This window comes from Apodemus sylvaticus, chromosome 21, assembly GCF_947179515.1.
Source record: "Apodemus sylvaticus chromosome 21, mApoSyl1.1, whole genome shotgun sequence".
Classification (NCBI taxonomy): Eukaryota; Metazoa; Chordata; class Mammalia; order Rodentia; family Muridae; genus Apodemus; species Apodemus sylvaticus.
This window is the reverse complement of record NC_067492.1, coordinates 17,914,562-17,985,190: the sequence shown is the minus strand read 5'-3', so window position 1 is coordinate 17,985,190 and position 70,629 is coordinate 17,914,562. Positions and strand designations below refer to the sequence as shown.

The 70,629-nt window shown below is 46.1% G+C and overlaps 1 protein-coding gene across 5 annotated transcripts; it reads left to right on the top strand.

Moving 5' to 3' along the window:
- Positions 1-9,881: 9,881 nt before the first annotated feature.
- Positions 9,882-48,526, top strand: Zfp1 (ZFP1 zinc finger protein). 5 transcript variants are annotated; one of them, XM_052166308.1, is made up of 4 exons: positions 9,882-10,037; positions 29,687-29,743; positions 40,111-40,270; positions 43,791-48,526. In XM_052166308.1, the coding sequence occupies exons 2-4, from the start codon at positions 29,729-29,731 to the stop codon at positions 44,855-44,857; spliced, it is 1,242 nt and encodes a 413-aa protein (XP_052022268.1). In that variant the 5' UTR covers positions 9,882-10,037; positions 29,687-29,728; the 3' UTR covers positions 44,858-48,526. The 5 variants fall into 5 exon arrangements, with proteins under 5 accessions (XP_052022268.1, XP_052022269.1, XP_052022266.1 ...); XM_052166309.1 differs by lacking the exon at positions 9,882-10,037 and adding an exon at positions 30,489-30,560; XM_052166306.1 differs by lacking the exons at positions 9,882-10,037; positions 29,687-29,743 and adding an exon at positions 31,652-32,205.
- Positions 48,527-70,629: the final 22,103 nt, after the last annotated feature.

Here is a 70,629-nt window from a genome sequence, read left to right as displayed (position 1 = left end):
GGACAAAAGATTGAGGTGTCAGAGGTTGTGGTCATTTGAATGAGAATGACCGCTCAGGCTCATGTATTTGAATGCTTGATTCCCTAGCTGATGGAACTGTCTGGGAAGGACCAAGAGGTGTGGCCTCGTGGGAGGAGGTGACATGCCTGCCTGCTGACTGCTGTGCTCTCTGCTATGATGGCCGTGAACTTATCCTCTAAACCATAAGCCCCCAATGAACTCTCTTTGTTACAAGTTGCCTTGGTTATGGTGTCTCAGCACAGCAATAGAAAAGTAACTAAGACACCTGTCAAGGCGTTAATGCCAATCATACCCTTGATGGTCAATTTTAAGCCACTGAGGGGTATGGGAGGAGTGATTTTTACATCAGACATCCCTAGGACCCACCCTATTTGTTCTGTGGGTAATATCTTCAAAACTCAAAAACATAGTTCAAGTTCAGTGGCGCAAACCTTTAATCTCAGCCTTCAAGGGGCAGAAGCAAGAGGATCTCTGTGAGTTCAAGGCCAGTCTGGTCTACATCGTGAGTTCCAAGACAGCCAAGTCTAAAGAGATCATGTCTCAAAGGGGACTTGGGGGGAGGAGTAATATACAGGGTATTTTTTTAATATGACCAATGAGAGCTAAAAATTAAGTACTTATTTAAAGATGTACTCCTTAGGTGACCAATGTTGTCTTAGTCAGGGTTTGTTTTTTTTAAATGACTGATTTATTTTATGTATAAGTACACTGTAGCTGTCTTCAGATACACCAGAGAAGGGCATCAGATCCCATTACAGATGGTTGTGAGCCACCATGTGGTTGCTGGGATTGAACTCAGGACCTCTGGAAAAGTAGTCAGTGCTCTTAACCACTGAACCATCTCTCCAGCCTTTAGGGTTTCTATTCCTGCACAAACATCATGACCAAGAAGCAAGTTGGGGAGGAAAGGGTTTATTCAGCTTATACTTCCAAATTGCTGTTTATCACCAAAGGAGGTCAGGACTGGAACTCAAGCAGGTCAGGATACAGGAACTGATACAGAGGTCATGAAGGGATGTTTTTTACTGGCTTGCTTCTCCCGGCTTGCTCAGCTTGCTTTCTTATTTGAGAAAATGCCTTACAGCTGGATCTCATGGAAGTACTTCCCCAACTGAAGCTCCTTTCTCTGTGATAACTCCAGCTTGTGTCAAGTTGACACAAAACCAGCCAGTACAAATTTCTAATAATTTTTTCATTGTTAGGAAGCACTGCCTAAATACACAGTATTAGAGAATGTCTTTGCATAAGAGAATAGCAGGGAGGGGAGGGGGCTAGAGAAATGGCTCTGCCCATAAAGTGCTGGCACCAAGCCCACATAGCTTAAATTAGGCATGATGAGAATCATAATTTTAGCGCAAATAACTTGAAAACAGAAATGCAAGACTGAAGGGCCGGAGATGTGGCTCGGCAGTTAAGAATACACGCTGCTCTTGTACAGGACACAGGCTTATTTCCCAGGCCCTGTATGATGGTTCACAACCACCTCTAACTGGTTCCAGGGGACCCAGTACCCTCTTAGGGCCTCCACAGATACTATAGATACATGGTACACAAACATACATGCAAGCAAAACACTCACACACAGAAAATAAAAATAAATGTATTTTTTTAAAGAAATGCAAAGGTGAAGTAGCCAGGATTTACAAGTCATTTTCAGGAATTCTATGAACAGATTGTCTTGCCTCACACTGCCTTAAAACCATCGTGAGCATACAAAACTCTGATCAAAATTCTCCCTAGGGGGCACCAATATAATAAAAGATAGAGCAGTCTTTATGGTTATACAAATCACAGGAAAGATCTCCTTAACACCTCATTTCTCTCAAGTGATGAATAGAACCATAATTGCCTCAAAAGAGACGCCCCCAAATTTCCAAATGGGACGAGTCCTGTCATACAATGGCATAATATTCCAAATCACTCAACACAACTCAAACAGCTCAGGGTTCTAAAAGGCAAAGCCAATCGCCAAACAGTAGTTACCAAAATGGTTCAAAATGAACTCAAATAGCTCAAAGGAGCCCCAAACCAACAGGAAGTCAAAGCCTGGGGGGGGGGGTGGGAATGACAAGAATCTTAGTAAGGGTCAACATTTTTTGAAATTCAAACCAAGTCCAGATACTCATTTTTCTGCTTTATCCAATAAAAACAACCGATGGCCTCCTTACAAGGGAAGGAAAGAAGAAGTCTGAGGAATGAAGTGACCCCAGTAGCTGTGTGGGATCCTTCTGTCTTCTTCATCTCAGGTCAGTTTGTTCCAAGTGGCTGAAGCAAACAAACCACAGGTGTCTGACATCTTCCTGGTTCAGTCACTTAAACTGTGACTTGGAGTTGTTAGGATCAGAGCCAGAGCCCTGGCATCACCTAACAAGCCAGGCTGACTCACCCATTGCCAACAGGCCACTCAAGCAAACAAAGAATACTGAAAAGCAGATTTATGAAATATGACCACATTAGAAAACGGAACCAAGCCCGGCAGTGGTGGCGCACGCCTGTAATCCCAGCACTTGGGAGGCAGAGGCAGGCAGATTTCTGAGTTTGAGGCCAGCCTGGTCTATAGAGTGAGTTCCAGGCCAGCCAGGGCTACACAGAGAAACTCTGTCTGAAAAACTAAAAGAAAAAAGAAAAAAAAGAAAAGAAAGAAAGAAGCAAAGAAACAAAGAAACAAAGAAACAAAGAAGAAAGAAAGGAGCCAAGAGGCCCACCCCCCACCCACTTCCAGTCCATCTTTAGGTTCTAACATGAGGTTTAAGCAGATGTTAAGGTGTGAATAAACTACTCACTCCTAGTTGAGGTGTGGTCCCACCTACCTTCATTGTCTCAGCTCAGTCTCTCCTGCAAACTGGTCTGATAAGTCAGTATTTTTTGAAAAGTCTTTCTTGGAGACAAACTCTGCCTCTGGTTTGCACCAGAACCCTAGCCCTTTCCTCTTTCCAGCTTGAAGTCTATGTCTCAATAGCCGGACAGCCGAAGGGAGGGACACCATATCTATTTATAGTATCTTCATTCCCATAAGGACATTTACACACATCACTTTTAAATAATTCCAGTTTTATGGCCTCTAAAGGCTCATGTTCATCTCATAATGCAAATTTCATTTAGCCGATCTTTAAAGTCCCCAAAGTCTTAACAGTTCCAGAATTGTTCAAGAGCCCCAAGGTCTTTTCTGAAGTCAAGGCAATCTTAACTAGGAGCCCATATGAAATAAGACTCCAGTGAACAAAGACATGGACATGCAGTAAACATTTCCAGTCCAGAATGGAAGAATGGAATGATAGCAAGGAAATGTTTACTAAAGCAAGATCAAAACCCAGCAGAGCAAACACCAAACCCTGCAACTCATGTCTGGCATCTGGACTCAAGATGGACTGAATAGTCTGGACTCTCACAGCCTTGGGCAGCTCTGCCCAGTTACATAGTTCTACTGCCTGAAGGATACATCCTCTCTATCTTGGGCAGGCTCTACTCCGTGCCTGCAGATGTTCTCAGCAGACATCCCAAGGTCCTGTGATCTCCAACACCCTGAAGCCCCCACTACACTGTCAGGCCTTCAGACCTTCACACAGTCAGAGCCTCGCTACAGAGAACCTGACTACCACAGTCAAATATCCTAGGCAGCTTTCTAGAACTTTTTTTTTTTTTTAATTTTGTTTTTTCGAGACAGGGTTTCTCTGTGTAGCCCTGGCTGTCCTGGAACTCACTCTGTAGACTAGGCTGGCCTCGAACTCAGAAATCTGCCTGCCTCTGCCTCCCAGAGTGCTGGGATTACAGGCGTGTGCCACCACCTCCCTGCTAGCTTTCTAGAACTTTGGTACAAGGCTCTATGACCCCCTTACTTGTCTTATAAACCAGTACCATGTGGAAGACATGCCCGGGTTGTGTTTCCAGCTTGAGATGTGTCTTGTCCCCCCCCCCCCCCGGGAGCACAGTTGCATCATCCTCTATGTGCTTTCTGGGCTCTGCATCTTCACAAGTTGGAGCCTTAGATGGGTGGAGTCGAGCCTTCAGGGAGCCTTACCTATTATCCCAGTACAGAGCAAGAGGTTTACACCTGATGGCGCTAGTGTCTCTAACAGTTTCAGATGCCTTGTCTACCACCTCCTTGTCCGTGGCTTTACATTTGCTCACAGTTCTTTCTCATCAGACAGTAAGTGCATTTTCCCTCTTTCTGGTCTCTCTGTGTATCGGAGCAAGGGTATCGAGTGGTAACCACACTACAGTCTGAATGCTGACCTGCCTTAAATCTCCTCTGCCAAACAAATTAGTCCATTACTTTAAAATTAAGTTTCACCCAAGCTCTCAGCACCTGGGCAAAATGCAGCCTGACTCTTTTTCCAGAATGCAATACATATGGCTTCCTCCCAGTTCCTGACAGAGCCCTGTGCTCTATGAAAGTTCATGAGCCAGGCCTCCACTAGTCACATTCCCTTTGGCGTTCTAGTCATCTGAGATCCCGCCAGAATGGCCTAACCTCTGCTTACTGATCCAGAGCGTCTCCGGCCTGCAGCTTGTATATTCCTCACACAAATTAGTTCCAAAAGACCACATGGTTATATTCACTACAAAAAAAAAAAAAAAAAAAACAAACCACCCCTCCTGGGTACTAGGTTTCCATATTGTTTAATTTTGGTATTCTTATGACAAAAGCAACTTGTGGAAAGAAAGGTTCCTTTCGGGTCACAGTTTGAGGGTACAGTGCATCATGGCAGGGAAGGCATGATGGCGAGAGAATGAGGCGGCTGATCATGTTACATCCACATTCAGGAAGCAAGAGACATAAATGCTCTACTTACGGAACCCATTCTCTCTGTGTATGAGCCCATGTGTATGTGTGCATAGATTCATACCCATGTGTGCATACGTGTGTGTGTGTGTGTGTGTCTGTGTGTGTGTGCATGTGTGTATTCAAGTGTCTGTTCTGTTGCTGTGAAGGGACACCATGATCAAGGCGACTATTATAAGAGAAAGCATTTAATTGCAGATTTACTTATAGTTTCAGAGGTTTAGTCCACTATCATCATGGAAGGAGCCATGGAAGTAGGTGTGCTGCTGGAGAAGTAGTTGAGAACTCCATCCTGATCAGTAGGAGACAGAGGGGGAGGGAGAGGGAGAGAGAAGAGAGAGAGAGAAACTCTAGGCTTGATGAACCACTTTTCTCCAAGATTATGCCTCCTAATCCTATCAAAGAGATTCAGTGCCTGATAACTAAGCACTCAAATATGGGAGCGTGCGTGGACTGTGGGTGTATACCTGCTCCGGCAAGCATATGGTGGTCAGAGGGCGATCTTGGGTGTTGGTCCTCCGTTCCCAACTTGTTGAGATAGGGGTTCTTGTTGTTCACTGCTCCGTACACCAGGCTTGGTAACCCGGAACTCCTGAGGATTCTTGTTTCTCGACCTCCCATTCATTGTTGGCACACTGGGGCTACAGAGGTGCCAGGCACTGTCCGGGATCACATGGGTTCTGGGATTCCAATTCATATCCTGGTGCTCACAGTAAAGGAAGGCCCTTCACAAACCGTGGAGCCGTATCTCTAACCCAGAAACACCATCCTGACGTAGAGAATCACTAGTGAGGGAACGCTGGCTATTCTGTGTTTTTTTTTTGGCAGAGTGTTTCTTAACAATAAATGAAGAAAACTGTCACTTGCAGGAAAAAAAACTGATGTTGTTGCTTAATGATAAAATGAGCTTTTACATTAAACAGAATTTTGGCAAAAGCCTGTCCTGCTTCTAGATACTTGGCCAGAGTTGATGAGGAGAACACTGGTGGTTTCAGTGTGGGATTTGATGCTATATAATAAAATGTGCAGGCACATAGAGGCTCTAAATGGTTTGATGAGCCATTTTCAAATGATCTGACTGTGATGGTATAAGTCAAAGTGTAAGATCAAGGACCTTAAATAAATATTTAATTTTTAAAACAACATTTAGGATTTTTTTTAAATTTATCATATGTGAATGCTTTGCCTTCATGTATGTGTGTGAACCATGGGGATGTAATGCCCAAAGAGACCAGGAAAAGGTGTCAGATCCTCTGGAACTGGTGTTACAGACAGCTGTTAGCTACTGTGTGGGAGCTGGGAGCTGAATTCAGGTCCTCTGTGAAACCAGAAAGTGCTATAAACTGTTAAAGCATCTCTCCAGCCCCAAAAGATTTAAGTTTAATCATTTCTGTCTGTGTGTATGCACGCATGAATCCGGATGATCATGGATGTCAGAGGAGGGCATCAAAACCTGGAGCTGGAGTTACAAGGTTGTTGTGAGTCCTTGAACATTAGTGCTGGGTCCTCTGCCAGAACAGTACATGATCTTAACTGCTAAATCATCTATCCACTGCAAGACCAAGGAATTTAAATACATTAGGAAAGCTCGTGGCCGGGGTGGTTTTGTTTGTTTTCTGTTTTGTTTGTTTTGTTTGTGAGGCAGTATTGTTGACTCCTTGGGGCATTTGCTCCACTCTCAACCATCACTGTTTTCACAATTACAATGTCTGCACACACGCTGCCCCGCCACTACATACATCCAAGCACATTTCAACGCAGCAGGGGAGTGTGTGTTTGGATTTAAGTGGCATAGGGCAGCATTTTGAAGATACCACACAACTGCTAATGTCCAGTGTGGGTGCCTGACAGGAGCATCCTGAGCACTCAGTGGAAGTAAATGAAAGTAAAAGTCCAATTTCAGGCAGCAGATGCCATCCAGTTGGTAGCATGCTCACTCAAAGCTCTATGTTCTATCCTCTGCTCCACTTAAAGCAGGTCTGGCGGTGCACACCTTTAATCCCAGCGGTCAAGAGGCAGAGGCAGGAGGATCAGAAGTCCAAGGCTGCTCTGAGCTACATAGTGAGTGAGTATCCCGCATCTGGGTACCAACTTCAAGGTCTGTCTTCAATATGTGAGACCATCTCAAAATCTAAGAAAGAAAAGAGAGAAAAAATGTATTTTAGCAAAACATGCACTGTTTTCTTTCTTTCTTTTTTTTTGTTTTTTTTTGTTGTTGTTGTTGTTTTTCTGTTTTTTTGTTTTTGTTTTTGTTTTTTGGATTTGGTTTTTTTGAGACAGGGTTTCTCTGGATAGCTCTGGCTGTCCTGGAACTCACTCTGTAGACCAGGCTGTCCTCAAACTCAGAAATCCGCCTGCCTCTGCCTCCCAGAGTACTGGAATTACAGGCGTGTGCCACCACCACCCGGCTCGCACTGTGTTTTCAAAACTTTCCTTTGCACTCTTTCTTCCTAAGGGAGAAAATGATGAAAAAAGTTGCTTTGAGTTTTGCAAATTCTTTAGGACCTGCTCACCCAGTGAGTGCTGCTCATTTGGTGATGTTCTCATAAAGGGGAGGGGGAGAGACAGACAGACAGACAGAGAACTTTTTGTATCTTCTAGTTTCATTTCAAAATATGCAGTTTTTACAAAAATAGGGCCATATTCTGTTTGTGTGTGTGTGTGGGGGGGGAATGGGGAATCAAGCCCAAGGTCTTTACAAGATAGCAAATGTTCTTCTACTGAACTACATTCCCAGTCTAAACAGGGCCACACTTGACAGATTCTCTTGTACTTCCTGCTTTTTTCATTTCTTAGTGAATTAGACATCTCCATCATCTGAGCACAGATCCTTTTCTAGCATCTCTTCCAATTCTATTTGTATATAACTACAGTTTATTTGATTCACGAATATCAAAAGACCTAGATTGTTTCCAATGTTTTACAAATACAAATGGAAATATGAGTTACATTCTCTTTTTAAAAGAACTGTACACTGGGTGGTGGTGGCACATGCCTGTAATCCCAGCACTTGGGAGGCAGAGGCAGGCAGATTTCTGAGTTCCCAGCCAGCCGGGTCCACAGAATGAGTTCCAGAACAGCCAGGGCTACACAGAGAAACCCTGTCTTGGAAAACCAAACCAAAACAACAACAACAAAAAGAATGTATACAATTCATAAAACATAAATATGATATTCATAAAATATGTGTGTACATGTGCGCGCATGCTCTCACAAATGTGCCAGTGTGCATGTGGAAGTTAGAGGACCACCGTGGGAATTGGGTCTCTTCTTCCACCACGTGGAGGACCAGGGATGTAACTCAAGGCGCCAGGCTTATTGGCAAGCACTTTCCATCCCTGCTTTTGTTGTTGGTGGTGCTTTGGTTTTCAAGGAAGAATCTGCATGGCCCTGGCTGTCCTGGAATTCACTATGTAATCCAGGATGGCATCAAATTCACGGATTCAACGGTGTCTGCCTCTTGAGTGCTGCGGTTAAAGTCAAGCATGCCACAGCAGGCTCCAGCTCTGGTTTTGTGATTGGTCTTCAGCTCTATATCCTAGGCTAGTCTGGAACTCACTGTATAGCAGCCCAGGTTGGTTATCACACTCACAGCAATAACCCTGCCTCAGCCTCCCAAGTCCTGAGATTACAGGGTTATTGCTCTCAAACTAGAAACATTTCTTTTCTTTCTATGTGAGGGGCAGTCTCCCATAGCCCACATTGGCCTTCACCTGCTGCTCTACCTCTGAGCACTGCAATCACTTCCGTCCCTATCCCCCATGTCTCAGAAACAGTTTTGTATATACTTTAAGATTTTATGTGCACCATATACATGTAGTGTTCATAGGCATGCTCAAAACGGAAATAAAACCATACTGGGCGTGGTACCGTTCACCTGTTAGACATTTCATGAGTCTAGCTATCTCAGAAACAAGTTTCATCCTGTTTGCAGGGCCAAAACTGAATTCATGTTCCCAGGCCCCAGAACCAACCCCTATCCTGCTTCTTCAGGTGTTTCATGTCTGCGCGTTAACCAATAAAGGGTGTAAGGGGGTGGGGGGGGGCGGTTGCCATTATCCCGTTATCTAACTAAGGCACACAAATAGTAAGTGTATTTCCTGTCAAGGTTTAAATTGACTCCGTGCTACTCGCCCCGCTCCTTGGTTCCCTAATCACTCTAAATTCCAGGTCAGAGTCCAGGAGGCAGCCTGACTGCAAAAGCTGACCTTGAAACCAGGTGACCAGGATAAGGCACAGTCACCAATGTTAACTTCCTTAACTCCTTGTGTCAAAATATGATTGGTCAATGCAAGTAACCCACTCCCCCAACCCCGCGCGCGCTCGGTCCCATTTTTACAAAAAAACCGTTTGTATAGTCTCCCTTCGGGGACGAGGTTCAGATCCAAAACCCGCTGCCCCATACGGAAAATAAAGCTTTCATTTTGAAGCTTCTGTATCTGAAGTGAGTTTATTTAGCTCCCCCGCGCCCCAACCCAACACTGTAATAATCCCAGTAAGTAGGGAGCTGAAACTGGAAGATCATTAGTTTGAAGCCAGCCTCGGCTTGGTGACAAGACCCTGTCTCAAACCAACAACATGGGGTTATTTGTGCCAGTGCTTCCAAAAATAACTGTAGAGAGGTTAAGGGAAATGGTGGTGATGTGTGTGTCTGGGTTGGTGTAACACAGGGTCTCACTTTGGCTGGACTGATACTCTATGTCCTCCAACTTCCAGGGATCTGCATGCTTCTACTTCCTGACTAGCTTGGATTAAAGGCGTGCACTACCACGCCCAGGAAGGTGTGTGTTTTTAACGCGGTTGAGATCAAGATTGATATTTGCTTTAGCGCACATATTTTGTTGTTGAAAGTTTTCATCAGTCATTCGTGAAATTTCCAAATCCAGGTTTTTAATAGCACAGGAAGAGGAAAGGGACTGTACGCACAGCCATCTCTGAGACCACAACACATCCCAGACTCTGTTAACTTGGAAAAACGGTCCCTACCCAACTATCAATACGTAGGCTTCCCAGGGTTCCTAGCAGCGCGGCTCAGAGGCATATGGGAATTGTAGTTCTAAAATTCGCGTCACAGCGCGACTCTGGGAACTGCCGCCTGCTTCACAAGCTACACGCTTGCGCAAAAGCGCTAGCGGTCGCCCTTCCCCCACTTGCAGTCGCGAGTGGGTGACAGAGCCCCCTTCTCCGCGAGCCTTGTGACCTGGAACCGTGAGTGGAAGCTAAACCCACCCAGGTATGTCTGCAAGGCCGGGGTGCGCGGGCCTGGGAGGAGGGTCGCGTCTGCGCCGGGGTGAGAGCCCCAACTTCGGCGCCTTGAGGGCTGCGGCGACCCCTGGGCGTAGGGTCGGGCCTCCAGTTCTTTTGGGAGTCTATCCCTGTGGGCTGCTCCCGGTCGGCGCGTGTGTGGTTCGGAGGAGGAACCCCCGGGCTCCAGTCTCCCTTTGTCGGGAGAAGCGCCACTGCCCGCCGTCGCGGGGCTCAGGCCGCGCCGGAGCGAGTCCGGAAGCCTGGCGGGCGCGCGCTTGACCCTCCGCGAGGGTGTGAGGGCGGGGCTCACTTGACTAGCCCCGCCCCCATGGTGGCTTTGCGGGCTCCTGAAACAACCTTGGTTCTTGGTGCCTGGTGTTTTCAGTTACATTGTCACGGAATTATCACGTCTGTCCCGTTACTTCCGGTTTGAGCACAGCGGGAACAGATTTTTCTTTTCTTTTTTTCTAAGACTGGCTTTTCTGGGTAGCTTGGGTACACCTAGAACTTGCCATGTAGCCCAGGCTGGCCTTTAATTTTAAATCTGTACACGTCCAGCTTTGCGTCTTATTTTCCTGATTAGAGTTGTGCTTTTTGCTTATTTTTTTTTTTTAAGTTTTCATACACATATATTGCCGAGGTCCCGCCTCAGCGTGAGGATGGTCCTGAGAAAGGAGTGAGTGGTGGTGGTGCTAATTCAATAATATCTGTGTCAATAGTGGATGCAAGTTGTCAGTTCTTGTGTTCTCTTGTTGTTCGATCTGGTCAGAGAAACTGAGCCCAGTCTTTTATTTACTAAAGTTACATTCGTTAGATCTTTTTACCACTGTTAATCATTTTCTAAAAAAAAAAAAAAAAAAAAAAAAAAATCCATGGTTACATAAATTCCAATTATCCCGAATCATTACCCCCATCCCCGATTCTTTGAAATAAAAAACTAGACATAAAACAAAAGTACATTTCCTTATCGCTTAAACACAGTGTGCTTTTCACAGGCAGCAAGGCATAGCTCTCTTTCGGTTTCTTACATATTTCCTCATTGCTTGAACACAGTCTGTTCTTCACGAGCAGCTGGGCATAGCTTTTGGTTTCCTGGTACAGCAGTCCCTACAGTGGCTATTTTCATATGAGAACAGAAAGGTGACAGACTACTGAGGTTAAAATGAATTTTTTTTTTTTTTTTTTTTTTTTTTTTTTTTTTTTGGTTTTTTTCAAGACAGGGTTTCTCTGTGTAGCCCTGGCTGTCCTGGAACTCACTCTGTAGACCGGGCTGGCCTTGAACTCAGAAATCTGCCTGCCTCTGCCTCCCTAGTGCTGGGATTACAGGCGTGCGCCACCAAGCCCGGCTGTTAAAATGATTTCTTATAAAGTTTTAAAATGTCTGCAGGTAAAGCAGCTAGCTCTTTCTGATATCTCTCTAGGCATTGGCCTCTACAGTCCTTCAGGTAGCAAGGAGAACAAAGTACTAACTTTTTATTTGCTTGTATGTCATCTTTTTATTCTCTCATCTGTATTGGAGAGAATCATCTCTCATCTTTATGGAGAGATTGTTGATCTTGGACATGAGGTCATGGATTACTAGGATAAGGAGATCAACAATCTCTCCATAAACGTTAGTCCACTAGCCCGCTGTCCTTTCCCATTAAACCACACTCACCTTCTAATACTATTTCTTTTTCTTTTACTTTTTCTTTTTTTAAAGATTTATTAGCTGGGTAGTGGTGGCGCATGCCTTTAATCCCAGCACTTGGGAGACAGAGACTAGGTAGATTTCTGAGTTTAAGGCTAGCAGTCTACAGAGTGAGTTCCAGGACAGTCAGGGCTATACAAAGAAACTCTGTCTCAAAGAACCAAATAATTAATAATAATAATAATAACAACAACAACAATAGTAAATTTATTTATTTAATGTATATGAGTACACCGTTGCTCTCTTCAGACATCAGAAGAGGGCACTGGGTCCCATTACAGATGGTTGTGAGCCACCATGTGGTTGCTGGAAATTGAACTCAGGAGCTCTGGAAAAGCAGCCAGTGCTCTTAACTGCTGAGCCATCTCTCCAGCTCCCATTCTGGTTCATACAGAAGCCTTCCTCCTATAAGATAAACCCATCTATCGTTTGCTTGTTTATAACTGATTCCTTCTTCTTTTCCTATCCATGCCTTTTCTTCTTGAGACCACTTTAACTCTCTGTCCTTGATATACCCAAGTTTGCCTTGGCTAATTAATGCAGCAATCATTGGACCAGAGGGTACTTGTGTCTCCTCATATAATTCCAAGTTTAAGGCCAAGACACATAATGAGTGGTTTGTACAAAGGACCATCTAGGTTTTTATGGCCTCTGTAGTTAGATTGTTTAGATCTTTTCTGTGGCCTTAAGGTCCAAGCAGAAGGCTTTTTTGTCCCTTGTCCCCCACAGCCCCATGACCATCCACCCCCATTCCTGTGAACCACATCTCTTTTATCTACTGTGGAGTGATTAGCTCTGAGTAATGGGGGAGGTATATTCCCCAGAAAGAGAAATTAAAGGAAAATAAAGAGACAGCAGATCAGCTTCAGGGCAACTGTAACCATCAGCACGCGGGATCCACAGCCAGGTGGTGCCCCAGAGGCAGGAACTCTGTCACGCCGCCCTTACACAGCCATGTTGGACCTCGCATTATATATTGTACTGTTGCTTCTGCCTAATCCTCCTTTCTGCTAGTCCCTTTATCTGCCTAGCTTGCTTGCTTGCTTGCTTGCTTGCTTGCTTTTCTTTTTTTTCTTTTTTTGGTTTTTTTTCGAGACAGGGTTTCTCTGTGTAACCCTGGCTGTCCTGGAACTCACTCTGTAGACCAGGCTGGCCTTGACCTAGTTTTATTTTTATACATGATTATAGGTATCTATATAAAAATTTAGGAACCACAAACCAGAAAATATGTTTCTTTTTGAGAGGAATTTGTTTAATATGATTATATCCAGTTGCATCCCATTTCCTGCAAATGACATAACGCCCTTCTTCTTTATTGCTGAAAAAATTCCATTATGGGGTTAGTTAGGCTCAGTGGGTAAAGGCACTTCAGCCAATACTGAAAATCTGAGTTTGAGCCCTGGAACCCATTTAGTAGGAGGAGAGACCTGGAGGACTGACTCCTGAAAGTTGTTCTCTGACCTCCACATGCACATGAAGAATTAAGAATTCTGTGGTGCATGCCATGTTTTCTTTATCCATTCCTCTAATGTTTCACGCCTGTGTTGGTTCCATAGCTGTATGTGAGCAATGCTGAAAAAACAAACAAACATATTAAGGCTCAAGTCTCTCTGATATGGGAATCTTTAGATAAAAATCTGGGAATTGTGTAGCTGAATCATATGGAAGATCTATCATTAGTCTCTGGAGTTATTAGTCAAACCTCTATACCGACCTCCACAGTGGCTGGACTAATGCATTCCCACGGGCAGTGGGTGGTCCCATTTGTCTACGTTCTTGCCAGTATTTCTTGGTTTTATGTGTTTGTTTGGTTGGTTTTGGTTTTGGTTTTTTGAGACAGGGTTTCTCTGTGTAACCCTGGCTGTCCTGGAACTCACTCTGTAGACCAGGCTAGCCTTGAACTCAGAAATCTGCTTGTCTCTGCCTCCCAAATGCTGGGATTACAGGCGTGTGTCACTGCCACCCCGGCTATGTGTTTGTTTTTAATGACTGCCATTCTCACTAGGGTGTAGTGGAATCTCAGTGTAGTTTTGATTTGTGTATCTATGATGGCCTGTGAGGCTGACCATTTTTCCTTTGGCCATTTGTATTTTATCTTTTAAGAACCACTTGTTTTGATCAGAGTTATGGTGCCTCGAAGACTGGTCTGTATTTTTGGTATTTTATCCAGTTTAGCTGTCTCTGCTGCCCACTTGGTGCCCTTCTCTGCCCAGGTATTTATTTCCCTTGCTGGTAAAGGAGCTGTCTTTTTAGTGATGTTACAAGTGAGTCATAGCATCAGTGCTTCTAGCATGATAATGTCAGATCCTTAGTTCCATGGGGGAGCGGTTGGCCATTAGTAACCCTTCTTTCCAGATCTACACATGGGCGTGTAGCAGCACAGACCCACACTTGGTGAATCCTTACTTGCTCAAGCTGTAGAAGTCCATTAGGGCAGGAGAGATAGCCGTGCTCCAGGGGCCGTGAGGTCAGTGGTTGCACTCCTTCCACATTCTGCCTTTTCTGCCCCAAGGAGAAAGGTAGCATACTTTAAGATTGGCAGGTTTTTAGGGTGGTGTCAGGAGTGTCATGGCTGGGTATGATGCTGTGTTAATCTTCCTTTATCTTTGGAGGGCTGTCAGGCATGAGCTTTGATGCTTCACCCTTAAGTAAGAAAAACTGCAGCAGGGTGGTGGTGGTGCACGCCTCTAGTCCCAGCATTCTGGGAGGCAGAGGCAGGTGGATTTCTGAGTTCGAGGCCAGCCTGATTTACAGAGTGAGTTCCAGGACAGCTAGGGCTATATAGATAAACCCTGTCTCGGGGAAAAAAACCAAAACCAAAAAAGAAAAAGAAAAACTGGATCATGTGGTTCTTAGGTCTTTGGAGTTGGTTTCTGGGAGGGATGTGGAAGAGTTTGGAACTTTGGGTTAGAAAACCCCTACAGGGATGTAGCCATTCTGCTGGGAGTAAAGACCATAACACCAAGAGAAATGTAAGGAGCCGGAGAGATGGTTCAGCAGTTCAGCATGTCTCCTGCTTTTGCTGAGGATACAGTTCAATTTTTAGCCACCATGTTGGGTGACCCGCAACCACCTGTAGCCCCAGCTCCAGGGAATCCAACATCCTCTTCTGGCCTCTTCAGGCACCCATACATAGATGGTATACACTCATAGACCTACACACATATGCAAAAAATAAAAATAAATCTTAGAGAGAAAGGAAGAGAAACACTGATAGTGAAGGCAGATAGCTACTAAGGTTTCAGAGGGAAGCAAGAACTTCTCTGAAATTGGGCTATTTATATCCTATTCTGGCCGAGAACTGGGTTGCTTTCTGTCCTAAGAATTTAAGTGAGACTGAACTTAACAGTAATGGACTAATTTGTGTGGTGGACATCTGAAGTCAGGATGGGGACAGAAAAGGGGAATTAGTGATTAAGACACTGGCTGCTCTTCCAGAGACCTGGTTTCAACTTCCAACAATTGATGGAACCTAGATGGCATGCAGACTATATCAAGGTCACTGCTTGCTGCTCTTATCCCAGAGTACTGTGAGAGACAGCGAGCAGGGTGCTGGGGTGGGGGTGGGGGAGCTGTGTGGTTTGGTGGGAAAGGGAGGGAATTTAAAGTTGTAGGCTCTAAGGCAGATGCTGAGAAAAGAGCTACAATAGTTAGAGATTAGCATCATTTAAAGAGGACCTGTGCTGCACTGAGACAATAGGAAAAGTGCTCTAGGAGCAAAGTCCCTCCCTAAGTGAAGGTTCCAGTTTATTACAAAGCACATTCACTTAAAAGGAGAGCACCTAAATTGAGGGTGCCACTGAAGGAGTCCCCTGTTTGAAAACCACCTCCTGGGGAGGTGTTTCCTCCAGGTAAGCTTGGAAGGCTGGCAGGCTGACTCAAGTTTGGCCCAGCTGGAGGCAAGTTTTGTCATTATACCAGAAGTAATTTCTCCTACCTAAGGCAGAAGGGACATATGGCTACCTGTGGCACCTATCAGCTTATCAAAGCCGTTGGCCTCCAGGCCCCTCAGAATCACAAGTACCTGTTATATGCTGCGCGTCCATGTTAGTGCCCTAGCCCTCCTCACCTTTCCAGGCTTCCCTCCTCCCAGACGCAGTGCTGGGAGGAGTGTTAGTGCTCAGGTGCGGCACTGGGCCATGTCTAGGTGTCCAAGCCGAGTTTTATTTGTGAATGGATATGTGCAACCAGCCCTCCGTGTTTGTGAGTTCTACCTCTGTGACCTCAGATCTCTCTTCTCTTTATGATGGCAGGATCCCCCTGCCTCTGCTGTTCTCATTATGCTCTCTCTGTTCTCTATCCTTGCTGTTCCTTCTTCTCCCACAGATAGCCCTGCCCATGTCCAGTCTGTTAATCTTTTTCTCTGCTCTGGACTCCTCCAGATGCCTCTGCGTATTTTCTCTCTTATGTACAATAAAAACTTTCCCCCTAATAATGGTGCAGTTGGCAGCTTCTTTACTGCACCTCCTGCACACAAAGGTGAAGTGTAAGTTGCAGTGAAGATCCCAGGATGGTGGAGATGACTGGACTGAGGGACTACAGCTGATGAAAGTTGTATGCTTGGAGTTGAGCCGGTCCAAGAGAGGGGCTGCATGAGCTGCAGGTGGCAGAACTGCAGGGGTAGGAGTGCGCTTGGAGCCTGGATGGTTTCATCGCAAGTCTCAGATGCTGGACATGTTGTGGGGTCTGGCAAAAACCCAACACCCAGGACACACCAAGGTTTCTTAACCAGAGCAACTTTATTGATTCGAACAACAAACTGACCATCTAGGGATGCAGCACGGACTTGAGAGCTGTTACTGCCACCCCCACGCTTCTGGTTGAACAGGTTATAAGTTCAAAATCCACACTCAACATGTGTAAGACAAATCAAAACCATAAGCAGGTGGGCCATCTAATATTACAGGAAAGGGTTCTTAATAATAGGTTTCTGGGAACAGGGAATAAAAAATGAGTCATGGTTTTTGTGGTTGGAACATGGAAGGAGTTGGGGGAGAAAAGAAACAGAACACATCTGCGCCCCTGGCTTGACCTTAAATGATATTCAAGCCCTAGCAAATGGGTGCTGTCTGAAGAGGGCGACACTCTGCCTAGCTTCTCCTTTCAGCCCCCACACCTCATTTTTATGTAAGCAGATCAAATCATTGGTTATCTTCCGTATACAAAGGGTTATATTGTGTTCTCATGACCATACGTTTAATAGATCCTGTTCGTTCTTGAATGAGGTTAATAAGGGCATTGGCTATATGCCCTATGAGGAGCAGTAGAAACAGAAGAGTCAGGGACCAGCAAGGGCCATAAATAGGGTTTTTAGCCTGGGAGACCAATTAAACATGTTTTGAAACCAATTCTAGAACCAACTTTCTAGCTCTCTCTCTCTCTTTCTCTCTTTTTTAAAGATGTATTTACTATTATATCTAAGTACACTGTAGTTGTCTTCAGACACACTAGAAGAGGGCATCAGATCTCATTACAGATGGTTGTGAGCCACCACATGGTTGCTGGGATTTGAACTCAGGACCTTCGGAAGAGCAGCCAGTGCTCTTAGCTGCTGAGCCCTTTTTAGCTCTCTTTATGTTAGATTTTGTTTAACCTTGGCTAAAGCATCCCTGATGACTCCAGAGTGATTAACATAGAAACAATAAATTTCTCCCAGAGCCATGCAAAGTCCCCTTCTCTGTAAAATAGCAAATCTAATCTTCTTCTGTTCTGTAGGGTTACTTCAGCTGAAGAGTCTGTCTGGATCTCTAGTTGTTGGATTGTGAAATGCAGGTGTCCCAGGTCTTTATCTTTGTGTGGGGTAAGAAAAATGATGAACAGACTGTAGCAGGAGTTTTTGATACGCTACTTTGTGCCCAGAAGCTATCTTTGTATCAGTGAATGAAAGACATACACACATTAGATAACTTGGCTACCTCAAGGTCTGGGCATTCCTAAACCTTCCCTTGCTACCCCAGGTCCAGTCGGGGAAGTGGCCAGCAGCCATTTACCTGAAATCTCACATGGCTGGTTGCTTTATCTCCTGTTGCTTCTGCGTCCCATCCTTCTACTCTTTGAGTCACGACGATTCTGTTCCTCTCTGTGTCCTGCCTGCGCAACTCAAAGGGTCCCGTCCTGTGCCCAGCCATTGGCTGTTGGCATCTTTATTGGTCGATCAAAAACCAGTTGGAGACAACGACCTTCAGCGTCTGGACACACAGATTCCCAATCGAATCAAAGCCTTAGAACCCATCTCCAACAGCAGATAGGCAAGGGGTGATACCAAAGGTGCGTGTAAACCAAGTAGTAGTGGGGCGTTTCAGCAAGCTTGGCCTGTCCAGGGGCGCAGATCAGTGAGGCAGGTTCCGTTCCTTGCACATCCTCTAGTGTGAGGGAAGCATGAGTGCAGCACAGGCAGTTTTTGTCCATCTGGTGTGAAGGAATCTGTTGGATGTTGGTGTGTTGGGTCCAAGAGTGACTAAAGTTGCTATCCCCTTATAATAAGGGGGTCTTAAATGTCAGCAAAGCCAGCAATCTTTCCTAACTTGTGGATGAATCACATTTAAGTTAAGCAAAGGTAGCCATCAGGGTGTCAAATAGGGGTTCTTCAAGTCCTTGTTCAGTGGGGTTCTTCAAGTCCTTGTTCAACACATGTCTGTTGTGAAACAGGAGTCTAACCTTCAAAACTTCTGGTTCTGGGGTTGCCAGGGACACAGACTCTAGTTTTAGTGTAGGTAACAAGTGGATGAAGATCTCCTTATTTGGATTAGGGACCCTAAAGGGCTGTCTTTGGATAGTAAACTCAGTTCCCAGGTCTCGGCCTGTCTGATATTTTCTGACACCCAGTTCTATGCTTTACTTTAGATGTCTCCTGGAGGGAATATATCCCAAGTTTTTAAGGTTATGGTTACAGGCTTACAATAGCTGGTAGCCTTGTAAGTTCTGTCGGCCTCTATGGTAATGGAGATATAAGGATCATTGTGTTGGGACCAGGAAGACCAAGTCTCACACCCCAGTTTTTTACAGCGATACCATTTTGCTCACAGTTTGATTCATAGGACATGCATAAAAAGATGATCCCCATAAAGACCTTTCAAATTCCAAATCTCTACAACTATACCAAGTAGTTCCAGCTCCTGGGGCCAGGACATTGAGGGACTGGCCCTATAGTTTCCTATCCAGCTCATAATGTGTAGAGATCTGTCTTAAAGCTAGATGACTCATTAGGGTATGTTGAGTACCCTGGTTGTGATGGAACCTGCTTTGAGTGTTCAGTACTTCTTAGTCATAAACCTTAAGCTGATAATAGTTGGGCCTAGACAGGGACTTGAAATCCCAACAGAAAAGAATCAAGACTTGGCCAGTCTTAACTTTAGTGAGCCTCTCTATCAGTGGGTCTCCAAGGGGTCTTCTTCCTCCGGCCCCGCCCCCGGGTGGGAATGATGAATCCAGGAGTGAATTCCATCAACCTTGACAGCCATTGGTTGACCAGGTGATAACATGGTATTAGGACCCTTAGGGGGGAGTCAGAGAGTCCACTTGATGCCATTTAGCCCTGACTGGTTCACCAGGCTGGAACCTTGCAGGACAGTGGGCAAGGGCATACCAGCTCTCAACTGGGGAAACACTGTCCTTGGTGTTTCGTATTACCTGAACAGACTGGAGTAAGTGTTGGTTAGATATTTTTTCAACTAACTTGGACTTCAGTCTAGGGCACATTGGAGGAGGTCTTCCATACATAATTTCATGAGGAGTCACTCCTTGATGTAGGGAGTATTTCTGACTCTTAGAAGAGCAAAGGGAGGAGTGCTGCCCAGTCTAGGCAGTCTGTGTGGTTTAGTTAAGGTCTTCTTTAAGGTCTGATTGAGTCTTTCTACCTGTCCTGAACTGGAGGAAGAAAACAGGTAGGGGTGATATACAGTGAAGTTTCCAGTTAACCCCAAGGCTCCACTTACACCCTGTACAACCTTAGATATGAAGGCTAACCCTAGCCCTGAGTCATGGTTTTTGCAGTTGGAACATGCAAGGTATTTAAAAAGAAAAAGAAAGAAAGAAAGAAAGAAAGAAAGAAAGAAAGAAAGAAAGAAAGAAAGAAAGAAAGAAAGAAAGAAAGAAAGAAAGAAAGAAAGAAAGGGAAAAGGAAAGAATAAAATAAAATAAAATAAAGCAAAACAAAACAAGAAACAACAGGTCTGCACTCTTGACTTGGCCTTACATGGTATTTAAGCCCTAGGAAATGGGTGGCTGGTCATTTCAGCTTGGGATTTGGTATTTTCCCCCTGGGTTTGAATCTGGCTTTGGCATAATCTTTTCTTGTAAATAACCCATTCCTCCCTTTTAGAATAGAGGTTTGCCTTAGCCGGGCGGTGGTGGCACACACCTGTAATCCCAGCACTCTGGGAGGCAGAGGCAGGCAGATTTCCGAGTTTCCAGCCAGCCTGGTCCACAGAGTGAGTTCCAGGACAGCCAGGGCTATACAGAGAAACCCGGTCTCGGGGGGGAAAAAAAATCCAACAAACAAACAAAAATAGAATAGAGGTTTGCCCATGCACTGTGTATTAGAAGTATGGAACCTGTGGATTTGTTTTTTGTTTTTTCTATACAATTTCTCTGTGTAGACCAGACTGTCCTGGAACTCACTCTATAGACATGGCTAACCTCAAACTCGGGAATCCACCTGCCTCTGCCTCCAGAGTGCTGTGATTAAAGGTGTGTGCCACCACACCCAGCTTCAGTTTATACTTTGAACAGGGTTAGAACTGTTTTTTTATTTGTTTATTTGTTTGTTTGATTTTAATGGGGACTTCTGAAGGTATATTGAATGAATGTGTTTTGTATCGTGAAATGGCCATGAGCCTGTAGGGACAAGAGTCAGAAGGTGTGGCTTAAAATGTGTTTGCTGGGTTGACAAGTGGCAGACTTGTAATAATTAATACTGTCCACTAGACTGCTGAGGTATGCTCTTTTGCTGTGTATTGTAATGCTAAATTGCTGAGGCCCTGGTTGCCCCAGAAAATCTACCTGTACACCAAGTAAACCTTGCTCCTTAATTTAAAACTATTGGTTGAATAAAGATGCTGACAGCCTGTAGCTGGGCAGAAGAGAGAGGGGTAGGTGGGGTTTTGGTTCTAGGTAATGTCATGATGGGCTATATTCAAAATGTGAGCCCAAGTAAACCTTTCTTTAAGTTACTTTTGTCAGGTAGTCACAACAGTGAGAAAAGCAACCAATACTCTTACCAGCTAAAATTTAGGTTCCTGTTGTTAGTGCAAAACCAAGGTACTTGTGTGAAGGCTTCAGGACCCGGATTAAAGAGGCAGGTGGATATTTGTGAGTTCAAGGCCAGCCTGGTTTACAGGATAGCCAGGGCTAATCTGTCTCAAAACAAAACAAAACAAAACAAAATGAATTGAGTTGGCATTTTGGTGGGGATTTCCTTGAATCTATATATTGCTTTTGGTAGGATGGCCATTTTTACTATGTTAATTCTATCAATCCATGAGCATGGGAGCTCTTTCTATCTTCTGATATCTTTTACAGTTTCGTTCTTCAAAGACTTGAAGTTTTTTACTTGAAATCTTTTACTTGCTTGGATAGAGTTGCCCCAAGATGTTTTATATTGTCTGTGGCTATTGTGAAGGGTGAAGTTTCCCTGATTTTTTCCTCAGTCCATTTGTCATTTGTGTATAAAAGGGCTGGTGATTTTTTAAAATTAATCCTGCATTCAGCTACTTCACTAAAGGTCCTTATCAGCTTAAGAATTCCCTGGTAGAATTTTTGGGGTTGTTTATGTATCATCTGCAAACAGTGATGCATTGACTTCTTCCTGTTGCCCCTTGATCGCCTTCAGTTTTTTTACTGCTCTAGCTAGAATTTCAGGTACTATATTGAATGGGTGAATAGTGAGTGAGTGGGTGAGTGAGTGATTAGTCTTGTCTTGTTCCTGATTTTAATGAAATTGCCTCGAGTATTCTCTCCACTTAATTTGATGTTCACTATAGGCTTGTTGTAAATTTCCTTTATTATATTTAGTAATGTCCCTTGTATCCCCAATCTCTCCAAGACTCATCATAAAGGGGTGTTGAATTTTCTCAAAGACTTTTTTGGGATCTAATGAAATGACCTTTTTTTTCTTTCAGTTTGTTTTTATGGTGGATTATATTGACTGATTTCCATATTCCTGCATCTCTAGAATAAAGCCTACTTGATCATGGTGGATAACCTTTTTGATGTGTTCTTGGATTAGATTTGCAAGTATTTTGTTGAGTTGTTTTTATTTTTATTTTTCTTCCATCTGTGTTCATAAGGGAAATCAGTCTGTAATTCTCTTTCTTTGGTGAATCTTAGTATGGTTTAGGTATCAGGGTGACTGGCCTCATAAAATGAATTTGACAGTATTCCTTCTGTTTCTATTTTGTGGAATAATTTGAGGCATATTGCTGTTAACTCTTCTTTGAAAGTCTGGTGGAATTTGCTAAAACTGTCTGGCCTTGGACTTCTTTTGGTTGGGAGACTTTTAATGGCTGCTTCTATTTACTTAGGGGTGATGGATCTATTTAAGTTGTTTATCTGATCTTGGTTTAACTTTGGCAAGAGGTATCTATCAAGAAAATTATTGGGATGGAGAGATGGCTTAGCGGTTAAGAGCACTGACTGCTCTTCTGAAGGTCCTGAGTTCAAATCCCAGGAACCACATGGTGGCTCACAACCATCCGTAACAAGATCTGAAGACAGCTACAGTATACTTACATATAATAAGTAGATCTTAAAAAAGAAAAAAAAGAAAATTATTTATTTCTTAAAGATTTTCCAACTTTGTGGAATACAGGTTTTTAAAATATGACCTAATGATTCTTTGGATTTCCTCAGTATTTGTTGTTATGTCTGCCTTTTCATTTCTGGGTTTGTTAATTTGGATAATCTCCCTATACCTTTTAATTAGTTTGGATAAGGGTTTGTCCCTTTTTTTTTTTTTTTGTTTTTGATTTTCTTAAAGAACCAACTCTTTGTATCATTGGTTCTTTGTTTCTATTTCATTGATTTTAGACCTCAGTTTAATTATTCCCTGTTGTCTATTGTTAAGTCTCCAGTATGAGATCTCACTAATTTCTTTATGAAGGCAATTAGTATTATGAGCTTTCCTCTTAGCTCTGGTTTAAGATTGTGTATATTGTGCAATCATTTTCATTGAATTCTAGGAAGTCTTTAACTTCTTTTTTATTTCTGCCTCAGTAGTCATTCAGTTTCCATGAGTTTGTAGGTTTTTTATTGTTTCTGTTATTGTTGAAAGCCAACTTTAATCTATGGTGGTCTGATAGATGCAATCAGCTATTTTAATTTTCTTGTGTCTGTGATACTTGCTCAGTGACAGAATGTGTGGTCAGTTTTGGAGAAAGCTCCATGAGGTGTTAAGGTATGTTTTGTGTGTGTTTGGATGAAATGTTCTGTAGATATCTGTCAAGTCTATTAGGCTTATAACATGTTAGCTCCAGTGTTTCTCTGTTTAGTTTTGTTTGGATAACCTGTCCTTTGGTAAGATTGGGGTATTGAAGTCTCCCGCTCCATGTGTGAGGTCAGTGTGTGATTTAAACTTTACTGTTGTGTCTTTTACAAATGTGGACACCATTATACCATGGTCCAGCCCAGTGGGGTTCAGAACCTGAAGGAGGTTGTGTGGAATGGGCGAAAGAAGACTTGGACCAACAAGTGCAGCTCACACACTCCAGCACTGAGACACCTCTGGCCCCCTTTATTTATTTACATTCATTTTCTCATTTTCTCACGTACAGTCTCCTGGAAGAACTTCCTATGTCTAACAATGTGCACACTCTACTTTTCCCTTCCTTCTTTTTCTTAGTCTCCACGGTTTCCTGCTAATCCATAATATGTACCAAGGAAGAAGAAACATGCTTCAACAAGCAGTTAATATCTAACCCAGCACACTGGTACTAACCAAGTGACCAGTTAATATCTAACCCAGCACACTGGTACTAACCAAGTGACCAGTTAATATCTAACCCAGCACACTGGTACTAACCAAGTGACCAGTTAATATCTAACCCAGCACACTGGTACTAACCAAGTGACCAGTTAATATCTAACCCAGCACACTGGTACTAACCAAGTGACCAGTTAATATCTAACCCAGCACACTGGTACTAACCAAGTGACCAGTTAATATCTAACCCAGCACACTGGTACTAACCAAGTGACTGTGGATGGTAGCAATTGCGGTTACAGTACAGAGAAGTGATAGACTACATACCCAGGGAATCCTGATTTAATTATTGGCACTAAGCATCTCCCTATATCCTAATCAGGAGATCTAATTCTCCTAATACACAAGGCTTTCAGCAGATGAGTGACTGAGTCAGTTACTGGACCTTGCTTGGCTCTCCTCTTAACATTCCTATTAAGTCTTGGAACCAATGATCCAGTAAGACCTTTCTAACCTTTTAATAACCATCTTGCTGTTGTTTGGACAAATCAGTGGGCAGATTGTTGTCAGAACTAAGTTCTCATCAGAAGAAAACATCTGAACTTTAGCTGATGAGCCCAGGCCAGGGTCTTGTGTTAACCACATCACCATTATTAACCAACAGGAGTAGTGATCTGTTCCACTCCCATGATGCTCAGAGACAAATAAGAATGACTCACAGTACCAGCTGTCTTTTTCTGATTCTGGGGAAGCATCTGTCACAGACAAAGTGAAAGTAAAGCCAAGAATGCAAACACAAGGCAAAGGTGGCCCAAACGTCCCCTCAGGAAAGGACAGAAGATGCTGCATGAATATGCCCACAGGTCCTTGCTGTGTGGGGACCTAATGCTCAGGCCTTGCCATAGGAGAGCAGTCTGCATCACACCCATGTGCCTTTCCCAGCAGAGGCCTTTGTGTTTGGGACATAAATGTTAAGAATTGGCATGCCATTTTGGTGGATTTTTGCTTTTGAGTATGTAGTGTCCTTCCTTGTCTTTTGATTAATTTTGGGTGGAAGTCTATTTTGTTAGATAGTAGAATGGCTACACCAGGGGCTGGAGAGATGGCTCAGCAGTTAAGAGCACTGAATGCTCCTCTGAAGGTCCTGAGTTTAATTCCCAGCAACCACATGGTGGCTCACAGCCATCTGTAATGAGATCTGATGCCCTCTTCTGGAGTGTCTGAAGACAGCTACAGTGTACTTACATATAATTCATAAATAAATCTTTTTAAAAAATGGCTACACCAGCTTACTTCTTGGGTTCATTTGTTAGGAAAATCTTTTTCCACCCCTGTACTCTGAGGTCTATGCTTGATTTTAAGGTGTGTTTATTGTGTGCAGCAGAAGGAGGGACCCTGTTTTTGCAGCCATTCTGTTAGTCTCTGTTTTTTATTGGGGAACTGAGAGCTGTCACTGACCAATGACTGTTAATTCCTGTTACTTTGTTGGTGGTAGTAACTTTGTTGGGTGTGTGTGCTTCCCTTCTTTTGCTTTTGCTGGTGTATATTATCATGGATATAGTTTAGTTCCTTGGGTTGGAGTTTTCTTTCTACTATCCTATGTAGGGTTGGATTTGTAGATAGGTATCGTTTAAATTTGACCTTATTATGAAATGTTTTCTCATAATTATGGTAGTTGAAAGTTTTGTTGGATATAGTAGTCTGGGCTAGCATTTGGTCTCTTAGAGTCTGCAGGACATGCAGTTCTGCAACTTTGACAGTCAGCAGGTTAGTTCTCATCCACATTGACTGTAGATTTTTGAATGTGGTAACAGGCACCTAAGTTACCAATGTGTAGAACTTGCTTGGTGAATCCTCATCCTCATTACATTTTCTGGACAAGCGCACTTGGATGCAATACGGAACACTCCTTACTCCCTTGGCCCAGACAGCTTTATTGAGCCTGGTGTCAGTGCGCACATCTGGTGTCCCCATTTCCTTCATGGCAAACGTCCGAATTTCTTTGTCCAAGGGGTGTGCTTCTTGAAGCCGGCTTGGCGGATGCGCCTGTGAATATTGTTAGCATGTTCTTGGGTCTCCGCTTCACTGATGGCAGAATGGCCCTTTTTCTCGACATCCTTCTTTGTGGGAGCCATTCTGTTAGGCCCAAGTTAGAAAGGAAGGGCGAGAGGGATTGTGTCTAGGTCTGCCTTTATATGTTACTTGTTCTTTTCCCCTTGCAGCCCTTTTTTTTTTTTTTTTTTTTTTTTTTTGGTTTCAAGACATGGTTTCTCTGTGTAGCCCTGGCTGTCCTGGAACTCACTCTGTAGACCAGGCTGGCCTCGAACTCAGAACTTCGCCTGCTTCTGCGTCCCAAGTGCTGGGATTATCTAATAGTTTTTCTTTGTTTTGTATGTTTGGCATCTTGGTTATTACGGGGCAGCCCCAGTTATCTGGTGTTTATTATGGGGCAGCCCCAGCTATCTGGTGTTTATTTTTTTAAGGATAGATTTATTTATTTATTACATATAAGTACACTGTAGCTGTCTTCAGGCACAACAGAAGAGGGCATCAGATCTCTTTACAGATGGTTGTGAGCCACCATGTAGTTGCTGGGATTTGAACTCATGACCCCCAGAAGAGCAGTCGGTGCCCTTAACTCTGAGCCATCTCTCCAGCCCCTCTATCTGGTGTTCTGAATGCTTCTTGTATATTTATAGGAGGCATCTCCTTCTTTAGGTTAGTAAAATTTTCTATGATTTTGTTGAAAATATTTTCTGGGCTTTTGAGCTGGGTTTCGTCTCCTTCTATACCTATTATTCTTAGGCTTAGTCTTTTTATAGTGTCCTAGATTTCCTGGATGTTTTGTTTTAGGAATTTTTAGATTTAACTTTTTTTTTTTTTTGGACTGATGTATCTGTTTCTTCTTTGTATCCTCAGTGCCTGAGATTCTCTCTTCTGTCTCATATCTTCTGTTGGTGACGCTTGCATCTGTGGTTCATGCTCACTTACCTAGACTTTCCGTTTCTGGAGTTCCCCCAGTTTGTGTTTCATTTGTTGCTTCTACTTCTGTTTTCAGGTCTTGAACACTTTTTAACTGTTTGTTTTTCTTGGCTCTCTTTAAGGGGTTCCTTGTTTCTTTAAGGACCTCTATCATCTTCATAAAGTTGGTTTTAAGGTCTTTGTCTTGTGCTTCAGCCGTGCTGGAATTTTTTGGATTCTGTTTCTCTCTGGTCTTCTGGCCTGTGTGACCTGTGGTTGAGCAGGGAGCCTCTCCCCAGGTTGGGGACTGGAACTTCTAGTGGTTGGCCTGGTCTCTTGTTGAACAAAGGGTCTCTGCCTGAGACGGGCTGGAATTCCGACGGTCTGCGTGACTTCTGGTCCAGGAGAGAGTTGACTGCCTACAGAGCAGGGCTATGGCCAGGAGGGCAGAGGGATAGGGTAGGTGGCCTCGCCAGTCTTCTGTGTGTGGGTAGACCAAGGGAACCAAGAGTGTAGGTGAGGTCCTTGGGCAGGGTAGGCAGGCTGGGTAGAGGGCAGCCTACCTAGTCATCTGGTGGGTGTGGCCTGTGATTAGGCAGAGGGTATCTGCCTGAGGGAGCAGAGAGCTGGCCCACCTGGTGTTCAAGTAGGTGTAGCCTGTGGTTAGGAAGCCCATGTCCTTTATTTAATATTAACTTTTGTTGTTTTCATTTATATATGAGTTTGTCTTGTTTGTATCCTCCATGTGTGCTGGTACCTGTGGAAGCCAGAAGGCATCATATCCCCTGGAGTTGAAAGTCTGGCGTGGGTGATGGGAACTGAACTCCAGTCCTCTCTGTGGAGGAGCAGGAAATGCTCTTAATCCTTGAGTGTCCGTTCACCCCTCCGTTTTGTTTTTTGTTTTTTTTTTATCATAAAGAAAATAGATAAAGTTTATGTGACAGGTGTTTTGTCTGCGTGTATGTCTGAGCATCACTGTGTGCCTGTCATCTGAGGAATCTCCTGGAACTGGAGTTACAATTGTCATCTGCCATGTGGGTGCTGGGAATTGAACTATGGTCCTCTGGAAGAGCAGTGAATGTTCTTAAGCCACCTCTCTAGTACCCAAAGGGGGTGGAAAATAATATACAACAACTATAATAAAGTGTCCTGGATCATTCTAGATATTGTTAATCTGTGTCTTCGTTGCTTCATTTTAGAATTTTGTTTGGTTGGGCACGGTCTTGCCCCGTAGCCAGGCTGTTGATCCTGCCGTAGCCTGTCAAGTACTACCACACCCCCACACCCAGCTGCATTCCCTTTTTCTTGGCTGGTTTGGTTAGTTTTATTGGTGATGGTGATTTTTCTCCGTGTTTCCTGGATCAGCCTCTGCTCCCACCTTCCGCTTGCACTCTCTCACTCCACAGCACTCAAGGTTAGGGTGGGAACTGGGGTGGGAATGAGCTAAGGTCATTAACTGAACGCATTTAGCCAGGGCTTCTGGTATTGTATCTCATTCCTACCATTCCAGCACTTGGTAGGCTGAGGCAGGAGGATCTTGTGTTTGAGGTTAGCCTAGGCTAGATGCTGAGATTCTATCTCAAAAAGTAAATAAAAGGAGCTTGTTAGGGTGGGAACTCTCTCTTAATTGCTTTAGTAGCTCTTTCTTAGTTATTCTCACTTAATTCCTTGCTGGGAGCTGGTTTAAGGATCCTATCAGGTCAAGCATGCTAAGAATTCTTTCAGTTTCCCAGGCAGGGTGGTGCACACCTTTGATCCCAGCACTCGGGAGGCAGAGGCAGGTGGATTTCTGAGTTCGAGGCCAGCCTGGTCTGCAGAGTGAGTTCCAGGACAGCCAGGGCTACACAGAGAAAAAACCCTGTCTCAAAAAAAAAAAAAAAAAAAAAACAAACAACAACAACAACAAAAGGATTCTTTCAGTTAGTGTTTTGTTACAGTGGCAAATGCCTGAGAAAAACAGGTCAAAAGAGGATTTATTGTGGCTCCTGGTTTCAAGAAATGCCCTCTTGAGCCCATCTTTTAAATCTCTGGTAACACTGACTATCACAGTGAGATGGGTGGTAGAGTCTGCTTATCTCTTCTCACCTCCTGGCAACCAGGAAGCAGGAAGACAGGAAGGGGCCAGAGACACGGTTTATCTTCTAACCTGCTTCCTAAGTCCCACCCACTATTTTCCACTAATGCCATCAGGAAAGTCCACTGGGGATAATCTATGGGTGAAGGGGCAGCCCTCCTGAGCCAGTGATTGATATTGGGGTGGGGGCTGGGGGCCTTTGGTTCCTGAGCCTTTCGGGGGTTACCTCATAGCCAGACCTTGACAGCCACAGATCTGCACTCCAAGCCCTTAGCATTCTTCCTTTTTTTTCTTGTAATTTCTGTCTTTGCAATTTTTGTCTTTGAAGTTCCTTATTTCTTCATTCATATTTGCCTTTTACATTAAAGACTAGTGTTGGAATAATAGTTGCTTTTAATTACTAACAGCAGCCTCAGGAGTTGGGGGTTCTGGGTTCTGTTTTGTCTCTTGATCATAGGCTGTCTTTTTTTTTTTTTTTTTTTTAAACAAAACAAGACAGGATTTCTCTGTGTACCCCTGGCTGTCCTGGAACTCAGTCTGTAGACCAGGCTGGCCTCGATCGAACTCACAAAGATCTCTGCCTGCCTCCTGAGCATGTGCCACTATCACCTGGCATCAGATGGGATGTCTTTTTTTTTTTTTTTAAAGATCTATTTATTTTATGTATATGAGTATGCCGTTGCTGTCTTCAGACACACCAGAAGAGGGCGTTGGATTTCATTACAGATGATTGGGAACCACCATGTGGTTGCTGGGAATTGAACTCAGGTCCTCTGTAAGAGCAGTCAGTGCTCTTAACCACTGAGCCATCTCTCCAGCCCAGATGGGATGTCTTATTCCTGCCTTTGTGTGTGTATATCATCACATTTGGTTGAAAGCAGGCATTGCCAGCATGTGGCTATTTTTCAGGGGTGTGTAGTAGTCTGAACAGACCATTGTAGGTATCATGTAGGTCAGATCCATAATAACAAGGTTCCTTTTCTTTTCTTCTAGTTGTGCCTTTGTGCATCTGTGCCTTCACCCCCAACCCAGAGCATGATGGGGTCCCAGGTGAGTTGTCTGCATAGCACTCATTTGTTCTTTCATTTCACTCTTGGAATGTTATATTTATAGAAACTGAACTAGAAAGTGTGATGAGTTAGATCAGGGCTAGAAAGCCGGGCTCAGTGGATGAAAGCCCTTGCACAGGCCTGAGCACCTCACTGTGGGTCACAGGGATTCACCCCACACCAGCATCTCGAGTGCTCTGAAGGGTGGAGACAGAGGATTGCTAAAGCTTTCTCGAAGTCTCACTCCATGGTCAGTGACAACTCCATCTGTCCTTGACATTTTGGGGGGAGTCCCTCAGGTTTTAAGGGGCTGACAGCAAAGTACAGGCAACTCTCGAATTATGTGTTTAGAGCAGTCATTCATAACCTCCCTAAAAACATTGATTATGTACAGTGTTCTCCCTGTATATATGCTTGTACACCAGAGGAGGATGCCAGATCCCACTATATATAGATGGTTGTGAGCCACCATCTGGATGCTGGGAATTGAATTCAGGACCTCTGGAAGTTTAGTCAGTGCTCTCAACCTCTGACCCATCTCTCTAGCCCCCTACTACTGCTGTACACACAGTTCCAAATCTTGTAGTGACCCCCAAACATAAAATTATTTTTGTTGCTACTCCATAACTTTTTTCTACTGCATGTAAGTTATTAATGTAAAAATTATGTAAATATCTGTGGCCTTGGGCAACCCTGTGAGTCATTCGACCCACCATCCTTTCTGAGGTTGTGACCCCACCCCCCAGGTTGAGAACCACTGATTTAGATGATGACCCTGAGTTTCTGATCTACCTCTCTCCAGGGACCTGGGATTACAGGTATGTGTCACTGTCCCTGGTCCACGCTGTGCTGGGGATGGAACCTGGGTTTTGTCTATGTTAGGTTAGCAAACATTCTACTAACTGAGCTGTATCCCCAGTCCAAGCATATTAGTCAGTTCTAAAGACATCTTAGTTGCTTCCAAGTTTTGACAGTTAATGTACAGGTTTTTGTAGAAGCTTAAGTTTTCAACTGAACCACACAGTAAAAACATGCCCAATTTTGTAAGAAACTATTAAACTAACTTCCAAGTGACTATACCACTTTGCATTCCCAGAACCAATTAGTGAGAATGTGCTCCCATATCCTCACCAGCATTTGGCATGGCCAGGATTCTAGATTTGTTCACTTTGGTGAATACATAGCAGGATCTTGTTACAATATTCAATTCTCTGACATGCTCCCACCTTCCTATGTGTGAAGTGACCAGATCTACTGCTTATTTTTTAGTCAGGTGGTTTGTTTAGTTGAGTTTTAAGAATTATTCATACATGGTAAATACTTTTTTTTTTTTTTTGAGACTTGTAGCCCAGCCATCCTGGAGCTAGCCATGTAGAGCAGACTGTCTTCAAACTCAACAGAGCAGATCCTGCCTCTGCCTCGCCTCCCAAGTGCTGGAACTAAAGATGTGTGCCACTGTACTTGGCTACTTTACATTTTCTAATTTTAGCTAGGCATGGTGGTCCACTCTATGTCAACTTGACACACAATCATTTGTCCTTATGCTTAATTTCCAAATGAAAACAAATACCAGGTCATAATTATGCCTAACACGATAGAACTATCTCTGGTACACTGCCAACACATTTATAAATTTTCATATAGGTGGCAGAGTCTCTTGAGGGACATTATTTTAGTTTCTCTACCTTAATCACTGATAATTGCTGTTACATTGCATAGTAAAAAAAAAAAAAAGAAGGGGCTGGAGAGATGGCTCAGCGGTTAAGAGCACTGACTGCTCTCCCGAAGGTCCTGAGTTCAAATCCCAGCAACCACGTGATGGCTCACAACCATCCGTAATGAGTTCTGACACCTTCTTCTGGAGTGTCTGAAGACAGCTACAGTGTACTTACATATAATAAATAAATAAATCTTTAAAAAAAATAAGGAAAGAAAACAAAAACGCATTCTTAACAAAACAAGAAACACTCAAGTCAATCAAAATCCTTTCTGCAACTGGTCATGTGGCCTTATCTGGTATTTATCACTGCTTTCCTCAGCTGATCAGTTGTATTTCCTCCACCCTCAGCTAGCAGGTCATGGCCCTCTTCCTGGAAGAGTGACTCATATTTTGATTCCTGAGGGGAATGTTCCCTTTGTCATCCTGCCTGGGTTAGGCTGGTATAGTTTCCCATTGACTTTCATCATAGGACATGGTAGCAACAAGAGAGGCCCTAAAGGATCTTCTACACTCCAGATCTAATCTTTCTTACCTCCATTGGGAGGGGCAATCCAAATCTCTTTTTAGTAATCTGAACTCGTCACCTCTCCTAACACTGTCACTTCTTTCGTAGTCTGCTGGTTTCTGGCATTAGAAGCCTTCAGGAGGAAGTCTGCTTCAGCTGAGTGAGATATTTGTTGTGTCTCACTGCAAGAGCACTTCCCCCATCTGGAACCAAAACTTCTATGCCAACAGAACTTAAGGTCAGAGGAACAGGAAGCAAAAAAACTCCTAGTGGGTCACTAAGTGTGTTAGTAAGTGGAATTATTCCATCTTCTACCCCTTGATTCCTGGACCTATGGATCTTGGCTTTGGGAAAAAAACATAGCATATCTTGGACACTGATTCAAAGCATATATTGTCTTCAGGAGAACCCTGCTCTAACCCTCCATGGTGCTGCCACCTAATTGTCATTTTAACGGTGTCTTCAAAGGCCATTCCATCTTTCTATCAGGCTAGCTGCTTCAGGATGGTGGGGAACATGGTAAGGTCAGTGGATTGCAAGTCATGGGCCCATTGTCATGCGTCTTTGGCTATGAAGTGAGTTCCTTAGTCAGAAACACTACTGTGTGGAATACCATGATGGTGGATAAGGCATTCTGTACGTGCACAGATGGTGGTTTTGGCAAAAGCCTTATGTGCAGGAAAGGGTAAATCTATAACCAGACTAACTAAATACCCATTCAAAGCATTGTCCTTTTCACAGAGGAAGTAGTTCAGTGTAGTCGATCCTTCACCAGGTCACTAACTCGTCACCCCACGTAATGAATGGTACCATATCTGGGGCTCAATATATTGATCTCTGCTGTGGGAAGATCTGGTATTCAGCAGCAGCTGTAGCCAGATCAACCTTAGGAGTGGAATTCCGTGTTGTTGAGGTATGCACTGTAGCCACTTTGTTCATGTGTCCATTGGGGAACAACAGGGATGGCTGGGGAAAGAGGCTGACTGTCCACAGGACAGGTCATTCTGACTGCTTGGCTATTGAATACCTCCTCTGCTGAAGTCACCTTTTTTTTTAAAAAGATTTATTTATTATATGCAAGTACACTTCAGACACCCCAGAAGAGGGCATCTTGTTATGGATGGTTGTGAGCCACCACGTGGTTGCTGGGATTTGAACTCAGGACCTCTGGAAGAGCAGTTGGTGCTCTTAACTGCTGAGCCATCTCTCCAGCCCTGAAGTTACCTTTTGATGGGCATTTACATGGAACACAAAAATCTTCACATCCTTTACCCATTTGGAGAGGTCAATCCACATCTTTCCCAGTTTTCTTTCTCACCAGTTCTTCGACCATGCTCTTTAGAAGTCTCTGCCATCCAGCCAGTCCATTGGCTATCTAGCCCATTTCAGTGAACAATCACACATCTGGCCATTGTTCTTCTCAAACAAAATGTATGATGATGTGTACTGCCTGAAGTTCTGCCTACTGTGACAATTTGCCTTCACTGCTGTCTTTCAGGGTGGTCCCGGGGGGGTTGTAATGCTGCAGCTGTTCACTTCTGGGTGGTGCCTGCATAACATGCAGAGCCATCAGTAAACCAGGCCCTAGTCTTCATCAGTCAGCCAATCATAGGGCACACGTCGTGAGCCAACAGGTGGCGTGCCTGGCAGTAGACAGCACTGTAATGAGAGTGAAGCCATAGGCATGTGGACAGCTTCGAGAACCTTGTTCGTGCATTCAGGACCTGCTCAGACCTGACTGTGTATACACCACTTCCTTTGAGCATGGATTGCTGCTGTGCCTGCCCTATGATGGCGTGGTGCATCAGATAGCGCCCAGCTCATGACAGGCAGTGCTCAGGTCACATCGTAACTTGGTGTCCCCTTATCAGTCATTCTGTTCTTTTTTTGGGGGGGGGATTTGGTTTTTTCAAGACAGGGTTTCTCTGAATCGCCCTGGCTGTCCTGAAACTTACTCTGTAGACCAGGCTGGCCTCGAACTCAGAAATCTGCCTCCCAGAGTGCTGGGAATCATTCTGTTCTAAGGCCAATTGCAGACCAACATCTGTCTCTCAAAATAATAGTTGTCTGCAGATAATGCCTTGCTCCAAAATCCCAAAGGTTTCTCTGTGATTCACCTACAGGGGACTGCCAAAGGCTCCAAACAGCATCCCTGTCTGTCACTGGCACCTCAAGTACCATCAGGTCTGCTGGATCATATGGTCCAAGTGGTAGAGCAGCCTGGAACTGTTGAAGGGCCTTCTGTCCAGGCCTCATACAAAGCTAGCAGCTTTCTGAGTGACCTGATATATGGGTGGGAGTAATCCACCCAAGTGAGGAATATGCTGTCTACAGGATCCACAGACCCACTAAACACTGTGCCTTTCTTGGAGGTGGGAAGGGCACTGCAGTAACTTACCCCTTACCTTAGAATGAATGTCGGCATGCCCCACACCACTGGACTCCCAACAATTTCACCGAGGTAGAAGGCCCTTGAATTATAGTTGGATTTATTTTCTGTCTCTGATGTGCATATGTGTTACCAACAAGTCTGAAGTGGTACCTTCTGTTCACTCTGTCCAATCAGCATGATGTCATCAACATGGTGAACCAATATTTTGTGGAATAGATGATCAAGATCCAATTGAAAGCTTAAGGCCAAGCATGGTGGCACATTCTAATCTCCACTTTTTGAAGGCAGAGGCAGCTGGGTGTGAGTTTAAGACCAGCCTGGTCTCCAGAGCAATTTTCAGGACAGTCGGGTTACACAGAGAAACTCCTGATTCGGGGTCGGGAAATCCAGCTGAAAAGAAATTATTTCTGGTGGTCTTATGGACAGATGCTGAGAAAAAAGGGCATTTACTAGACCAATAATTGCAAACCATGTGCTAGGAGATGTGTTAATCTGCTCAAGGACACCACACCTGGTGGTAGGAACACCACCCTGCATCTTTCAGGTCCTTAATGGTGGCACTCATGTATGCAGTCCCTCCAGGGAGGTGCTACTGGTTTTGATTCACTAGTTTCCCTAACAGAGGCAGTTCTATAAAGGTTTCCAGTTAGCCTTTCAAACCATAACAGCCCTCAGTGCACAGGTCTGGGAACCATTGTGAGAATCCGGTCAACTTCTAAGTATATGTATCCCAGTTATACATTCTGGAGCTAGGAAAATAGCCAGAGGATGAGTTTGGGGACCCAGTTGGACTTCAACCAAAACTCTGTGAATCATCTGACCTCCATATGCTCCTACTCCTACTTTAATTGGAGGACAGCGATGTTTGGGGGGTTTCCGAAATCAGCAAGAGTCAGTATCTGTGGGGAAAAAAGCTGGGGGTGGGGGGCGTGGGAGGTTCATGCAGCCCGGAACACTGGCAGGCAGGGCCCACTAAGGGAAAACTGGCTAGGCCTGCACGCCGCACTGGGATGGGGACGGCAGGATCCCGAGTACCTGTAGAGCGAGACGCAGCCTGGCTAGCGGGGAGATCTTTGCCCAGAAGGCATGGCCCCGGGTACCGGTAGCAGCCTGACTGAGAAGGGGCCGGGCCTTTCCTGGTGGCTGGAAACACTGAGGCCTGCTCCTCGTTCTCATGCGGTGGGTTTTGATAAGAGACAGGTCAATGCTTTATTATAGAAGAGTAGGAAGAGAAGAGGAGATAGAGAAGTAAAGAAAGAAAGACAAGAGAGAGGGGTGAGAGCTGGCCATGACCGTGGAAAGAGAGGAGACAGGGACACAAGGACAAGGACGAGAGAAAGATGAGAGAGAGGCAAGAGAGAGCGAGGAGGGGCAAGAACCCTCCTTTAATAGTGGGCTGGGTCACCTGGCAACAGCCAGGTAACCGTGGAGCAGGGAAAACCTGGCTGTGGCCAGGCGACTGTGGGGGTGGATGGAGTCCAGCCAGAACGGTGGCCGTGGGTTATGGAGTTGAGAAACCAGGAGTCTGGGAGCATGGCTCACGGTTCCGTCCCGTGTAGAATGTTCTACTGGGTTTTCAGAGTAAGCCTTGCTCAACCAGGCCACAGACTGCTGTACATGGATCCACAAGTATCCACCAATAGACCCAGATAATCTGATTGCTTCCTAACCCCACTGTAGAGTTCCCTTTGTAAAAGGCCATAGGTCCCTCTGGGGAGGGACTAGAGAAAGGCTAAGAGTAACATCATTTTTAGGTATTTTATCAAGGTCCTTCATCCATGGTCTTCTGGTCTGCAAACTGATTCAAGTACAGAAATCGGTTCACAGGCTGAGATCCCCTTTGCCATGATCTAATGTAGCCTTTCTTTCATTTGTTATGAGATTTTCCATTTGTACAGCTGCTTAAAAAAAAAAAAAAAAAAAAAAAAAAAAAAAAAAAAGCTGGTACAGCACTCAGGTGGCAGACGCAGGCGGATCTCTGAGTCTGAGTTTGAGGTCAGCCTGGTCTACAGAGTGAGTTCCAGGACAGCCAGGGCTACACAGAGAAACCCTGTCTCGAAAAAACCAAAAAAAAAAAAAAAAAGCAGAATTTCATGCCTGGAAGTACTGTAGTTGATCAGCCAGTACCACAGGGTGAGTTAAAAAAAACTCACCTTGCCTGTGCTGACCACCACAGATTAAACCGCTGTGGGCAGTGCTTGTCTATGCTTCCCTTTAGGAGAACTTAACTCCACTCACCTAGCCTTTGGTGACTCAGTGCTGCCACCTGCCGCTGCTACTGGCCTCACCAGTTTGCCTTTAATTCATCCAACTGAGCAGCAGCACCCCCAGCCCTAAGGTCTGGCACAGGAAAGGGGCGGGGCAACAGCCAAGCTCATGAGTGTGCCGGTGCCCCTCTCACCATTTGCAGCTTACAGGATTAGTGATTAACGAGTTCCCAGTAAAGCGTTGGCGACACACTAAAACGTGAAGGCACTTCCCCTTGGTCATGCAGGTAGGGATGCTCTATGTCAGGCTCCCTGGCTCTCGAGCCTGACTCTGCCTGCCTGAAGACGGCCATGGGAATCTCCTCTGTCCCTGTGTGCCACGTAAGTGAGGTCTGTATGAGCAGTGCGCGCCTTCTGTGTGGGAGCGGTGTCTTTGTTGGGCAGCACAGAAAGCGCCTCATGGCAGTGGGGTACTTGACTGAAATCTTTAAGGTTTACACGGGATTAAGTCCCTGAATTCAGCTCATTCCAGCTGACACAGATAACACTGTCAACTAAATATTATGATTATTTAACATTTATGGTGGATTTTAGGAAGTGGTTTTCTACTTCTGTGTTGGCTTGCTTTCAGGGCACATGCAGTGCCCTGGGTCAAGGGCATTGAAAAGTACTTAAGACTAGAGCTGTGTCTTAGCTCAGGTTGTAAAAGTGATTACTTAGTATACCCAAGGCATCTAAGGCTGGTTATTACATTGTTCCCTTAAAGGCAGGTTGAGTAAAGGTTGAAGGTATAGTCATGCTGGCAGTCTTAAATTTTAAGGGACCTTAAAATATATTAACTTTGTGAAGTCCCACAAAAAAAAAGTTCCAGTCTCTTCGAATATATTTTCAGAATATTTCATTGCTGTGTGTCTGTGCACCACATATGTGCCTGGTGCTCTTGGAGCCCAGAAGAGGGGATCTGATCCCCTGGGACTGGGGTTACAGTGGTCAGCTGCCAAGTGGGTTCTGAGAATCAAGCCATGATCTGTGGAAGAGCAGCCAGTGCCCTTCACCACTGAGCCATCTCTGCAACTCCTGTGCATTATACTCTGTCAGATAAGTGATTTTCAAAGATGTTCTTAGTACTGTGTTTTTGGTTTTTCATTGTTTTTGATTATTCAGTGGGTTAACTTTGGTTTTGTTTATTTGGGTTTGTTTTTTTCTAGACAGGGTTTCTCTATGTAGCCCTGGCTACCTGGCTATCATGGAACTCTCTGTAGACCAGGCTGGCCTAGAACTCAAAATCCTCCTGCCTCTGCCTCCCTAGTGCTGGGGTTAAAGGCACGCACCACCACCTGGCTGGGTTTGTTTTAGTATTTTTTGTGGGGGTTGGGGGATCCTGCTATATAGCTGGTGTTTTCACGGAAACTATGTAGTTGGGGCTTGCCTTGAAATCATGGTACTCCTACCTGAGCTTTCCAAGTTCTGGGATTACAGGTGTGCGCCACCATTAGCAAATAACATCTTTTAGAGCATAAGACTCATTCTTTTTTTAATGTCGTGGGGGGCATGGTGCCCACACCCTTAACCCAGCAGCTCAGGAGGCAGAGGCAGGGGCAGGTAGCCCTCTGTAATTGAGCTCCAGCTAGTGCTACACATTGAGCCGGTCTCACAGCCCGTTTTGTGTGCGCCACAGCATCTGTGTTTGGTTTGCAGCAGTTGGTTCTCTTCCATCACGTGGGTTCCAGGGATTGAACTCAGGTCTTCAGCATTGATGGCTGCTTTACCACCGAGTCATAATGCCAGCCCTCTCTCCTTATTCCTTGTTGAGTAACAATGTACACAATAAAGTACTAGGGAGGACTATAGCTCTGCTAATAGTGTACTTGCCTTGCATCATTGAGGCCTTGGGCTCGACCCCTCGCACCCTTCCTACCCCAGAATACAAACCGTGTAGTGTGAGTGCTTGTGCACACCTGGGTTAAGAAGTGAGCTACCTGCTCCGTGATGCCAGCTCAGTTGAGCCCTTCTTGGGACTTGGGCTTTTCTTAAGTTACATTTTTAAATGTTTGTGTGCATAGTATACAAGAGGAGGTGGAGGACAACTCCCAAGGGTTGGTTTTCTCCACCACATCAGCTCAGTCTGCAGGCTTGACAGTAAGCACCTTGCCCCGTTGGCCCTTTGTGTTCAGATTACACTAGCTGGTGTCAGGGTAAGGGGCAGTCTTACTGACAAATAACAATGAGGAGCTCCTTAGCAATCCCTAAGCCGTGGTTCATAGTCTAGTTGTAGCTTTCCCAAAAGCTCACAGAACCCTCATTTGGGAAGTCATCGGCAAGGTCATGAGCAGCATAGGAGAAACTCGGGGCTCAGCGCTGCTGCTGTGTCGGGGCCGGTGTGCATCCAGGGCTCCGTGTTGACAGGACGGTGATGGATGGAGTGGATGCTCTGTATTTTCTGCTTCTGGCTTTACCGTTTGACTGCCAGCTCTCTGGCGTTGGTTAAAAGCAGGCAGAGCTGTTAGATGGAGTGTCCTCACCTGATCCGAGGGGAGAGACATGTCCTTAGCCCATGTCCAGGACAAACCAGAGCAAGTGCATGGAAGGATCTGCACGTATGTCCAGGACAAACCAGAGCAAGTGCATGGAAGGATCTGCACGTAGGCGCCGTTGACGTGTGTGGCAGGGGCAGTGGCAGCGAGGATCTTGACGCCTGGCTTCAAAATGCCTGCCTTCACATTCCTCCCAACCTACACTAGAAGTAGTCTGGGGTCAGTAGAGGTACTGCTGGTTTGCAAACTTCCTGGACACTTCCCTCGGCTCTCCTTTTATTAATGTTTTATTGCTGCTTCCCCTCCCCCCCAAAAAACTGGGTCACTTTATGGCAGTGGTTCACAACCTATGGGTCTCCACCCGTTTGGTGGGTCACATTACCAGATATCAGGTATTTAGATTTCATAATGGTGGCAAGATTACAGTTGTGAAGTAGCAGCAAAATAACTATAGTCACCACAACATGAGGAACTGCATTAAAGGTCACAGCATTGAGAAGGTTGAGAACCACTGTTCCATGGCTATATAGTCCTGGCTGTCCTGGAAAACTCTGTGTGGATCAGGATGACCTCTAACACAGAGATCGCCTGCCTCTGCCACCGGAGCGCTGGGCTTAAAGATGTGCACTGGCCTTTGGCACATGTTCCAGTGGCTCCTTGAGAAAGGGTGAGAAGTACACTTTTCAGACCCTGTGTTTTTGAAAGGTCTTCATTTTCCTTTGTCATTTGATATAGGCATCTGCATCAGTGTGTAGTTGTCTCTTTCTAGCTTTTATTTTTGATCCGTGACTAGACTGAAATTTGTTATGTAAACCGGGCTGGCCTCAAACTCAGATCTGCCTGCCTCTACCTCCCAAATGCGGCTTCAAGGTGTGCACCACCACACCTTCCTGAGTAACATCCACAGTTTGTCACAGTTGAAAGCTGTGACAAACACTGGACGAGCAGCACAGCTGGGGCTGTGGACATGAGCAGAGTAACTGTTCCTGTGTCCTTTCTGTCTCCCAAAGCTAATCACTTCAGAAGGAACTGTGTCACCTCAGGGATCCGTTTCTTTCACTGATGTAACTGTGGACTTCACCCAGGAGGAGTGGGAGCAACTGGACCCCTCGCAGAGGATTCTGTACATGGATGTAATGCTGGAGAACTACAGCAACTTACTTTCAGTGGGTAAGGAAGCTCTGGGAATGGTCGGAGCTGTGGTTAGAATGGTCATTTCTGAATTCAGCTCCGAGGGAGCTGCACGGAGGAAGGTGAAAAGCTGATAGACGTGACGTCTGAGGCTGGGAACAGCTGGGGCACACGTGAAGTTTATGGGATTGTATTTGTTTGTGTTTAAGACACGATCTTGCCTATGTGGCCCTAGCTGGTCTTGAACTCAGAGATCATTGACCTCTAACCCTCCTGCCCCTGTGCTGGGCAACAGATGCATGCTGTGAAAGGATTCATCTAGCCCAGCCTAGCCCTGAACCCTATATGTAAACCAAGTATAGAGTCCGATCCCCCCAACTGTACTCTCAAGTACAGCAGTCACAGGCATGCGCTGCTATTCCTGGTTTTATGTGGTGCTGGGGATGGAGCCCAGGGCATTTTTAGGTATGCTAGGTAAGCACTTTGCTAACAGAGCTACATTTCTAGCTTCCTTTGGAGGCTATTTTTCAATTCCAAAAACCTTTAGAGATGACTAAGAACTCAGGATATCCTGTACTTCTGATCCCTGGCACACTTCCAAATAGTTATCAGTGCTTGCCACAAGTTAGACGGGAGTTAGTGTTATGTTCTCAGTTTACCAGAATGATGACCTTGTATTTAACCCATGGGAATGGGCACAGATTTTTCAATACAAGAATGACATAGCATCAGGATCATATGGAGTAGCTAGTGATACAACTAGCTCTAGACCAAGGCAGAGTACAGACTCTGTAGATCTGTTCAGGTAAAGTGGGGTCATAGTAGAAGAATGAAAATGCATCCGTGCTCAGCAGCCTTGGTGTACGGAAACAGCTGTAAACGCAGCATACAATTGCGTTGTAAGAAGACAGACTTAACATTTCCTTTTTTGTTGTTGTTGTTGTTTTGTTTTTTTGGATTTGGTTTTCTTGAGATAGGGTTTCTCTGTGTAGCTCTGGCTGTCCTGGAACTCACTCTGTAGACCAGGCTGGCCTTGAACTCAGAAATCCACCTAACCTCTGCCTCCCAAGTGCTAGGACTAAAGGCGTGCGCCACCACTGCCCGGCTAAGGCTGGCCTTTTTTATTAACATCATCATCATTATTATATGTAAGTATACTGTAGCTCTCTTCAGACACTCCAGAAGAGGGTGTCAGTCAGATCTTGTTACGGATGGTTGTGAGCCACCATGTGGTTGCTGGGATTTGAACTCAGGACCTTTGGAAGGATGGTTGGTGCTCTTAAACACTGAGCCATATCTCTCCAGCCCCATCAGGCTGGCCTTGAACTCAGAAATCCACCTGCTTTTGCCTCCCAAGTGCTGGGATTACAGGCATGTGCCACCACGCCCAGCTCCGGTTCCATTTTCAATACAATTAACTCTGGGATCTTTGTTGTTGGTATGTGAGACAGAGTCTCTCTACTTAGTGATGGCTATCCTGGAACTCACTCTGTAGATCAGGCTAGCCTCAAACTCAGAGATGTGCCTGTCTCTGTTTCCCAAGTGCTGGAACTAAAGGTGTGTGCCACCCTGCCTAGCTAACTCAAAGATCTCGCTGTCTACTTGAGAGGTGTTTCCAGAGACATGGAGCACCACATGAGGAAGGGAAAGGTTTTGAGGTATTTGGGGGCTGTTGAGATGGCACAGTGGATAAAAGGCCCTTGCCATAAAAACATCATGACGTGAGTTGATCCCCAGAACCCATGGAAAAGTCAAAGAGAGGCCTGACTGGAGAGTCCTCTGACCTCTACTCCTCCCCATATGTTTTGTTTCTTTTTAGAGACAGGGTCTGGCTATGTATCCCTGACTGGCCTGGACTCACTGTGTAGACCATGCTAGATCCACCTACCTGGATTGAAGCTGTGCTGGGATTACGGGTGTGGACCGCCATGCCTGCCCACTAGTGTTTTAGGTCATCTGGATGTCAGGGTGTAGTCAGTTGGCAGGATGCTTGCTTAGCATACGTGAAGTCCTGGACTGGAATCCTAGAGGTCCATAATAAACCAGGATGGGCTCACACACTTATAATTCTAGCACTTGTGATACAGAGGCAGGAGGATCTATGGTTCAGAGTTATCCTTTGTTATATAGTTAAGAGGAAAACAGCCTGAGCTACATGAGACCATCTAAAGAAGATTTAAAAGTTAGAACTGGAGAGGTGGCTCAGTGGTTAAGAGTACTTACTTGAAGCTGGGAAGTGGGGTATATGCCTTTAATCTGAGAGGCAGGCAGATCTCTATGAGTTTGAGGCTTCCATGGTCTACAGAGTGAGTTCCAGGACAGCCAAAGCTATAAAGAAACCTTGTCTCAAAGAAAAAGAAGGCTGGGCAGTGGTGGCACACACCTTTAATCCCAGCACTTGGGAGGCAGAGGCAGGCGGATTTCTGAGTTTGAGGCCAGCCTGGTCTACAGAGGGAGTTCCAGGACAACACAGAGAAACCCCGTCTCAACAAACAAACAAAAAAGGAAAGGAAAAAATAAAAAAGAGTACTTACTTGCTGCTCTAGAGGACCTGGGTTCAGTTTCCAGCACCCATATCATGATTACAGCCATCTGTAACTTCAGTTCCAGGGAATCTGGTACCGTCTTCCTAGCTTCTGTGGGTATTAGGCACATACATGGTGCATAGCCATACATATATACATACATACATACATACATACATACATACATACATACATACATACAAACAAACAAACAAAACATCCACATATATTGAAAAAAAGATATCTGGGGGCCAGTTGTTAAACAAATGTCTGTACTAAAGATGGTTGCTGACGGTTTTAGGCCAGCCTGGCCTGCATAATGAAACCCAGTCTCAAAAGGGGAGAATCCTGCAGCTGTGCAGAGGAAGACTGGCACCGGGCGGGGTCACTGTCAGATAGGATGAAGTGTCAGTCTGTCTTCTGTTCTCCCCCAGACACTCAGTGTCACCTGCAGTTCCTTGGTTTCTAGGCTAGCTGCTCGTTGTCCTTGAGAGCACTGGGAACTCTTCACCCCTCAACTGCTAGCTTTCCTACCTCATCGTACACTCACCGTTATTTTTGGTTGTGACCGCAGGGATGAAGAGAGTTGTTGAGACAGGATCTGTCTGTGTAGTCCAGACAGGGCTTAAACTCAGGCTGGCCCTCTCAGCTCAGCGCCCTGAGTGTTAGGATTCAGGCACGAGCCATGGTATCCCAGCTTTCACCTTTGTTTTTTGTTTTAGGGTTTTTTTTTTTTCTTGGTTAGTTTTTTCCAAACAGGGTTTCACTATGAAGCCCTGACTGTTCTGGAACTTGATGTGAACACCAAGCTAGCCTTGAACTCACAGAGATCCGCCTGCCTCGTGCCTCCTGCCTCGTGCACACACACACACACACACACACACACACACACACACAGCAGAGCTTAAGAGCTGAGAAGGGCTTGCAGTAGGGATTTTGTTGGACAGCTGAGTCAGCTCTGTGGTGGGAGCACTTGTAGGATTTCCCACTCTAACAGGGAGAGATTAAGATCCTTTCATTGTGCTTTGTCCCAGAGGTGTGGAAGGCTGATGACCAGGTGGAGAAGGACCCCAGAGACCCACATAAGCAGGCGAGGTTACTTACAACCCTCAAGAACCAACCACCAACTGAAGAAAGAGGCAATCTCTTTGGAAAGACATTAAATCTGAACACAGACTATGTTTCGTTAAGACAAGTTCCCTATAAATATGATTTATATGAAAAGACTTTGAAGTACAGTTCAGACTTACTTAGCAGTAGAAGCTGTGTAAGAAAGAAAGACGGCTGTGGTGGATTTGGGGAACCACTTCTGTACCTGAAGCAAGAGAAGCCCCATGCTGGACTGGAATACTCTGAATATAATGGAAACGGAAGGGTTCTCAGCCATAAGGACGCCATCTTTAAACATCAGAAAATTAAGAGGTTGGTTCAGCCTTTCGTCTGTAATTACTGTGACAAGGCCTTCTCCTTCAAGTCGCTACTTGTTAGTCACAAGAGGATCCACACAGGAGAAAAGCCCTATGAGTGTAACGTGTGCCAGAAAACCTTCTCCCATAAGGCCAACCTCATCAAACATCAGAGAATTCATACTGGAGAGAAGCCCTTTGAATGTCCTGAGTGTGGAAAAGCATTTACCCACCAGTCAAACCTCATCGTGCACCAGAGAGCACATATGGAGAAGAAGCCCTATGGATGCAATGAATGTGGGAAGACATTTGCTCAGAAGTTTGAACTCACCACACACCAGAGAATTCATACAGGAGAGCGGCCCTATGAGTGTAATGAATGTGCAAAAACCTTCTTTAAGAAATCAAACCTCATCATACATCAGAAAATTCACACAGGGGAGAAACGCTATGAGTGCAGCGAGTGCGGGAAGTCGTTCATCCAGAACTCGCAGCTCATCATCCACAGGAGAACTCACACTGGGGAGAAGCCCTATGAATGCACTGAGTGCGGCAAGACGTTCAGCCAGAGGTCAACACTGAGGCTACACTTGAGAATCCACACGGGAGAGAAACCCTATGAGTGTGCAGAGTGTGGGAAAGCCTTCAGCAGGAAGTCTCGACTCAGTGTCCACCAGAGGGTCCACGTGGGGTAGTGCTGAGGCTGCAAGCAGACTGCAGAAAACCTGTCAGGCCCGAGTTCTCCAGTGAGAGGAAGCCCTCGTGAAGATACTAATGGAAATTGACTTGGGAAATTCTGTTGACATGATCTATCTCAAAAACTTTAGAAAAAAGGATACCTAAGAATATTTTACTGAGGGCTGGAGAGATGGCTCAGCAGTTAAGAGCACTGGCTGCTCTTCCAGAGGTCCTGAGTTCAGTTCCCTACAACCACAAGGTGGCTCACAACCATCTGTAATGGGATCCGAAGCTGCCTTCTGGTGTGTCTGAAGAGAGAGACAGTGTACTCATATACATAAAATAAATAATTTTTTAAAAAAAATATTATACTGAAAGTTATATCCAGCTAAAGAGTACATATCCAAATATATGTATGTATTTCAGTATGTATGTATTCAGTCCAATCGTAAATAGACATAGCCAGCTGTTTCCATGAGCTTTCTAGCTTTTTGTGCTTCTGGGGATCAAATCTAGGGTCTTGTCTGCTAGGCAAGATTCTTTTTTTAAAAAACCACTGATCTATATCTGCAGTTCACAGTGAATTTTTAAAAACCTTGAATGACTTGCATATTCTAAGAGGAAATATAAAGCATATATAGACAGTACCTTAGACATTTTTATGTAAGGATATGCCACAAAACACAAATTGTTTTAAATCTGTTTATATGAGTTTAATAGCTACTGAAAATTTGAAATTCTCACCTATGATAATTGCATCACAGCAAAAGGTTTCCACACTCAGCATCATGTGTATGTCAGTACCTTTCCCAGCCAGCGCACATCCAAAGGAAAAACGTGATGGATCTTAAAGTAGCACTAGACTCTTTCCCACTATAGCTGCCCTGTACGTGTTGGTGTGACCATTGTTACTGGCTGCCTGGTCACTAAAGAAAAGGCAGTATTGCCGGGTGGTGGTGCACGCCTGTAATCCCAGCACTCTGGGAGGCAGGCAGATTTCTGAGTTCTGAGTTTGAGGCCAGCTTGGTCTACAGAGTGAGTTCCAGGACAGCCAGGGCTATACAGAGAAACCCTGTCTCCAAAAAAGAAAAAAGAAAAAAGAAAAAGAAAGAAAAGAAAAGGCAGTATTGTTGGAATTCTAACCTGCTTCTGGGTCTGAAGATTTTCTGAAGCATTATTAAATGTGCAAAAGTCTGAGGTAATTCACATCTAGAGGGAAAGGAGGCAGGTCTGCTCTGACTCAGTACACACTACAGAATAGACCTGTGTTCTGACTCAGGGTGCGATATAGAATAGAGGTGTGTTGTGCTCTGACTCAGGGTGCACTGCAGAATAGACCTGTGCTGTGCTGTGCTGTGCTGTGCAGGGAGTGTCTCTCTCACGCTCCTCTCCTTTCTCCGAGGCATTTACATGCATGTGCATGTCTAGTTCCAAAATAACCTGCACCTCAGAAAACTATGTTTGTATGTTTCTGTCATTTCTTAATAATTTATGAATTATCATTCAGAAAAATGGTTGGGGTGCTGTGTCACTCACAAATGTTACATTTCACAGACTTTAAAGAAAAAACTGAAAATCTGTTTCATTGCTTTTTTGAGTTTCCATGTACATAATCCATTTTAGAAATTGTTTTTGCTGTGTCTTTTAAAAGAGGTAATTTTGCTTTTGGAACCTGCCCCAGCCTTAGCCGCCACCTTGTCTTTTAGTGTTCACAAGATTTGAGACTCACAGTTCCACAGGGTTAGAGTCCATGGCCATCATGGGATTTGGGGAGCACAGCAGCAGGCAACCTTAAGATGGAGTAGAGCTTAGAGCTCGCCTCCTGAGACACAGGCACAGGAGAGCAAGCTAACTAGGTGTGGTGTGGTCTTTAGGACGTGGCCCCACCTCCAGTGACACACCTCATCCTTCCCAGACAGCTCCACCAACTGGAGACCCAGTATTAAAACATACGAACCCATAAGGGCCTTCTCATTCAAACCGCCACAGTAAATCAGACTTCAGTGTTCTCCATAGAGTGGTGCACACCTTTAATCCCAACACTTGGGAGGCAGAGGCAAGCAGATCTAAGTCTGGTCTACATAGTAAAACCCTGTTTGAACATAAACAATGTTTTTCCATAACTGAAAGATGGTAATTTGAAGCTGGGTTTCATATCACAAGTTGAGCTTTTTTTTTTTTAATTATGCATTAGAATCAGAAGTGGAAACCGCACTGGATCTTATTTTTAACATTTTATGTATGTGGGTGGTTTTGCCTGCATGTTTGTCTGTGGGCCATGTACATGCATGCAGTGCCTACAGAGGCCAGAAGAGGGCACTAGAACCCCTGTGCATGCAGTGCCTACAGAGGCCAGAAGAGGGCACTGGAACCCCTGTGTATGCAGTGCCTACAGAGGCCAGAAGAGGGCACTGGAACCCCTGTGCATGCAGTGCCTACAGAGGCCAGAAGAGAGCACTAGAACCCCTGTGCCTGGAGTGAGAGACCATTGTGACCCTACCTGTGGGAATGGGAACTGAACCCTGGGTCCTCTGGAGAAGCAGCTAGTGAGCCAACTCTCCAGCCCCCTGGATTTTTATTTTTGAAGACAGCTGATTCTATCTTTTAAAATTAAGAAAAGAAACATACACTCATACTCTCTTCATACCAGAAAGTTCATTCCTAGCAATCTGAACTTTAACAAAACAAAACAGGGTCACTACTAAGACTTTATGTTAACCGAGTTATAGCACAGTTTTGGTTTAGGAAAGTTTACCACTTAAAAATGAGTGACACGTTTTCACTGAACAGTGTGTAGGAGGGAACTCGCAGATCAGATGAGAAAATATGAGCGTAGGACAGTTTGTTTTTTTCAAATAATGATCCAGAGACCTACATCCGTGTGTCGGAGTATCTCTCTCTTCCCGCCCGGCTCCCGGGTTACAGGAAGACGCCCAGCTTTTTATGTGGGTGCTGCCGGCAAGCTTGCCCCCTCTGCTTTCAAGGCTAGCACATCACAAAGCCAGCCCCCAGCCCCAGCGCGTTTTCTTTATGACATGCTTTATATCAGTCTTGATCTTCAGACCCCACACCTCTGACTCGTCAATCCCGGCACATCCGGGTCCCAGACAGAATACAGGGCAGCCATGGAAGACCACGGTTTCCAGCTTTCCCTCAGAGGCTGCAGGGACCACTCGAGCAAGACCCTGTGTGCATGTGTTGAGCTCACGTTTGGCCAAGATCAAGTCCAGATCTGCATTCTCTACCTCAGTCCCATGTCTTCTCCATCCTCCCCCCCCCACAACTGTCGTAGGAGACTGAATCTGCCCTTGTAGCTGTGTCCATGACAGTCCCTTACAAATGGTTTTTCTCTGTGTTTATGGGCATCACATGGGAAGGAATGAGGGCTACCAAGGGATCAAGTCACTGACTCCAGCTAACCCAGACAACATCACTGTTTGTGAAGCAGTCGCTGTGTGTGTGTGTGTGTGTGTGTGTGTGTGTGATACTTATGGTGGACAGCCGTTCTATAGGGTTGCTTTCAACCTCTGTTTCATTGCTTTTGGCAAAACATTAGGGTCACGAGCATGGAATACATAATTTAAGATTACAGGTTGTACAGGGAATCTAAGGAAGTCCAATGGCAATAAAGTTGGACCATTACATTGTTCTCTCAAACAATTAAACAGGCTGAGTACACAGCAGGATTCCAGTCTTCATTCTTTTTGGTTTTTTTTTTTTGTTTTTGTCCCGTCCACCCCACCTCCCTATACGGTTTCTCTGTGTAGCCCTGGCTGTCCTCAAACTCAGAAATCCACCTGCCTCTGCCTCCCAAGTGCTGGGATTAAAGGCGTGCACCACCACCGCTGGCCCAGTCTTAATTCCTAAGTGACCTCAAGGTGTATTACAAACTCAAGGTCCAGAAAAAGTACCAGTCTCTTAAGAATATAAGAGATATTTTTATTATGATACACTGCCACTGGAAGTCCTTTACACTGTTTGAGTCTAGCCCATTGTCCAGCAAGGTACACTCTAAGGCGTTCCTTTGGAACCTTGTAGAAGGCCTTACTTCCTGCTTCCATGTCGGTCACTCATCAAGACCAGAGGAAGGTTGAGGGCGTCGACTCTTCTGGAAGCCTCTCTCTCAGCACAGAGTGCAGCTGGCTGAAGCAGCCCTGAGGCAAAGCTGCGTTCCTGGTAAGGGTGCTCTTCCCTCACGCAGCGCCAGTGTCTGCATACTCTTCCCTAGCCAGTCTTCCTGTTCTAAAAGACCTACAGAAAACGACTTCCACAGCCTGGAGATTCAGCTCAATGGGAGGCCTGGGTGGTAGCACAGGCAGGTGGATCTCTGAGGTCCCCAGGCCTACATGGTCTCAGAGCAGCAAAAACCCTGTTGAAGGAAGGAAGGAAGGAAGGAATGAAGGAAAGAAGGAAAGAGGCCTTGTTTTTTTCCAGGATGTCCAGCCCAGGATGTCCAACTCCCTCAGGGCCAGTTCAAGACCAAATTTCCAATTTCCCGTTTTAAGTGGATTCCTTAAATCAGCATGGCCAAACTAAGTCATTTGGCTCTGGAGTGAACCGGTTTCATCTCCACAAATGAAGAAGGCATCCATTTTCCAGAACACCCCAGCTTTGAGCATGCTTCGATCAAGGTTTGTAGTGAGACGACAGAGGCGGCACATGGCCCCACAACTCCTCTTCCTTACCTGGTGCCATGTCAGCTGCCAACCTGACACAAACCTAGAGTCACCTGGGAAGAAGGAGCCTCAGCTGAAGAACTGTCCAGCTCAGATTGGCCTGTGGCCATGTCTGTGAGGCATTTTCTTAATTGCTAATCTCCGAAAGAGACTCCCTCTACTGTGGGTGGCGCCATCCTTACATGAGTCAGAGGGAGAACAAGTCACTAGGCTTGTAGTTTCTGCTGCTTCGCCTGCCTCTAGGCTTCTGCGTAAGCTCCAGCTGACTTCCCTCACTGGTGGGTTGTGATAAGCCAGATAAACCTCCTCACTGTGCTTTTGGTTGTGGTGTTTATCAAAGCAGTAGAAAAAGAACATTGTCTTGATATGTAATCTCCCTCACACGCTTGTTCCAGAACTTTATACAGAGAATCCAGGGAGCATTAAAAAGCCATACCCCCTCTCTCAGAAACCATCCTTCCCCTTTACAAGTGGTTATGAGGAGGTCAACACCATCTGCGCACACATCCTCTTCCCTGTGTCTGACCTGTCCCAAATACACAGTCTCAACTTACCACCATCTAACCAGAGTCCCTCCGCTTCACTGTGGCCTTTGACCTAACCTTGCAAGTCACACACGAGTCTGCTCGATAGCGTTCTGTTCATGTCTGAACTGAGGAAGTTCATGCTCGACCCAGTTATAGTCAGGCCAGGTTCCATGGCTGCATCTAATATGGAACCTGCTGGTCCTGTCAGCTCACTGGCATCAGAAGCCATAGGGGAAAGGTCCTGTGGAGATCATATGAGGACCACAAACAGCTTAGTTTCCAAGAAACCTAGACACCTTAAATCTGGCTAGCTAAAACCATGCGCAAGTGCGTGAATCTGCATCCAGAGACCAGGAACAGGCTGTCCCTGCTTTACCTTTTATAAACCAAGGACGCTCCCTCTCCAAACATTAGACAAAGTTCCCCAATCTAGACTCAGGGCCCAAGGCTCTCACTTGTTAGACACAGCTTTCAAGGTCTTTAATAGCCAAGAGGAGACCTTTCAAGTCAGAAAGGCTCTAACTGTAAGAGGAAAGAGGACTGGCCAAGGGTTGGAGAGAAGGCTCAGTGGTTAAGAGCAATGGCTGCTCTTCCAGAGGACCTGAGTTCAATTCCCAGCAACCACATGGTGGCTCACAACCATCCGTTATGGGATCTGATGCCCTTTACATGTGTCTGAAGAGAGCAATGGTGTACTCACATACATAAAATAAATAAATCTTTAAAAATGAAAAAAGAAAGATGACTCGCTGGTCCTGTCTGTATGTGGCTACAGCAATTGTCTCGTCTGTGCCAAGCCTTCCCAGGAAATCCCACTGCTCTCTCTGGCAGTCAGCCAGTCCTGCCTAAAAGGACTAAGTCAGCCTTGGGTCTGAGGACTCTGGCCTGTCAGCCTTGTCAGCTAGGAGTACCCAAAACTGCTGGGCTACAAGCTTCCTGGTCTACAAAGTACACCAAAGGCAAAGTTCCCCTCGCTGTGAGAGCAGGTCAGCTCCACCCAAAAATGTCACACTCAGCCCCTCGGCATCATCTGTGAAGAGCTGCATGAGAAAAGAGGTCCAACTCTGAAGACTGGCGGGGCCTTGAGGCCATATGGGCTCCCCCGTTCTCCATTTCCGTGAATGAACCTTGGGGGACTCCAGATGTGATAGGGGCCAGAATTACATCCTTTATTGATAGTGACTTAGTCCACCATGACACTCCTTTCCAGTCTGGCCCAGTCCTCAGACTACCTCACTGTTATCAACGGCAAGCTCCACAGAGCCCATTAACACTCCTCTTAGCCTGTGTGACCCCTAGGATAAATGTCTTCTCATCCGTTTTTTCTGGCCCTCCCTTGCTGCCACTCCCAAAGACAACTTACAGAGTTGAGACTTTCTGAAACTCCAGAGCCTCTCATGACATTCCAACACCGGGTCTGTCCTGAAATGGCCCAGAGTGGCCTAGATCCTCAAAGGCCCTTCCTGTCACGTCTTCGGTAGGCCCCCTACTTCACTCAGTAAGTTCTTGCCCAAAGTCTGGAATACCTCCCTTTCTGGAGACTAACTGAAACTACCCCTGTCACGCTGCCCTGAAGGACCCTAAAATTTTTCTTTGAAGGGCCCAGTATTCTTTAAAGCCTGAAGTACAAAAGGGCTTTCCGCCTCCCATTGCTAACATCCTGCCTGCTGGGCTGTTTGGTATAACACACTAGTTGGGTAGATCTCATAGGACGTCCAGGGCCTGAAGGCCATAGAGAAAAAGCTGTGCTCCTGACCCATGCCAGACCCTTGTATCATCTTTACAAGCTTTCTTTTGGGTTCCCATCCATGCAAACTCTCAGAACCTGTTTGCCTCTTAGGGAAGAACTCCACTATCCAGTTACTTAGCAGCTTACCTAGACCATGTTACCGCAGGGCTGTGTGCACCTACGGTGTACACAGACCTGTCATCCATTTACACCGCACCCCCAGGAGCCTCTTTCAGAATACAGATAACTCCGGCCAAACTCATGTTAGATCACTGCACTGGCCAGCCTTTAAACACTTGCCTCAAAAATAGGATATATGTATCCTATATAGGAGATACATCTAATTGAACCATATTAAATGATCAAACGGTTTTTTAAAAAAATATCAAACTATATGCACAAGTCTTTTTTAAAATATAAAGATGAATGTCAAGTAAGTGAATTAGAATATTCCACAGCCAGAGGCAGGAAGGCATGATTCATCTAGAGTAAAAGTTTGTTGTTTTTATTTGTTTTGGGTTTTTTTTGTTTTTGTTTTTTCGAGACATGGTTTCTCTGTATAGCCCTGGCTGTCCTGGAACTCACTCTGTAGACCAGGCTGGCCTCGAACTCAGAAATCCACCTGCCTCTGCCTCCTAAGTGCTGGGATTAAAGGCGTGCACCACCACCATCTAGAGTAAACTTGAAGATGGTGTTTTCAGACAGAAGACTGGCAGTCTGATGGGTCATTCAGAAGGCATTAACAAGTCTGCAGAGTTCAACAAGAAGAAAGCAGACTCACGGGCAGCAAATCCCAAGCACATGGGAGAGTGTAACACTCTTCCAAACATTGATACTGAAAGAATAGAAAATACAGCCTAACTCCCACCTTCTAAGGAGCCCCAAACACTTCATATTCCAGAGCCCACTCTTTGTTAGAAACTAGGTAAAAGGTCACAGTCCAGAGCCCGCCCTTTAAGAGCTAGGCAAAAAGGCCTTGAATAGGTGATCCTGGCCCTGTAAGGTAACTGGAAATGAGCTAAGCTTATCTTGCTTCTGTAAACTGCTTACGCCATTACCCCTATCCAGGAGTTCATGCAGTTATAGACATCCAAGAAAACAGGAAACTAATTGGTCCACTGAGTGCGGGCTCCAATAATTTAAACTGATTGGCCTAAAATCTATGGAGTGGTACAAATCGATTGGCTCACACTTCGAGGGCTCTCCTTGCTAAGAAATGATTGGTTTGTGATTCGCAGGCTCAGTCCTCTAACCCTGCACGGTACGGCTGTGGAACCCAGAATTCTGGAATAAAGAAATCCTCATGTTATTGCATTGAGACTGTTTCTCGCAAGTGATTTGGGTGTCGCCTCGGGGGCACCCTCGGTTTGGGGGGGGGTCTTACAATACAATTACACATAAATTCACTGAGGAAATCAGGAACCCTGCTTTTATAAAGGTCCACGATTTCAAACCTGAGCACATTTCAGACGCACCTATAAGACCAAATGGGCCTGGTGAGGGGCTGGTAAGAACATTTGCTGCTATTCCAGAGGTGTCTGGTTCTCAGCACACGTGTCAGGTGGCTCACAAGCGTGTACAACTGCAGCTCCAAGGGATGCGAGCCCTTCTTCTGGACTGAGGGCTCCTGCACTCCCATGTGCATGCACACAAACGCGCAATTTAAAAAACAATAACAAAAAGGGCTGGAGATGTAATGCTTAGCCCCATCCCCTTTGTCTCTGAGTCTGCAGGCCAGGGCTGGGCCCGAGAGCTTACGTTACCCTTACTTACGAGTCCCAGCTGCTGCTGCTGCTGCTGCACTGCCTTTGCAGGGCCCCTGCCCATACGTAAGCCCACTCACTGCTTTCCAGGACACTAGTTTGGAGTGGATTTTATAGGCAGGAGATTGCAATGGAGGGGGAAAGACCTGCTGCCCATGCCATATACAAGAGGGAGTGTCCGGGACTGGCTAAAGGGAAGGTCACCTGGGACAAATGGGACGTGCCTCTGAGTTCTGTTGAAACAAGGTCTTACAGTGTCATTGAGGCCAACCTTGAAGTGACCATACCTCTGCGCCTATTTCCCAAGTGCACTTTTGTTATTGCTGGTGTTTGTTTTGTGTTTTAGGACTCAGGATCTGACTGTGCAGCCCTGGCTGGCCTTGAACTCACAGAGATCCACCTGTTTCTACTTCCCAGGTGCTGGGCGGGATTAAAGGCATTTAGGTGTGGTCAAATTTCCTGCAACGTCACATCCTGTGGGAAGAGAGATTTACTCTGTAACACATCCTAGCGACTGGGGAAACACAGCTGTTTTTCATATACTGTTGTTGGGGGGTGGTCTTCCTGGAATAAGCAATCTGGCATCAGTGAACGTGGAAGACACTGTCACTGCCGGTCAGTGACACTGGATGGTTGTAAGCCATCATGTGGTTGCTGGGATTTGAACTCACGACCTTCAGAAGAGCAGTCGGTGCTCTTAACTGCTGAGCCATCTCTCCAGCCCCCATTGGTCTTTTCTTATTTTACCTTAATACCATCATCCTACAGTATAGGATGCCTGCCTGCTGACAGTGTCAGACACTGTCTTTTAAAATCCTCCGGTTTCTCGAAATTCTTGTCCCCTCTTCCCATAAGCTAGGACTTCTTCCGCAAGCCCCCATCTTATTGGTCTATTATGCAAAGTTTTATAGAGTGAATGATCTGAGGCTTGTTACTACCTCGTGTTCAGTTCTAGGCTCATTCTTCAGACTGCCTGTAACTTTCCAACTGAGTTCTGAGATGAGCAGGCTTCAGGTGCCATCTAGGGAAGAGAGGCGCCCAGTGCCTCCTATTTGTCTGTGACTCTGATGAACTCTAAGGGCACTTCATACTGAAAATGGACCATTAATAAAAAGAAACAAAGGGGGCTGGAGAGATGGCTCAGCGGTTAAGAACACTGACTGCTCTTCCGAAGGTCCTGAGTTCAAATCCCAGCAACCACATGATGGCTCACAACCATCCGTAATGAAATCTGACATCCTTTTCTGGTGTGTCTGGAGACAGCTACAGTGTACTTACATATAATAAATAAATAAATATTTAAAAAAAAAGAAACAAAAATGCTAGTCTGTGGTGGCATAAGCCTTCAATCCTAGCATCCAACAGGCAGAGACAGGCGGGTCTCTGAGTTTGTTGCCAGCCTGGTCTACAGAGTGAGTTCCAGGGCAGCCAGAGCTACATAGAGAAACCCTGCTTCAAACAAACCAACCAAACAAACAAAAAAGCCTGACCCAAATTCACATTTTTAAAAAGGAACTTTGGGGGCTAGAGGGATGGCTCAGCGGTTAAGAGCAGTGACTGTTCTTCCAGAGGTCCTGAGTTCAATACCCAGCAACCACGTGGTGGCTCACAACCATCTGTAAAGGGATCTGATGCCCTCTTCTGGTGTGTCTAAAGATAGCAACAGTGTCCTTATATACATAAAATATTTTTTTTTTAAAAAGGAACTTTGCTGATCATCTCCCTCATTTATTTATTATTTTGATATTTATTTAATATTACTATTGTATGTATGAGTACAGTGTCACTGTCTTCAGAAAAGAACATCCACATACCAGAAAAGAGCATCAGATCCCATTACAGATGGTTGTGAGCCACCACATGGTTGCTAGGAATTGAACTCAGGACCTCTGGAAGAGCAATAAGTACTCTTAACCGCTGAGCCATCTCTCCAGCCCATCATCCATCCACCCATCATCCATCATATATATATATATATATATATATATATATATATATATATATAAATTAGTGAGGTGGGGAGGGGCGCATTGTGTGACACGGTGCACATGTGAAGGTCAGAGGGGCAACTCTATAGAGTCCGTTCTCGCTTTCTGCCCCACCTGGGCTCCTGAGATCAAAATCAGGTCATTAAGCTTATATAGCATCTCTCCATAGCCATGATGTCGCTGGGCTCTTACAGAATTCCTTAGCTCCACCCCTCCTGCTATGGTGCCTGTTAGCCATGAAGGCACCTCCCACGAGCATATTCCACAGTAGTTTGGTGGATGCATGCGCCTTCACAGTGTCTACCCACCCACCTTGGGGCCTCCAGCCCCCCTCCTCCATCGCAGGCAATAATTCTAATGTTTCTGCCTTGTCTGGTGTGCTCCAAAGCTTTTGCATGCTACCAGGGACCATCTAGCAACAGACTGGCACCTTCTCCTGGGGCCCTGACCAAGGTATGAAATTGCATGGCCTGGAATCACAGTCCCCAGTGGATAAACTCACTCAGGTAGTGTCAGGTTCCCAGTTCTGGGTCAGTTCCCCCACCCCCACCCCCACCCCCGTGGGATATAGTCTCTCTCCTTTCCTTCCAGGACAGCTGGGAACTAAGTGTACACAGACCAGAGCTGGTGTGTCTGTCCTTGGGTTTCTGGGGAAGGAGTGTAGCCTCTGATAGGGAAAAGGGGGCTCTGCACTCAAGAACTCTGAAGGTTTGAGGCTTCAGGCTATATCAACTCAGAAGTCTACACCACTCGAGTCTGGATCCTGTTTTGGGCGTGGTAGGCTATCCAAGCATTCAGGAGGGAAGACCACTGGGGAATTTGCTCTCTTCTGCGACTTGTGCAATCCCGAGATCAAATTCAGGTCCTCAGGCTCCTGCAAACACATCTCTGCTCTCACCTCCTCCCACTTCATTCCTAATTTTTAAAAATTTTATATGTAGGGGTTGTGTGTGTCTGCGCCCCATTTGCGTGAAGTACCCTTGCAGGTCAGAAGAGGGCGTCAGAGCCCCCGGAACTGAAGTTACAGGAACTGAAGTAAGCTGACTGTGGGCACCAAGAACCTCACCCTGGGTCCTCTGGAAGAGCGCCTGACCTCTCAACCTCTAAGCCATCTCCAGCCCCACACTTCATTTTAAATTGTCAGTTAATTACACTCGGCATCTTTCTCTTTTCCAAAGCCTTTCTGCACCTTTAGCAACAACCACACAATTCCACCATCCTCTTAGTTACTTCCTCCCCGCTATTTCTCGAACTCCTGATATTTAAAACCCACTACCGAGTTCTATTCCGCCAGCGTCCTGTCCTGTCGTCACCGAACATCAGTCAATCCTAGCACTCCGGAGGCTGGAGCAGGAAGCCATTCTGAGCCATTCTGCGGCGGAAACCCTGTCTCAAAAACAAAGCAAACAGAATAAAACCTATCATGATTCAGCAATGGAAAGATCCGATGAGCTCATTGCTGCTTTAAACTTGGGCTACAACACTTCCCCCACAAAAACTGAGGGCTCCTGGAGCCATAGGCAGTCAGCCATGCAAGCCCAGAGTCACGTCTTACCGGAGTCTCCTGTGGTCTGTTCCTGAGACTCACAGCCGAGTTTGGAGTTGACCCACAGGAAACTTACCAGGGAAATCTGAAGCTTCAAGCTGGAAGAGGCAGGTGAAGGACTCTCGGCAGCAGTAAAGGACTTTCGGCACCAGGATGATGAAGGGGCTTAAAGGGGGGAGTATAGGGGGTTAGGTGAGTGTGGCTAGGCAGCATGGGGGAAGGTGTCCAGGCGGGCCCTTGCCTGGGTACCTCTGCCCCTGAGGGACTACACACACACAGACATGGTATAGAATAGAGTTTATTCAGAATAGGGGATGGGAGTTAGTGGGAGAGAGAGAGAGAGAGAGAGAGAGAGAGAATAGAGAGTGGAGGCTGGCCATGACCACGTGGGGGAGGGGGGGAAGAGCCCCAGGGGCAGAGAGGTGAGAGAGTATGGGAGAGCGGAGAGCAAAGAGGGAGAGGAGGAGCAAGTAGCCCCTCTTATAGTGGGCCAGATCTCTGGGGCGGAGCATACCTGGCTATTGCCAGGTAGGTATGGGTGGACCTTAGACAAAACCCCAACATCCCCCAATGTTTGGTTAATTAATAAAAGAAAAAGAAAAAAGAAGAGAAGTGACGGCAAATACGGCGAAGCAGGAATAGGGTCGTTGTTGTGATCTGGCTGCTTCATGCTAACATTGGGGCGGCGTGTCTCTGGGGAACCTAGAGAACGGGGTATGGGGGGTGATTGTCCAGTCTCATGAGGACTGTCTGCTTCTTTGCTGTCCAGGATTTGTAGAGCCATTTGAGGATAGGTCAGGAGAACAGGTCCAGTAGAAGCTGTCTGCGTCTGGAGAAGCTGAGAGGAGATTGGAGCATCTGAAGGTTGCTTCTCTGGAGCTGTCCTGGATATGGCAAGGGCCTGGACTTAACAAGATGTTGGAACACATTAGTATAGTTAGGGAATAAGACTAAGTACATTTGGGAGAAAGGAAAATTTTCTTAAGATGTACAATTGAAACCCAGAGGAATCCCACCCTTTGGAAAGGTAGTAAAGTAGGAACTTGGGCAGATGTACTTATCTAGATGGAGCCTACTTGGTCCATGAGCAGTACATTTGGGTAGGTTTCCTGTAGCTAACAAGTTTATTAAAGAGATAACAACATGAGTTAACCACATGAACAGTCTCTAAGATGAGCCTTTGTGGATCAGAAGGAATAGAATTGAAGGTTGGGACAGTGACAGAGCAAGAAGAGGAAATATGAAGCATTTAATGGAAATAGAGTTTAGGTAAGGAGATAACTGTCTAGCTGTCAATGTAGTCAGAGGTCTGAGGAATAAACAATAACTTAGCAGTTATATTATTAAAGAATGACAGATTCCAGTAGCCAGCAGTTCTTTGTGGTCTCTGGTCTCCATGGCGGCTTTGGCTGTCAGTTTGGCTTTCAAGCACAGAAGATGCACGGTTTTTCTCTGTGGAATGGATACCCATGACATGAGAAATGGCTTACCTTTGTTTAGCTAAGTCATTTGACTCAAAGTATCCGGTTTTGTCCACTGCACTTTTTCAGGCAGCATCCTGTGGCGGTGTCCATCTTTCTTCTGAGACCTCCTGGGAGAAGTTGTCAGGCCTTTAGGAATTCTGTCTGTCTTAAATCTAATAGCAAACTTCTGACAAGATTGAGTGCAAGATAGGAGAGCAATAGTTAAAGAGAGACTAGGAATGGAAGGCTTAAGTAGCTTTGACAGGTTGCATAGGTAGAGGAAAGTATATTGCCTTGGTTAGTAACGATGCTAGGATCAGAGTAAGAAAGCTGGCAGCAATGGATAAAATTGTGGTGTCTAGGCAGATTTAGGCTTGTTAACATCAACTTGAGCACACAGGCTATAGGAGCAAATGAGCTAAGGGTGTGGGAACACAGATGGGGAGCAGGCAGCGCAAAGAGAAGGCTTAGACCAGAGATAGATAAAAGCTTGAATGTATAGGATTTGGTCCCATTTACCGGATAGCTGACAGTATGTATTAAGATCCCTTAAAACAATTGGATCTAGGGTGCCATTAGGTGGCCATTTGGAATTATTGTCTAGCTTATATTGAGTCCAGACTTTCGTGCATTAGTTTCAGAGACTTGAGATTTTCCAGGAGACATCCCAGTGGGGTGCCTGGAGGTACCAGCGAAGACACTCTATTACCCATCAGGTGGGTGGGAGTATTGTTATTACACAATCGGCGTCCCAAAGAGTGTATATAACAAATAACGGCAGCTAAGCCAGAGGGTCCAGACCGTCATGAGGGCCCCTGGGAGCTGAGGCAAAAGCCGGAAGTATCCCGCCTGGCCAGGGTTTGAGTGGACGGCTGTGAGCCAATGGGGAGACTCAGGATTACTTCTGGATTTGGAAACACCTGGGGTTTTGAGTGTCGTAAAACGAGTGTTAGCTGGGGAGGCACCTAGCTCCAGAAAAGATTGGCCAGATCCCTTCTGAACTTAAAAACCGTCCAGCCAACCGAAAGACCTTAACTTTTTAGGCAGATGGTGTTTGCTAAGGAAGTGCAATCTGATATCCGAGAACGTGGAAGCCAGTGTGGACCGCTTGGCTGTGGGACCCGGGTCCCCCAACCTTGCTTCTCCTGCCTGTGCGTGGCTGCAAGACCAGTCATGGCCTGCTGTATTAACAGTAGAGGACATTGGGAGACCGCGCAGTGTAGAAGAGGGAAGACAGGGTGGTAGGGAGAAGCCATAGAGCTGTGAGAGAATCGGGTAGTAGAATTGATGGAGCATCCCAGCAACCAGTGTGGAGCTGGGCGTGGGCTGTGCCTAGGCTTTTGCAGGTAACGGCCCTAGAAATCTGTGCTGTAGCCAGCAGAGCAGGACAGTATGGTGGTGGGGGGTAGAGCGCAGCAACGGGAAAGGAGTGCAGGCTTGCTGCGGCAAGGAGGCGGCATCGCTCAACGGGGATGGAGCACAGCTGATTCTGAGACCATGGAGAGACCTCGCCAAGGGTAGCAGTTGCACTATCAGAACGTGCGGCGGTTCTGATGAAAGTTAGTGATCGTGCATGCACAGGGCGGAACTTCCTGTCAGCAGCGGAAGTAGGAAGTTAGGTAGCCTGTAGTGGCTGGGAAGTAGCTTGTTTCATATCCTAGCAACGGCGCGGGAGGGGCGGAGCTGCTGCAGAGGTGGCAGCAGGGGCAGCTTCGGCAGCAGTTCTGGAGCGGGAGGGGGGTCTGGCGGTGGCGGCAGCGGCGGCGGCAGCGGCCACTGCTCTGGCAGCCAGAGCCAAAGCCAGGGCTTGGCAGCGGGGAACAGGAAGGTTTGCATGAGGCCCCCAGGAGCAACTGCAACCGTGGCCGGCGCGCCATGAGTCCCGCAGGCCGCCAAGCCAGCGCGCAGGAAAACAAGGAGAACCAGTAATAAGACGCAGGAGTGAATTAGCGGAGGGAGCGCGGGGCATTGCTGCTCCACACCACTGAGTTCCACCAGGAAAGAGGGAGAGAACAGAACAGCAGCGTCCTGCAGGGAAACACGGGAAGTGCAGAGACTATTGCTCTGACCAGTGGGGGTGTAAGACTTACCCATTGGTGAAAGAGGCTTAATATCCCATGGTGTTTCTCGTTCCCGGGTTTTAGCACCATTGAAGGACTTTCAGCAGCAGTGAAGGACTTTCGGCACCAGGATGATGAAGGGGCTTAAAGGGGGGAGTATAGGGGATCAGGTGAATGTGGCTAGGCGGCGTGGGGGAAGGTGTCCAGGCGGGCCCTTGCCTGGGCACCTCTGCCCCTGAGGAACCACACACACACAGACATGGTATAGAATAGAGTTTATTCAGAGTAGGGGATGGGAGTTAGTGGTAGAGAGAGAGAGTGTGGAGGCCGGCCATGACCACGTGGGAGCGGGGGGGGGGGGGGGGAGGGAAGAGCCCCAGGGGCAGAGAGGTAGAGAGGTGAGAGAGTATGGGAGAGCGGAGAGCAAAGAATGAGAGGAGGAGCAAGTAGCCCCTCTTATAGTGGGCCAGATCTCTGGGGCAGGGCATACCTGGCTATTGCCAGGTAGGTGTGGGTGGAGCTTAGACAAAACCCCAATAGCAGGGAACAGAAACCCTGGCAAGCAAAGAGAAGCAAAACAGGCTTCAGCAGTCGGGGGTTTGAGGCTGAGAGACCAGGAGCCTTTTGCTCTCCATAAACTAATTGCTGGAAGCTGAGGGCACAGGCGGGAGGTAGACCTTACCCAAGGCCAGGCCCTTCAGCTGAGTACTCTCTTAAAAAGAATGGCGGGCAGAAGGCTCTCTGCGAGGTCTACCTCCTGCAGTTCTGGAAGAGAGCAGCTGTTGCAAAGCACCCTGGGTAAGCACAGATGCAGGCCCTATCTGGATGAGTCTTGACTGCTGGCTTTATGTAGTTCAGCCGGTAGAAAGCAAGATCACCTGTGAGGGAACTCAGGAGCAAGGCCTGATTAACATGGGCTGACCAGAAACAGGCCGATCAATCAGGGCAGCCCCTAATCGGCTTGTTTGATTTTTGTTTTGTTTTGTTTTGTTTTGTTTTGAGACAGGGTCTCTCTATATAGCCCTGGCTGTCCTGGAACTTGCTATTTAAACCAGGCTGGTCTTGAATACACAAAATTCCACCCACCTCTCAAGTGCTGGGATTAGAGGTCTACCCATGGTATCTAGTATTTTTCCCCCTAGTTGTTATGTATATTTAGATGAAGTTGAGGGCCTGGAGAGATGGCTCAGCTGTTAAGAGCACTGACTGCCCTTTCGAAGGTCACGAGTTCAAATCCCAGCAACCACATGGTGGCTCACATCCATCTGTAAAGAGATCTGACGTCCTCTTCTGGTGTCTGAAGACAGCTACACTGTACTTACATATAATAAATAAATCTTTAGAGGAATTTGGGAATATGAGTCTGTTTTTTCTTTTCTTTGGGTTTTTGTTTTTCTGTTTTGAGACAGGTTCATGTCGTAACTCAAGTCTACATACCCCAGCCAGGTCTTGACTTCAAAATAGGGCATCACATCTCCTGGAATCAGAATTACAGACAGTTGTAAGTCCACACCTCGGTGCTCAGGTCTGGTGGAAGGGCACAGTGCTCTTAACTGCTTCCTGAACCATCTTTCCAGCCCCGGGATATACTTGAACTCAGGGTAATCCGTGCCCAACGAAGCCCCACCCCCCCCCACCCTCCTCAGCCTCCGTAGTGCTGGGATTGCATACATGAGACGCCACAACCACCTCGAGTCTGCCTTTCAAGTCTAAATCTTGTAATAGTTAAGTACTGAGCAAGTGTATTTAATGAAAAGTTAGCAAGTGAATGGAGATGTGTTAGAAATAAAAATTACACTCCGGTTCAACGAATTCTCATACAAACTATGATATCCACAATTCCAAAATAAAGTTCAAATTGTTTAATGTTGAAGTGATAATATTTGAGTATATTGGAGTAAATACGCTATTAAAATTAGTTCACCTATTTCTTTTTGGTAAATTATTGCAGTTTTCATACTGACCGCCAGGTGGCAACCCTACCTCAGAACTGCTATGTTCAGCCACGCCCCCAGAACGAACACTGGGACTTTCCTGGAGGGAAATGGACGCAGGTTTGTGTTTGCTGTTCTGTTTTTATATTAATTACACTTTACATCTGGCCTGGTTGCAATTTTTGAGGTGCCTTATTTCAAGTTTTGCTTCTCCTCTGCTTTCGCTTTCTCCTTTTGTTTTTCTTTTCACAAATTCCACCCCAAACCAAGGCTGTTTTCATGCCCTTAATAATTAAGTTTTCCGGGCAGCCATGGCCTCAACACCATACCGTCAGAACATCTAAGATTCTACAATTCTACAGGGAAGAAAAAAAGTATTATGAAGAATTCTGAGAAATGCAGAAAGGACCCCAGCCCCATGCTCACCAGCAGGCTGGGCTAGTATGACTTTGGCTGTCTCACCCGGATGACCCAGAGACAATGGAGAGGAAGCAGATGTGAACCAGGAGCTGTGGTCAGGGCTGTGGCCAGTAGCAGAGGCTGTGGGAGGATCAAACAGGGAGGAAAGGGCCTGACCCTGCTATTTCTCCTCACTCTGACACCTTGGGCAAGAGGTGCCAGCCCCAGGCTCATCTCAAACAGCTTCTTCACTCCTCAGAATACAGGGGTCAGGTGCAGGTGAGCAGCCAGAGACAATGGGAAGGCCACCTCCTGCTTCCCATCCTCATCCTCCAAGTCCCCTCTGGATGTCACTCAGAGACAATCCTTGGTGGGAGGGGAAGTGTCTCCCTGGTGTTTTGGCCTGTGAGGCTCTTCCACGGGCTCACCCACCACTTCTGTCTGCATGGAACTTTGACCCCCTTCCTTCTGCTCTAGCAGAGTTAAATAATGAGAAAAAGAAAACACTTGAAAAGAAAACCCACTCATTGGGATTACAGATTCTGTTAGAAATAAGAACATCTGTGTTGGTACTGGGACCTCTGAAACCTGTGACATCACATAGGCGACAATGCAACCTACACACCTGTTGCCAAAACAACAGCCACCATATTCCCAGAATCCACTGGGCTCACATTTACCTGTGACCACATCACCATCCATGTATATATGAGGAACGCCCCTCCCTCTCTCTCTTCTCCCCTCTTCTCTTTCCATGGCCGCCACCTTTGCCCTTTCCCCTCTCAATAAACCTCACGTGGAACTGTTGGGCCTGGTGTGGTCTTTCTGGAGCCGCCGCTGCCTGACGATCCCAACAATCTGAGGATGTGGAAAAGATTCAAAACAGGGAAAACAAGCATAGTAAACAAAAGATGTTAGCAACCAAGTAATAAAAACCATTAAAGAATCCAGTAGGACTGGAGAGATGGCTCAGTGGTTAAGAGCACTAGATGATGCGTTTCCAGAGATCCTGAGTTCAATTCCCAGCAACCACCTGGTGACTCACAACCATCTGTAATGGAATTTGATTTCCTCTTTCTGGCAGAATACTGTATACATAATAAATATTTTTAAATTAATTATTGTATTTACTTATTTATATCTGGGACATTAAATAAATACATCCAGTAGAAGTTGGGTCATGGTGGCTCATGTGCCTGTCATCCCAGCACTCAGGAGGCAGAGAGAGGCAGATCTCTGATCTAGTGACAGTCTGATCTGCAGAGTGAGCTCCAAGACTGCCAGAGCTACACAGAGAAACCCTGTGTATCAGTCAGGGTTCTCCAGGAGCTGGGCTTGCAGAATGCATCTCTCTGCATGTACAGGGGATCTATAGGAAGGACTTACAGGCTGCAGTCTAGCTAATCTGACAATGACTGGCTGTGAACACCAAGTTCAAGCATCACAAGGCGGAAGGTCTCAGCTGGTCTTCAGTATGTGCTGGAGTCCCAAAGAAGTAGGCCGGGATGCCGGGAAGGGATGCTGCGCTAGCACGGGGAGGGCAAGCAGGGGTGCTGGGAAGGGGTGCTGTGCTAGCACAGGGAGGGCAAGCAGGGGTGCCGGGGAAGGGGTGCTGTGCTAGCAAGGGGAGGGCAAGCAGGGGTGCTGCGCTAGCACGGGGAGGGCAAGCAGGGGTGCTGGGAAGGGGTGCTGCGCTAGCACGGGGAGGGCAAGCAGGGGTGCCGGGGAAGGGGTGCTGTGCTAGCAAGGGGAGGGCAAGCAGGGGTGCTGGGAAGGGGTGCTGTGCTAGCACAGGGAGGGCAAGCAGGGGTGCTGGGAAGGGGTGCTGCGCTAGCACGGGGAGGGCAAGCAGGGGTGCTGGGAAGGGGTGCTGCGCTAGCACCGGGGGGTGGGGGGGTAGGGGGGTGGGGGGTGGCAAGGATGGTGCACTAGCACGGGGAGCAGGGGTGCTGGGAAGGGGTGCTGCGCTAGCACGGGGAGGGCAAGCAGGGGTTCTGGGAAGGGGTGCTGTGCTAGCACGGGGAGAGCAAGCAGGGGTGGGCAAGCAGGGGTGCTGGGAAGGGGTGCTGCGCTAGCATGGGGAGGGCAAGCAGGGGTGCTGGGAAGGGGTGCTGCGCTAGTAAGGGGAGGGCAAGCAGGGGTGCTGGGAAGGGGTGCTCACTAGCAAGGGGAGGGCAAGCAGGGGTGCTGGGAAGGGGTGCTGCGCTAGTATGGGGAGGGCAAGCAGGGGTGCCGGGGAAGGGGTGTTGTGCTAGCAAGGGGAGGGCAAGCAGGGGTGCTGGGAAGGGGTGCTGTGCTAGCACAGGGAGGGCAAGCAGGGGTGCTGGGAAGGGGTGCTGTGCTAGCACAGGAGGGCAAGCAGGGGTGCTGGGAAGGGGTGCTGCGCTAGTATGGGGAGGGCAAGCAGGGGTGCTGGGGAAGGGGTGCTGTGCTAGCAAGGGGAGAGCAAGCAGGGGTGCTGGGGAAGGGGTGCTGTGCTAGCACAGGGAGGGCAAGCAGGGGTGCTGGGAAGGGATGCTGCACTAGCATGGGGAGGGCAAGCAGGGGTGCTGGGAAGGGGTGCTGCGCTAGCATGGGGAGGGCAAGCAGGGGTGCTGGGAAGGGGTGCTGTGCTAGCACAGGGAGGGCAAGCAGGGGTGCTGGGAAGGGATGCTGCGCTAGCATGGGGAGGGCAAGCAGGGGTGCTGGGAAGGGGTGCTGTGCTAGCATGGGGAGGGCAAGCAGGGGTGCTGGGAAGGGATGGTGCACTAGCATGGGGAGGGCAAGCAGGCACAGAGCAGACAGAGGACACACCTTCTGGTGGAAAGTGAGGCCCAACATTGAAGGTGTGTCTTCCCACATCAAGATCCAGATCAGAGGACTGTGTCTTCCCATTTCAAAGGTCCAGGCTAGGGTGGTTTCACCCACTTCAAACCAAGCAGAAAATCTCTCACAGGTGTGCCCTCCATTTTTGGATTGTAGTTCATTCCAGATGTAGCCAAGTTGACAACCAAGAATAGCCCTTATACCCAGTCTCTCTCTCTCTCTCTCTCTCTCTCTCTCTCTCTCTCTCTCTCTCTCTTTCTTTCTTTCTATGGTTTTTCGAGACAGGGTTTCTCTGTGTAGCCTTGGCTGTCCTGGAACTCACTCTATAGACCAGGCTGGTCTCGAACTCAGAAATCTACCTGCCTCTGCCCCCCCAAGTGTATACCCAGTTTCAAACAGCCAAAAAAGAAAGAAAGGAAGGAAGGAAGGGAGAAAAAAAAAGAATCCAGGTGTCAAAACTAGAGCTATTGTCCGGGGAATGGTAGGTAGCTCAGCCTATAATCCCAGCACTCAAAAGGCTGAAGCAGGAGGATTGCCAGGACTCCATAGTGTCAGGCCAGACTAAGTTACAAAGTAAAACTGTCTCAAAACAGACAAACAATAAGAAGTCTGTTGTGATTACAGTAACAATAATAGGTAGACACTCATAATAAAATCAGCGCTGGGCTGGAGAGATGGCTCAAAGGTTAAGAGCACTGACTGTTCTTCTGAAGGTCCTGAGTTCAAATCCAGAAGTCACATGGTGGCTCACAGCCATCTGTAATGGGATCGAATGCCCTCTTCTGGTGTGTCTGAAGACAACTACAGTGTACTTGTCTTAATATATAAAATAAACGAATAAATAAAATTAGTGCTTTGGAGAAATTAGTAAATTAGGTCAGAGCTAAGAAACGCTATTAGAAACAGGAAAGAGAAAAAAATGAAGACAAGTGATGTGTAAGATACAAGAGACAGGTCAGATGCCAGCACTTTGGTAACTCAAGGCCAGGGAGCCTGAGTATAAAGTCAAAAGGCTATAAATCTCCACTTGAAGAAACAATGGAGGTACATTCCTCAGATTTCAGAAAAGACACAATTTACCCAGAGGTAAAGCAGGTGGCTGGCTTCCTGTAAACCTGTAGTTCCAGTTTTCAGGGGCTGAGGCAGTGTGACCTTGGGAGGCTGAGACCAGTCTGGGCAAGCCAGCGAGATCCAAAAACAAAAACAAAACAAAATAAAGCAAACACACACACACACACCCTGAATGCTCTGCGCTGCTTTCTAAGTCCTGCTACACTGGCTGCCGCCTCAGGCTACAGGGATGGAGCTGTGGTGGGAAAGCCAGTGCAGTGGCTGCCACAGGCTGGGAGGACCGCAGACTGACAGGGCAGCTCTGGGACCTCTGGTAGCAGCAGAAATGTGTGCTCGCGGTAGGAACCCTCGTCAAACTGCACACTCCTGAGCTGTGCACCCTGCTCTCCTCTGAGAAGTGCACCGGAGCAGGAGGGGGAAGATTGCTTGGAGGTGACAGGGCTCACAGGGAAAACAAGAGGAGCAGGAGTTAAAATCCTCAGGATCCAATTAAAAGTCAGGTATGGCCCTACATGCCTGTAATCCCAGCTTTAGCAGACAGGGGGCGCCCACGAGCTTGCCGGCCTGCCAACCTCTGAAACAGTAAACTTCAGGTTGCAGAAAAAAAGAGGGTACTGTCTCAAACAAATTAAAATGGAGAGGGTCAGAGGACAACACCAGAAAGTTTCCTTTGTCCTTTGTATTCAGCATATTCTGGAAGGAGCATTCACAGGCGTGTGCACACACACACACACATACACACACACACACACACACACACACACACACCACACAGTCTAGAGATGAAGGTCAGCTGGTAGGATGTGAGGATTAATCCGCACCATCCCATAAACCGGGCATTCACAGGTGAATAATTGTAATAATGAGCAATATTACACCACAAGAAAGGGCAATTACGAGCCAAATCTTCCTCATAAATATGGTCGAAAACAAATCTTCCACAAACCACTACCTGAGCGAATCCAATAGCATATTAAAAGGATTATATGCCACGACCAAGCGGGATCCGCCCCAAGTGTGCAGAGGGTGATGTGGCACGAGAAAATCATCAGTGCAATGTACCCTGTCATTAGAAGGAAGGAGGAGAGTCACATGACCATGTCAGTCGCTGCAGAAGGGGCCCGGGACGAAGTCCAACTTCATTTCATTATCAAGGCACTCGGGGAAGTGAGACTAGGAGGAGAAAGCGTCCTTGACGCAGTCGAGGATGAAGGTATCCTTTACCATCTTCACCTCAGAGAGAGGTGGCAGCCTATCCAAAGCCAGGCGTGGTAGCTCACACCTGAGATCAAAGCCGTGGGGAGGCGGAGGCAGGAGGATCAGAAGTTGACAGACATCCTCAGTTACATATGGAGTTTGAGACCAGCATGGGCCACATGAAAATCTGTCTCAAGAAAGAAGAGAAAGAACTGGAAGGATGAGCCACCGGCTAAGACAGTGGACGGTTCTAGAGAACTGCTTACACACATTTGTTTATTTATTTATTTATTCATTTATTCATTCATTCATTCATTCATTTATTTTTGGTGTGAGCAAATTTGACAGATTATACCTCTAGAAGTAAAAATATATTACTCCTTCCTGGTTTTTTTTTAAATTTTATGCACATGGGTGTTTTGCCTGCATGTATGTCTGTGTGAGGGTGTTGGATGCTCTGAAACAGGAGTTAGAGACAGTTGTGAGCTGCTGGGTGGGTGCTGGAATTGAACCTGGGTCCTCTGGAAGAGCAGCCAGTGCTCTTAATGGCTCTTAAACCACGTCTCCAGCCCCGCTTCCATGTTTTTTTATTCAAGTCTTTATAATATAAAAATCTCATAAAAGAGCTAGGCAGTGGTGCATGCTTTTAATCCTGGCACTCAGAAGGCAGAAGCAGGTGGATCTATGAGTCTGAGGCCAGCTTGGTCTACTAGAGCTAGTCCAGGACAGCCAGGATGACACAGAGAAACCCTGTCTCAAAAAAACAAAAAAAAACAACAAAAAAAAAATCAACAACAACAAAAAACAAAAATCCAACCAAACAAACAAGCAAATAAAAGAATGACTTTAGGAGAAATTAAAACAAGAACAAATCTTCAGAGTGTTTGTTTCCCAAATCGGCTGCGACAGAGATTAAAAACAGTACGGGTTAGCCGGGAAGTGGTGGCGCACGCCTGTAATCCCAGCACTTGGGAGGCAGAGGCAGGAAGATTTCTGAGTTCGAGGCCAGCCTGGTCTACAGAGTGAGTTCCAGGACAGCCAGGGCTACACAGAGAAACCCTGTCTCAGAAAAACAAAACAAAAGCAAAACCAAACAAACAAAAAACCCAGCACAGCGCATCCCCTCACGGTTCCGGAGGCTGTAAGCTCAGCTCACTGTGCTGACATCACCGGTCAGCAGGCCTGAGGGGGCGGTGTCCCTCATACCCGGCCTCTAGCCTATGGTGTTTTTTAGCTGGTCACAGCCTCACACCAGCCTCCGTCTCCATCTTGTATGTATGCTGGGTCCCTCAGCCTCTTTCTCAGGAGCCTTGTGGTTGGATTTAGGACTCAAACCGCTCTACTCCTGTCAAGATCTGTAATGGAATCATATCGTACTATCAAGCCTGGCGGTGTTTGATGTGTTTGCTTAGCATACATGAAGCCCTGGGTTCTATCCCCAGCACCACATACGTGCAGCATGGCGGCCCAAGCCAGTCTCTGGAGTGAGGCAGGAGTTCAAAGCTGGGACTGATGCTATGACTCAGGGTTGAGAGAGCTTGCTTCTCTTTCAGAGGAGCTGAGTTTGGTCCCCAGCACCCACAACCGGCAGCTAACCACTGCCTGTAATCCAGCTCTGGGAATCGGATGCCCTCTTCTGAACTTTAAGTACCCGCCAATACTTCCTGGGCTCTCTCTCCTCCATTAAAGAAAATAAACTTTTTTTTTTAATTTTAAATTTAAGGCCATCCTCAGCTACATAGAAAGTTTGAAGCCAACTTGGGTAACATACAAGACTCTGTATCAAAAACAAACAACAACAAAATTTTTTTTTCTTACAAAATAGCATTTATTAGTTCCAGACACAAAGATCTAATGTCCCTGGTGGCCATCATTTAACCCATTTTAGCATGCATAATTAGACTGGCATTTAACCTGTTAACATACATATTAGCAGAGTCCCTAAGGCAGCTGATGATAGGCAGATATAGTATTTGGAAAGAGGATGGCTGAGAAATTTTCTTTCTTTCTTTGTTTCTTTGTTTCTTTGTTTCTTTCTTTGTTCTTTCTTTCTTTTTGAGAAATTTTCTGAAACAGGTTTTAAAAGGCAAACTTTTTAGATGTTTTAAGTTCTGTATTATTTATTATTATTAATTTTTTGTTTTGTTTTTTCAAGACGGAGTTTCTCTGTGTAGCCTTGGCTGTCCTAGAACTTCTTTGTAGACCAGGCTATCTTCAAACTCACAGAGATCCACCTGTCTCTACCTCCCAAGCACTGGGATCAAAGGTGAGTGCCACCACACACAGCTAAATTTGGTTTATTTTTATTGCATGTATGTATGTGGGGGCGGGGCACATATATGACAGTAAGTGCTTGTACAGGTCAGAGGACAACCCTGTGGAGTGGGCTCTTTCCTTCCTTTTTAGGTGACTCCCCAGGACTAACTCAGACCATCAGGATTGCTGGGCAAGCACTGAGCCATCTCACCAGCCCACGACTGTCTTCTGATCCACAGTGTAAGACTCACAGCCAGGCAGACCTCTGAGTTTGAAGTTAGTCTCTTCTACAAACATGAACAGCTAAGTTCCAGGCCAGCCAAAGGAAGAAAGAAGAAAGCATTGGGCAGGGGACATGGCTCAGAGACAGAGTAC

Coding starts and splice junctions, on each gene's coding strand:
- Zfp1 (XM_052166304.1), top strand. CDS start 36,867: ATGTCAGGCTCCCTGGCTCTCGAGCCTGACTCTGCCTGCCTGAAGACG. Junction 36,957..40,110: donor CTGTGTGCCACGTAAGTGAG/GTCTGTATGAGC, acceptor TGTCTCCCAAAG/CTAATCACTTCAGAAGGAAC. Junction 40,271..43,790: donor CAGCAACTTACTTTCAGTGG/GTAAGGAAGCTC, acceptor GCTTTGTCCCAG/AGGTGTGGAAGGCTGATGAC.